At 39.1% G+C, this 72089-nt stretch overlaps 2 protein-coding genes across 10 annotated transcripts in view; one reads left to right on the top strand and one right to left on the bottom strand.

Annotated features, from left to right (window-relative positions):
- The window catches only part of ENOX1 (ecto-NOX disulfide-thiol exchanger 1), a 307218-nt gene extending 295778 nt beyond the window's left edge, over nt 1-11440 (top strand). For all 8 annotated transcript variants that reach the window (XM_088068185.1, XM_005516390.2, XM_088068196.1 and 5 more), the window contains 3 exons: nt 4269-4371; nt 7357-7442; nt 10483-11440. In XM_088068185.1, coding sequence (XP_087924311.1) covers nt 4269-4371; nt 7357-7442; nt 10483-10614 — 321 coding nt within the window. In that variant the 3' untranslated portion in view covers nt 10615-11440. The remainder of the gene's footprint in view (nt 1-4268; nt 4372-7356; nt 7443-10482) is intronic.
- Nucleotides 11441-42682: 31242 nt separating this feature from the next.
- Nucleotides 42683-65020, bottom strand: DNAJC15 (DnaJ heat shock protein family (Hsp40) member C15). Of its 2 annotated transcripts, XM_005516394.3 has the most exons (6): nt 64841-65008; nt 58454-58505; nt 57005-57078; nt 50291-50367; nt 48352-48422; nt 42683-45263 (listed from the first exon to the last, which is right to left on the bottom strand). In XM_005516394.3, exons 1-6 carry the CDS (start codon nt 64940-64942, stop codon nt 45193-45195), a joined length of 447 nt encoding a protein of 148 aa, XP_005516451.2. In that variant the 5' UTR covers nt 64943-65008; the 3' UTR covers nt 42683-45192. The 2 variants fall into 2 exon arrangements, with proteins under 2 accessions (XP_005516451.2, XP_014107273.2); XM_014251798.2 differs by lacking the exons at nt 42683-45263; nt 48352-48422 and adding an exon at nt 48433-49398 and having other exon boundaries at nt 64841-65020.
- Nucleotides 65021-72089: the final 7069 nt, after the last annotated feature.

Below are 72089 nucleotides of genomic sequence, written 5' to 3'. Positions count from 1 at the left end.
AGTTCAAGACTGACTTGAAGAGGATTAATGCTATCTAGATTGAGAAAGTTTTATTTAATATCTTACTTTCGCATAGGGGAAAAAATAAACCAAGAAGGGAGAGAAACACCCAAGTTATCCAGCCTAAATATCTGGAGCTTTCTGATCTGCTAGAGCCCTGGAGTGCAGAGCTAGCCTTTTGTTCTTAGAGGATCCGTGACTATCTTCTGTAGAATATCAGCACATCTCTTCTACTCTTCAGGAGCTCTGTGTCTTCCTCTAGCAAGCACATTTCTCTCAGGAGTCACTCTGTGATTTGCTGTGTCTCCAGTGTTAGACCCACCTGCTCTCTGGACAGCGAGACCAGGCAACTCTTGGTGCAATATATTTGCCCATGCCTCTTCCAAAAGAAGCCAAGATACTTGAGTGAATGATGAAAACCAAACTTCTCTCCCACCTTGCAGCCTTTATACATCCATGTGCAAAACTGCCATGTATGACTCACCACACCTATCAGCTCTGTGTCAATGGTGGTGTCAGAGATCTGCTTGTGGAAATTAATAGTCCATGGGATAAAATTGTTATTTGCTGTCCTGTTTCATCCAGCAAGTTCTCATGAAAGTTTTCCAGCAAGACTCTCTGCCTGTTTCTCCCTCCCTGCTTCAGGGAGCTGTGAATCAAAATGCTGGTCCCAAGGGATATCTGCAGAGCCACGGGGATTTCAATCCCATGAGGCAAACTCATGGCTTTTCATCATCTGCTGATGGATTAAAGTGTCATTTGTGAGAAAAAGCTCTAAGCTGGCAATGGTGAGAGCATCACACAGAATGGTTGCATTCATACTGAGCAGCTCTGCAGCTGTCGTCATCAAATTGGTCCTCCTCGGTTTCCAATACCTGACATAATTTGTGAATAATAAATAGGACCAGGTCCCTAATGATCTCCAGGTGTGATTTAACCTGGATTAAGCCTTTCACACACTATGTTTAGTTCTTGCAAGGTCATTTCATTTCTAATAAGTACCAGTTTGCACATGCTCAGCTCTGTTCTTGTCCTTTAATGCAGTAACTGACAGATGGTAGCAAAATATTCCTTTTATAATGAAACCTGCTGAAGGAGACTGCTTAGGGCCTCAGAAAATACAATTTGCCAAATAAAGAATGGTCTCCAGGAAAGAAAGGAAATACTGTAATGCAGTATATATTAAATAATTTTCCTCAGGCATCTGGTGATCAGTAGCTTTTTCTCATGTCAGAGAGGTGACCTTACTGGTTTTTTCCAATTATTTATTGCCTCATTCACCTTTGTACTCTCAAAAGTCTTGTTTCTGTGGGTTGACATAAGTAGTGCCTCTAAAAAAGTGTAAATTAACTGCATGAGGATTTGTTGTAAAGGCTTCATAGGTACCAGATTTATATCTGCAGTATGCTGTCAGATTCTTAAGGTTTTCACTTACGCTATAATTAGCCCAGTTTCTGGGTGAATTTCACACCCATTTTTTAGACCCAATTATGCCATTTCTCTTAAACCACTATTAATTCCTAGCAGCATTGCTACTGAATTCTGATTTACTTTATGTGACTATACACACCCTGTATCTCATGGCCTGCACAAACTTCTTTTGGCAGCTGAATACATCAGGGTGATCTAATTTATTATCTTCTGTGAGGCAGGTAGCATTGGATGGCAGAAACCTCTCCTTTTAAAGCCTCCAAGAACCTGCAACTTTCTTCTAAAGCCTCTGGTTTTCTGAGTATCTATCTTTGCCACTCATTTCCTCAGGCTTCCCCATAAAAAAACTTTTACTCTTTTATCCTCTGTTCCAACATACAGCTAAGGAAGACTTGATGTGACTTCCTTTAGCATCCATTTACACTGTCCTATAAATCATATGAAATGTTCTGCAGAGGCTCAAATCTAGGCATTAAATGAGAATCCATCTGTTCATTGCTCCCAATGGGATTATAGTTTTTTTCTCTGCATCACTGCTTGACAAAACTTCTAATCCCACCTGAAACTGCCAGTGTGCTGTGTTTGGTGCCTGTTATATCAAATACACATCTCTCTGTTCCCACCTTCCCCTCTCAGGAGCTGCTGTTTTTAGACTACTTTTCTATCTCTGATAAAGCCAAAGTTACATCTTAACCTATACAAGCTTTGGTGGCATATGCTGCTCTGCTTTTCTGCTGCAGTATCACAAAATCTGTCATACAGCTCTGTTCTGATCTGTAACCCCCTTGTCATTACTGCCTTCTTGGAGAAAGTCAGGTAAACACCTGTTATTTCAGTTTCTTGCTTGGATTTCCTTTCACTGCTTTTGGATATCATGGCCAGCAGTAGATCAGAATTTGCATTAGCCTTTGGCTCTGTCAGGAGGAGAATCAACAGTGCTGGACAATTTAGAGCATGCTGCTGCTCTAAAAGCTATAATGTGCCTTGTGTATTACAACACTACAGGAGTGCTAGTGGCAAGGTGATGCAGCTGCTAGAGCACCCAGGAACACCATTATTTTAGGGGAGGATCACTGCCAACACCTGAACCTCAGACTCCCTAAGCTAAAACATACAACTAAAAAGTTATTTGGTCTCTACTAACGTAAAAGCCAGCAAAGGCTGACACATGCACAGCTACACATAGATCTGTGGCCAGCAGAAATGCCTCAGCTGGCCATTACAGCTGCAACAAACCTCGCATGACCCAGAGGACCTCATGCCTCGTTTGGTGTGGTCCAGGGCCTGTCAGAGCCCTGTGTTGCTGGGGGCTGAGGATGCACGTGTGTGTATGTCACTTATGTGCACATAGAGTTCCTTAGCTGACACACAGCAGCTTCACTTCTTTGTGACATGAAGAAACACCTGAATCCATCTGAATGCATCTGAGCCATCAGGCACTGCCTGTCTGGCAGCTGCCTCTTGGAGCAGACCTATGAAGAGCACAGACTACGTCACTAGGGGTTTTTGGGTTATGTTGATTGCTGTTTCTTTTTCAATTAAAAATGAGGAAGCATGTGACTCTTTTTACCAGCCCCTCAGACTGTGAAGCCTTTAGTCATCCATAAAGAAGCACATTTGACAAATTTTGGAGTTTATGCCTTTTTATAGTATGGATGATTCACACCTTCAGAAATGCCTCAGAGCAACTCAAGCCCAGTATCCCCTTTTATTGCCAAAAATACTTGCCAAAAATTTTGGAGCAAGGCACCACACCATGGGTATGTCCAAAATGAGCCACAGCGTTACACCAAATAGTACATATTTGCTTGCATTTAAGGCTGCCCAGTCCCACACAACCTCCAGCAGCTTACCTTGACTCCCTCAAACAGAACAAGAGCACCATTCCTTCACAGTCCCACCTCACACCACCGTGTCTCCAGCGCCATGCTCTCTGCCTCCGAGGTTTTGCATGGAACTGCTGAGTATTTCGCAGAGCAGATGCAGCAGCGTGAGTCACCGCCTCACCGAGGAACGAGTTACTGCACATTGGCTACTCCATGGAAACAGCCCATGGACATGCTTGAATATTGTGCAATACATTCTGAGGCCACTTGCATGCCTTGGAAATAATTTATTCACATATACCCAGTCACACAACTGCCTGGGTACTTCTGATGGAGCATCTCTCAGATGAAATTTAGGCCACCTGATTCCAGAAAAAAAGAGCTCCAGGTAGGAGCCTTGATTTTTTTGCCCCTCAGGTTGGTGCTCTTTCAGTCCTTGAAACAAGATAGTGTTATGCAAACCACCTGTTAGGAATGGTCTTCCTGAAATGCGCCGACCCCCCAAACCTGAGAATACCTGAGAATTGCTTGGGATGGGCCAATGCCAGGCCCTGGTTGAAGAGTGTAACAGGGCAAAGGATTGTGCTCTAGTAGCTAGAAATGTTGTTAGTGACTGCTGAATTTACTCTTATGGTTGTAGCTGAATGTCTCCATCCATGTTCCCTGGAGGCGGTCTTGGTTTACAGCTTTAATAGCTAGAAAATGTGAGTTTTCTGACCATCCCCACACTTTATGGTACAATCTCTCCAGCTGTTATAATGAAGAAGCACTAGCAACAAAGTTATTACTTACTCTGCAAGCAAAATTTCTCTTCTTGGCAGCACTTGGCAAAAAGGTAGTTCAAAATATATCTTAATATTCTGTAAACAAATCAATTATTTATAATTGTCTTGTCTTTAAATGTGAATTAAAGTAATTATTTTTTTTATAGAGTTGAAAGGAAGCAGACAAGTTTAATCGAGGTAAATGAAATCTACATGACCACCTGTTTGTTTTCTTTAAACTTTATAGGAAATCAATGTATTGACAGTAGCATTGGTCAACCAGGACAGAGAAAAAAACTCAGAGAAACGAAGCCCAGGTCTAAAATCAGAGAAAGAGGCACTATTAATAGGTAAGATAACCCCAAAGAAGATTTTTGAGAACAAAACACTTTCTAACAGGTTTCTGTTTTGCATATATGTTTACACACATCTTTGTCCTAATACCAGTAAAAAAGAAAAAATAGACTTTTTGTTTTTTTATCTGTGTTCAGAATGGCTTTTAGTAAGAAAAATCCTAAAATACAAGTGAACTTTGCCTTTCTGAAAAATTCTGCAGTTTAATGAAAGGATTTCAGGTATGACAAAACTGCAGGATCTGCATTTCGACTTGCAGCATGAATGTATGACAACTTTATTTACATCAGGATTTAGCAGGCCAGAGTTGTATAGCTTGTTACATGATTATTAGACAAAGAGATGAAGGAAAAGGGGGTGGAAATAATATTAGTAAACTACCAAGCAAAAAAAATACATATACTGCATGTATTAAGCAAGCCAGATTTATGCCTTTGACATTAGGTGAGGGAATTAGCAATATGAATATTTATAAAGAATACCACAAGGACTGTCATACCCTTTACCTAGAATAAAATTTTTAAAATAAACTCTTAAATAGTGCCTGAAGCTAAAGCTTATAGGCAGTGGGCCAGCTAACTGGTATCAGGCATTCAGCCACACAGAACTGGCTGTACCCATGCTACCCTTGGAGGGAACAGGCCCCATTTAGACTTGTGCATATTTTGCATTTGGTTTCAGTGGGGTAAGTTTTCAGGGAGCACAAAGCCCACAATTCCAAAGTGTACCCTCTGGCATGGCAACAGAAATGTTGATCTGAAAGAACGGGCTTAATTTCTTTGGTTTGGTCTTTTCACATATCAGTGGTACCCTGATAAATGATGGCTCCAAAACTACATTAGTTTGTTTAAATGCAACTCATTTTCATCACCTAGGCACCAGGAAGATTGCTGGTTTATTGCTGAGGCACAGATTCAGCAATTCACAACTTCAGTTCAGACCAAAGAGGTCATTTGAAGGTGAAGAATGTATTTAAATGTTTAAAGTGCTTACTACACAAACTCCCTGTGACTAGTGAGATGCAAAAATGGAATGCACAGTAATGTATGACTTGATTGAATTCTGCTTGTTATAATTAAATCTGAAACTTTTAATTGTAGAGGACAGTACTTGATTTTTTCAAAGTTCCTTCTGTGAGAAAGAGAGCAAGCATGGGATTTTAAGAACAGAATAACAAACTTTTTTCCTAGGTCACTCACTATTTGATGGTAACAAACAGTGGCAGTGTCCCAAAGTGGGTCCCATACATTTGCTGTTCAGTGGCACACTCGGATAAACAGAATAACCTCAGTTCAGATACTGCTGCTCATAATACCCCCCCACAACTGACTCACAGTTCAAAGATTAAAGATTCCTCAAGATGGACTTCTTGTTATCTCTTCCTCTGAGGCATGATTAGGTGTGGCAAGTGAAAGATGGGCCTTGCCTCCATCCATTCACTAAGTTTTTCTGTATTTCAAAAAATTACAATGTTGTCTTAGAGGAAAAGAGCATAAAAGAAAAAAATATAAACAATTATAATGGAACTCCAGTCAATAACTACAAAATATTGACAAATTACTTATTGTTTACATTATATGAAAGAGCTGGCTTTGAATGTCCTAAATTAAAAAGCCATGGGAATCACATAACAGATGCAACAACACTGGTAAAATGTGATTTGAGTACAAATTGGATTTCCAGTCATCTCATCCAAGTGTGATGGTCTTGGCTTTTGCTTCTAGAGCTCTTGTGTGGTTACCTGTAGTCACCCACAGCACAAAGAAGGTTACTGCTGCTAGGACTTGCCATAGCAAAATATGTTTTACATGCCACTCCTTATGTAGCATCAGAAGTTTGTAAATGCTGTTTCAAAAGTGGAGGAGAAAAAAGGTGTTCTTTGCAAAGCCAGTCTAAAATGCGTTAAATATTGCTTATCAGTTTCAGCCATGGCCAGTACTTGGGGGAAAATGAAATCCAAGATTATCCTAATTCATTCAGCATCAAGAAAGCAGTATGGCCTGCAGTACACAAGATACAGTGACCCATTTTTGTCATTTGTAAGCATTTTTAATCCTGGTGTTTATGATTTAAGTATAAGAAACTTCCCTTAGGGTGGTTCAACTAAGAAGCCCATCCAAAGAGTTGAAAATATTTGTTCTGATTCTTACAGTTCAGCTCTCCCCAAACAGCAAGTAGCACACATGCCATTTTGTATTTCCACTGTGTGCTTAGAAGAGGAGAAATTGGATAATGCTTTTAATAGCAGTACTGCTGCCCCAAATCTTGTTTTCTCTGGTCATCATTCTTAATGCTGGCACTTGATTTTCACTGCAGAAAAAAATCTGTAGACTTAGATCCTGACTCCTTCTAAGCCACTTTGAATTCCCATACCTCTTATAATCATCCTGAGAACAACAATGAAGATAGACAGAAAGTGTTCTCTCTTAAGAAAAAGTAAATAAGCAAATATGTCATAAAGCATTTGTGTTTTCTTCAGCAGCAGTTAGGGGTAATACGGATTAAACACTTTTCATAACCAGCATCTGCATAATTACTAGAAAAATTTGAGGGAGTGAGGGTTCTGACACAATTGTATGATACGTTTTCACAACACAGAATCCAGTGAAGGGGAAAAAAACAATAATTTTACCATTACAATATCCACAATTTTATATTGGTAAATCAAGCATAAAATTAGTAGTTGAAATGCTCCCAGCAAGGCTTTGTTTAGAAATTCCTTTATTCATCAGTATATTATCTTGGTCACTTACTTGCTAACTGCTGTCATTTCCTGAAGATGAGCTATTGTATTTAGCATGTTACTATGACTGTATTAAAAATGTGCTGTTTTGTTATGTTTATTGGGTTCCACAAGGAAAATAAGAATCATAATTCATATTGAAAAACCTTCAAGAACAGACTCTTCAGAATTATTTTGCCTATTTTAATGATACAGTGTCTGAGGTAATTTTAATACTTTGTGTCTGTTTTTATTACAGGTATCATATCCACATTTCTTCATGTCCACCCTTTTGGAGCCAATATAGAGTATCTTTGGTCTTATATGCAGCAGTTGGACTCTAGGGTAAAAAAAATTTAATCAAAATCTGTTTTCTCTTTAGAAATATTGTATTATTCTTTACTGCAGGTTAAACTCTTCATGCATTTCCATTAGAAAGATAATGGGATATGGGGCTTGGGGGTTTGCAGTCTTTATTCATTTGCAAATTACAGTGCACGTGCTTGTGTTGAGGTCTTTGCTTCGCACTGCTTAGCTATCCTTTGTGGCACAGAAGAGCAGAGCTCTAAATAGCAAAGACTAGCAGATGATTTTATGACACATATGATGCTGAAATATAGCTGCAGAGAAAAAAAGCAGAACAGGAGGCAGGTGTGGCCATGGCCATCAAACTGTGCAGTTTTTGGAGATGGCCCTTTATTCTTTGAGAAGTTGTTAGTCATGTGTCATACTGAACTGAACATTCATGAACACAGGAATGGACCATGTTGCATGTCTTTTGTCGCCATGTGGGAGCAGAGATGACCACATAAAGGAGTTGGGTGACCTTACCAATTTCAGTGAAGCTGTGGCAAAGACAAAAGTGAGGCAAACACAAAAGAGTGTGCAAAGTGTTTAATGCATCATACAGTAGACTTACAGTCGATACATACCTGTAAGATAAGATTCTTTGATTTACTCTTTAATTTCTGCTGTAGAATGAAATTAAATCAAGCCCCCAAAAGGTCCTATTCCTCTGCACTGAATATTAAGCAAGTCACAGGTGAGAAGCTCAAGTGTGAAATGATCATGTGAATGGTACTCCAGGTGCTAAACAGCAGCTCTGCAGGATGCCAGGCTGCGAGGGACACTCAGATGCAGGGGTCACCCTGCAGCCAGCCACAGCTATGTCCCACATCTGCCAATACTTGGATGATGGTGCTTTCCCAGATCTTCTTGTAACACAACTCCTTTGGTCCTGGTAATGTTTTGCTCCTGAACAGTACCCTCAGCCCACAGATAAGATTGGCTTCTCACTGCTTTGATGGGCTGCTTCATGCTTCTGGATGATCCTGGATCTTTCCTCTGTTTCTATGAAAAAGTGTAGAGCTAAAAGCAGAGGGGATCCTGAACTAGAAGCTCACTGGAACTACAACAGGCTGCATTGATGAGTGAGGAAGGATGATGAATTTGTTAGGCACTGCCTTCAGGCCACGGCAGCTTAGGTTTGCTAGCGCTTTACAGCCACACACAATGAAAAGGGAGTAGGGGATGGGGATGGGAGAAAGAGGGGAGAAACTGGTGAATTAGAATTATTTTTTTAAATGTCTGATTTTATCAAGACCATCTCATTATCAAGATGAATCCAGAGCTTCACACCAGCCATTCTTCTGCTTCTCTGTGCCCCACCAAAGGTGCATTTTGCTTCGTCTTGTCCTGAATCACCCAGTCTGTCCAATCTCCTCAGTTTTCTTTCAAGCCCTCCCTTAACACAGAATTTGGCCAAGTTTCAACTGCTTTTTCCCCTGGATGACCTCTCCAGCTCTGTATCTCTTGAGTGATAACAGGAATCTTCCAAAATGTGGACTCTATAGGCTCCAGCCCTGCTGCTCATTGCTTCTTCCCAGTGAGCTCTTCAACATTCTCACCCTGCAGTGCTGTGGTCCCTTCTTGCACATGACTTTGGGCTCCGTCCTTGAGTTTTTGCTCACATGAGAGTGACCTGAGGGCTTCTGTGAGGCTGCCAGGGCAGCTCTTGACTTGCAAACAGAGCCCTCAAGGAAGGAGCATTGTCTCCATCTCTGCAGCTACCACTGGACCTACCTACTGCATAATAAACACAAGCTGCAAAATTTGACCTCGTTGGTTTATTTTGGAAGCAGCTGCTTGTAGAAACAAATTACTTTTTAATAGCACGATCCAGAGATGCAATTTCAGAGATGAATTTCAATTACTTTCCATGGTTAGCCTGTCATTCCTCGCCTGAACAGGAATGATAAGGTCAGCATACCCGTGTGGGCTGAGGGCTCAGATACATTGCACAAAAGTAACCAGACACCCACAGCTGCCACGTGAGTACTTAAAAGATGGATTGGATCATGCTGAGGCTTTAGACTGCCTCCAACACTGAGTTTTGGTGCCACTTTTAACAAATCATTTAATCTTTCTGCTGCACTAAACCCTACAGAAAAATAAGAAGCAATAGATATTTTTTCAACCCCCTTGGGTGTAGTGAGGTATAATTAGCACATTTTATGTTTATAGACTGTTTTAAAAAGGAAGGGTTTCATCATGGAAGGTTTCTACTAGTATTAATAAGCAGAAGTATCATTATTTCCAGAGAAGCCTTTCAAACCGTGGAGATACCTGTGGATAACAGGCAGCACCCATAGATCTCTTTGCTGTTCCTTTCATGACCACCACTTTAGATGCAGTAGGATAAAATGGCTCATATTCCATGACAGTTGGTTTCTTGTCTTCCCTACTGATTATACCAGGAAGGTTGCTTTTGTGAAAGTTTTTCTGTAATGAGAGCATCTTGCCTATTAGGAAGGTGAGCAGTCATTAAGGTTTTGGAAAGATAAAAACATCCTGACCTGTGCAAAACTGGGAGCTTTACTCTTAATTACCTGGGACTGCAGAATTGGGTGACACCAAGGGAAGATGGCTCCATGGATAGTCAGCCTTCAGTAACAGCAGGGAGCTGAATAAAGTCTTTTTGAAGGAGAAGAACTGATAGAGCTGGGAGAAGAATTCAAAAGCGTTGGATGAGAAGAAGAATAAGGTCCCATCTGCTTCCTCCTCCTCACAAGAACACCCATGACTGTAATTTTTAGATGGACTTCATACCACAGTGGCCACAACCCTGACATGGCAGTTGTCATTGCTTTACAGTGGGATGCCACCCACATGAGCAAAATTATTCCTGTGAGGAATCTGCACTTGCTTTGGAGTCAGGAAATTCTTGTCAAGCTGAGGTTAAAAAAAAAAATAATAATGGTTGGCTGTTTTCATATGCCCTGGATTCCTCTCCCCTGCACCCCTATTATATCTGTTCTTAATGTTTCTTTTTTATAAGCTACAGAGCAGCTTTCTCACTTTAATTTTACCTTTGTTTCTTTCTCAGATCTCTGCAAATGAGATAGAAATGCTTTTGATGAGACTGCCACGCATGTTTAAACAAGAATTCACTGGTGTAGGAGCAACACTGGAAAAGAGGTGGAAGTTTTGTGCCTTTGAAGGAATTAAAACTGTCTGACTGTGACTAGTAATGAAGCTATGCAGAAGAAGAATTCCTAGAGCATGGCAGGGTTATAAAGTATTAAAGTAAGAAATTTGGGTTTGGGCACATAGTAGTATGTTTTCAAAGTTATCCAAGCCTAATTTTAGTTACATTTGTGACGTTCTCTTGTGAGTGGAAATGTAGTTGTGCACCAGTTCCTAAAATAAAATAAAATTTAAAAAAAAAGTTTCAAAATGTGACAGATTGTTTCCTATGAAAACTGAAGAAAGATACCACAGTCATAATGATTTCAAAATACTACATGTCCTACATCTAAGAAAAGCTCATTGAGCAAACAGCTAAGGAGAAAGATTGCCCAGTTATGGTCGCTAAGCTACAGCGATTTATATATGTAATATGTAGTAGAACTCATTAAGTTTTGTTATAGAAAGTTCTTTCTGTTTAGTAAAGAGAATTGAGTAATTTTGCAGTGAGAAAAAGCATACCAAAAGAAAACTTGAAGATGTGTCTGAAGTTATTGTATTTTGTAAATTAAGTTATATGCTGTACCAGGGATTTTTTGCCTTATTGAAAGAGGCCTGAAAATGTGATTGGAGTCCTCAAGAATGCTTTATCAAGAATATTATTTTTCTAATGTAACTATTCTCCATTACAAGTTCTTTTAACATGGATTGCATATCAATTTTCATAAACGTGTAAATAAGGAGGAAACCAGTGTTACTGTATTGTATTTGGTATGTAACATTCAGGTTTATGCATCAAAATAAATATTCAGTTGCATTACTGTTACAAATTTTATAGCAGATATATTAATTTTTATCAATAAATATGACTTCTACCATATTGTTTGTATAATTATTTTTTCTGACGATATTGAATTTTAATCGATCCAGCAAGAGTCTCCTGGAACTTATCTTTCCCCTACCTGAACTATTAATTGCAGATAACTCGGTTAAATGAAATATAATTTTAAAAAAAAGAGCTTACAATATTAGCTAAGATTAAAATAATTTCAAATATCAGTAGAGGAAGAACCAGTATGGAGCTTTGATTTTTTTTTTTCAACAAGCAGACAGGTGAAAAATGAACACATTCAAGCTTCCTGTTTTCATTGTTGTGTTGGGTAAGAAACAGCAGCCCCCTCTTTGCCACACCCCTGTGCAGGCAGAGGAGCCAGCCACAAGAGACCTGGTCCTAGGAAGTGGGGTACCAACAGTGAGAAACACAGAAAACTGAAACAGCTGCAGGGAGTATCCAGATATATATCTGTGATGTTTCACTCAGGTCCTTCAATAAACAGCAATTAGTGTCAAATGCATTTAGTAGTGAAGGAACTCTCCAACATGGCTTTCAGTGATTGGTACTTTAGGACATATTTCTCTTCTGGCATCTACCTGGAAAATAGAAATATTAAATGAAATGCTAATTGCATACAAAAGGGGAAAAGAAAGAGGCTTAGCAGGTCTATTATGGGGAAAAAATTATGCTTTCAGGCAGTACACACAAAATTAAAAAAATCAAGTACGTCTCAATTATGGTTGCTATAGAACCTGTGATAAGTTACTCAGGTGAAACTAGTAATTATATGCCAGTTATGTTAATGAAAATTAACTAGTTTAATCCAAGTAACAACTCTGTCCTCTCTTGAGATCATACAGTTTCATGAATAATTCTGGCAAAAATGTGTTAGGTCTGACAGCTCGTATTTAGGTACTGAAACGTAAATGTGTATGGATGCCACTAAGGCTGGGGAGAAGAGATGTGAGAAAACTTCCACCTCAGCGTACACCATGCCATACTTATTCATTATGTCCTGTCCTTCCTTTCCTTGTGTCTTTCTTTTTTTCCCTTTAGATCATTGTCTCTCTCACAAAACAACTTCAAATACAGTCAGAAAACTTTTTTTTTTTTTTTTTGACAGAACCTTGTAACGTAATCACTATATTTGTTTTGCCTGTTTTTTTATTATTTTTTTTCTTCGTGAGTTTTTCATGTCTGTCTGGACCATCAGAGCTTTAGAAGAGTGCCTTTTTAGTCCTTGTACCAGTTAAAAGGGAACCTCTTCCACTGGCTTTTAGATACTGCCAAACAAGATCTAAATTTTGAGTATGAATAGCATATAGGCATCCTGAAATATTGGAACACACCAGTTGAGAACTTGAAAACCATCTTCAATGAGTGTCAGGTCGGCCCCAAGAACTAGCTTTCACTTTGTGTGCTCTGGGGCAAACAGGCTTAAAATGTTGAGCTCCATCATTTAGGGGCTGAAATGTCCCTAGGATGACTCTTAGGGTGCCCAGCTGGGAGTTCTGCAGTAAATACAATGAGATTAATAACAAGAAAGCTGCTTTCAGTACAGGATTTTTTGATACAGGATTTTTTGATACAGGAAAGCCACCTAGACTTGACATTAGGGAGCGTTTCTTTACTGAGATGTTGGCCAAACACTGGAATGGGCTTCCAGAGAGGTGATCAATGCCCCAAGGGTGTCGGTGTTTAAGGACACTTGCACAATGCCTTTAATGGCATGATTTAACTTTTTGTCAACCCTGACATGGTCAGACAATTGAATTAGATGATCCTTACAGGTCACCACAAGACCTAGAGCAAGTTTCTGCAGCTGAGTCGGGTTGAATGAAGATGCACATTTGGCAAAACTCAAAGCCAGCTGCACTTAAAAGGATCTTCACAACAGTAGTGGGGAGGAAAAAAAAAAGGGCCAAAGAGATATCACATCATGCTAACCATGAACTCAAGAGATGAGACTGAGCGACAGTCCGGCATACAACTGCAAGTTATGGAAGAAAGTTATAGCAGCATCCCCTCTTCTCAAATAGGGACTAGTGGAGCAGGAGGATTTGGTTTCTAACTGCCCAAACATGCTGAGGGCATTTTGCACAGAGTTTTAAGTTAGGTTGGCCTGAACTCCTGTTCTCTCAGGAAAGATTTTCAGAGCATCCTCAGCTTTGAACTGTTTTGGACTGATGGCAGGGGTGACTTTCATCAGCTTAGAGGGGCCAGCCTCTTGCTGCACTGTATCTGATTCCCTCTAGAAGGATTAAGAGATACACTGTGCAAAACCTCTTGGACAAATGTGCATTTAACCCTGCACATTCAAGGGAGATAAGTGTAACCTCTCTGTTAAACTGCATTTTATGTCCACAAGAGATGTTTTACGTTTGATCATGTTTGATGAAGTCTGTATTATCCCCATCACTGAAAAGGAAATTCTTAATATCTCCTCCTACACAGCGGAGTCAATTGTTTATTGAAGTGTGTGTGTTTAGGGCAAAACTTGCATGTTTAGGACTGCCAGAGCATCACATTCACTTAAGGAACAGATATACTGAGATTTAGAGAAAATCCTGTATCAAGCTATGCTACATTTAGCTACACATGATGTGCAGCAAATGCTATGGAATCAAAAGCTAGAAAATTGGTTGTAAGAGCATTATGGGTGGTTTGTTTACATAAAGATTCTGGTCTTGCAAGCATTGTTTTATTTAAAATCAGAATGGCTTTGACAGTCAGTGTTAGTATGACAAAAATGTCCTAAGATGACGGTATGGGTTGATTTGGGGAAGGAGATTTGGAAAGAGAAGGAGGGAAAGGAGAGAGTTGGCTTTGGATATTCTGTTGGTGCCTCTGGCACCAATAATTAGCCAGGTATGATATAGAACTGATGTCTATTTTTTCCACTTAACAACTGCATGTCAGTTTTCAGCATTAAAATTGTGAGGCTTTTATAATATTTTTATTTATTTATATTTTTTTAAGCAGAGTACAAGCTGCTCCTTGAATTGTCATGCTGGTTATCCTGCTAAATTTCTCAGCTCTTTGCCCTAACTTTTCCCTCAAAAAGAAAGTAGAAACAGCATCAAATTCTTTCTGGTTCTGTGTGGGACTGCTTGGACAGCAAAAACTGGCCACGGATTTACTGATTTAAAACTGAATGTTTCAAGAACAAGTAAATCAACTGAAAAAGCAGCCAGCTCAGGAAATTATGCTTACAAGGTACAGATACTCTTACTATATAAACCCATTACATTGAATTTGTAAGCAAAATCAAATAGATACACTCAGGAGTACCTTCGATTAAGTGCTTTGTGTCACACTGGGTAAGACTGTGCGTGTTCAGATTTAATAGGCTGACTCCAATGTCAGATGCCCTTTCAACAGAGATATTTGTGGGGCAGCAAGAGGAAAAAAAGTATATATTCCTTTAAAGCTAGCAGACAGCATTCCTGCAGTCATACCACAGACATATTACAACCATTTGCTCAGACTGCTGGCTGATAAGTACTTCTTGCCAATTTATGTACTCTTATACACATAACATTGAAGCCTAAAAAAACCTCATTGACTTAGACGGTTCGTATCTTAGCCATGTCACTATTAAATGTGTAGTGATCCCAATAGTATATGGTGGATTAAAATACACTTTCCATAATAGAACCCAGCCATAATCAAGGTTACCAACTGATGAAAAAGATACTTTTTGCTTGATAGTTTCTTAGAAGAGATTAGTGCTGTCAAAATTGGGTCCTAACTTCCTAACTTCATTTTTTTCTGGCTTCTTCTAGCCAGTTTTGCTTTTCTCTGCAAGATTAAATAATCCTTTAGTACTGCGTATTTTCTCCCTGTGAATATATTTATATATCGTAGTCTATTTACTTCTCAGTATTCTTTCTCATAAGCTAAACAGATTGAGTTTTTAAGTGTTTTGCTATAAAGCGTTTATCTTCTCTTCCTCGAATCATTGCATCCTTTTTTTTAATATCCTTTCCAATTTTTCAAAACTTTCTTTAAAATGTGTGGGGAAAAGACCGTTACTTGAATTAAACTGATCAGTTTACAGCATACAGACATGCAGACACATCTCTGCTCCAATTCAGCTCTTTGCCTCCTATTCCTGTCAGACTCTGAGAGGATCACCAATGTCAAAGCAGTAACACACGTGAATTGCTGTTGTGTTGTTTTCTTCATCCTGGTGTAACAGATTCCTCTGCAAAAATACATTTCTGTCTGCTAAAGCCTGGCTTTTTTATCCCCACTGGCAAGCTTTCTTGTGCAAGGCCAAAGGTCTCACCCCATGAGGATAATTTGAGGCTTAGATCCCTGTTCTTCGCTATGGGGCAGGTTTGGATGACTCTCAGATGTTTATAGCCTTTCATTATTAAAATGGAGTAATCAGATTTGCTGTCAGGGTGTTGGGATCGCATCAAGCATTCAGAGGGCAATCGCACAGGCTTTGTCTAGACTAGGGTTTAAATGTGTGTCATTAGCACATATTAGCTGATACATTTTAAAAGTCTGATGCAGACGAGGCATAATGCCTTTAATGTGAAAAGCTGGCTGAGTTAGGCCCTTGGGCATTGGCGTTGACTCTGGTTTGTCTATTTTAGAATTTTGGAATAAGTTAGCTGAGGGCTTGTCTGCAAAGACCAGTTAATTTGGAAGAAGATAGGCTATGAATCTAAAGGGCTGCTCCAGGACTTCAGGCCAGAAAAAGATTAATTCTCAAGTAGTTGCTCTGAAATAGCTCAATATAGTAGTAATATATACTTAACTAGGTAAGTTTTCCCTCACTTTTTTTTTTTTTTATTTAACTTTCCTCAGAAAAAAAAAAAAAAAAGTTTCCCATGTTAGAGTTGTTGTATTTGAAAATTAACCCTCTGGTGCAATTCTGTTTTTATCACTGCTCCTTACTGAATATAGCTGATTAGCCTGGTTGTGTCTGGGGAGGAGGCTGGAAAACTTGTACACTCTGCAGATCTGATTGCTGACGTTAAAAGCTGACTTGCATTTCACAGGGGGGAGACATGGTGCGCTTTTGAGAGGAAATGTGAGCGAAGCAACAGAAGACCATAAAATAGGATTAAAAATAGAGACTGGAGGGATTTTGTTAGAACCTGGCGTTCCATCAAAAAAACCCACGCAAATCCCAGGACAACCCAGAAGCCTGTTATAAACTAAGAGGGGGAACAAGGAAAAAGAAGAGATAAAAATTCATAGTAAAAATCATTGTAAATTATGGAGGTATTGAATTTATGAGAGTTTGTGCATTTCCTCAGCTGGTTCTGCCCATGGAGTCAGCTGTCTCAGATGTTGTAACTGAGACTCTTTACAGAGGAACTGTCCAAAAGTACTCTGCCGTTGGCCTTATCCCAATAATAAGCTCAGATAATACTAATTTCCAATTGCAGAGGAGCCCCTCGCTGCAAGAAAAATCTGTATCTCTAGCTCTTCCAGTTCACTGGTTGATGGTGATGTTAGCAAAAGCAGTTTTCTTATTCTTGAAGGCTAGTGAGAATATACATTACTCATGGAAAGCAAATATTTTCCAGGTAATCAGGACCCATTTCAAGGTGTCATTTCCACCCCTCCATTCTGACTGGCTGTCACCTTGCTTGAACTTGTCACTTTGGTTAGATGGAGACAAAAAAAGCTAAAGTCTCTCAGGGTGGAAAACACACTTTTGTTTTGAGAAGAAGAACAGCCATGGATAAACATCATGCCACCTGTTCAAGGCTGATTTGTCTAATAAAGAATTGCAAGGCAGGAGCTGCTTTGCAGGGTGATACTGGAAGCCAGTTTTGTGCAATAAAACATACTGACAGAGAAAGAAGCCATATGGTGTCTCAACAGCCCAAGTTTTCTAAAATGCATCTCCTACCCTGAGAAGTTTTTGACTGACAGTTCTGGAAACAGGTGTTTTATTTGTCCACAGGGCAGCACAGCAAAGGCATCTAATATTGTCCCACCAGAGGTCTACAGAAATCACCTGCCCTTTCATTTCCATCCCTATGAAGTCCTTGCTTCATCTGTCCAAACTGCAGAGGAAGGGGACATCTGCAGAGTGCACATTTGACCCTGATCTGAGTCCACAGAACTTCTGCTAGTTAAAACTTTAGTTTCAGAGCTGGATTTGAATCTCTGATCTGTAAAATGGATAAACTACTGTCTTAAGGAAATGATCCAACAACAGAGGAGAGGAAGGCAGGCTTTCTTGAAGCACAAATATACCATGGTGACCCCATTGGTATATTGGTATATATATACCATGGTATATTGGTGAGCAAGAAGATTTGGAAGTACATAGCTGGCAAAGAGGTTCATCCTATTAGAACAGACAGGGAAGAGCTAATTTTATATTTACACAGAATGTTTTGAGATGGGTTTTTTAAGTCTAAAGAAAACCCTTTGCAGTTTATAGACATGAGATGCTCTTAAAACAAAGGTAAGCACAGGGAAATGGAGAAGCAATGAAAAAAAAGTATTATCTTTTATGAGTACTTTATTAGTCTTCCCCTTTGAAGAGATTTCAGTGTGAAGGCTGAAATCCCTACTGTTTCAAACATTTACAGTTAAGAGCAGGAACAATGCAGGATTTGCAGCCTTTGTTTGATTTTTGTGGTCTGTGCCGTTCAAATGTACAAAGAAAAATGAAAATGAAAGTGTGTGCCCAGGTGAAATGGAACTGCGCAGTCACACAGAACTGTTGCTTTTCTGCAGTGCAGAGCTTTTTATTTACAGGAATAAATCCTGGGCAGATGGTCAGAAGTTCAATGACGTACATTACACAGTCAGGAAACCTGTATATGTTCAGGATTGAGAACTTAAATTTTTGTCTTTCTCTCAAGAATGCTGATACTTCTGTGACATGCAGAATTGAGAAAGACATCAGAGGGTAATCTGGATGGATCTGGGGAAAGAGGCCTAATCAATGGCCAGCTGTAACACAGTACATATCTCCACAAGCAGTGAACAGGCTAATTTGGCCACAGAAGACATCACAGCTGTGACTGTACAGCCTCTGCCCAGTTCAATCCACTCTGCTTACTGCTTCCAGCTTAAGCAATATGGGCTGTCTTCTTCTGAACGTCTTCCTACAGGGTTTCTTCTGGAAAATTCATTTAGAGGTATTTCAAGCCTTTTTACAGGCAGCTAACAAGCTGTACCATCAACAGAAAACTATGGGTGATCTGCAGCAATAGTGGGTGGATCTCAACCAGAGAAAGAACCTGGACAACTTCTTCCTAAATTTGCTACAAGCCTTGAAATTACTTTATCTACAATTTCCAAAGGAAAAGAAGCAGCAAAAACATTTCCAGAAATAACCAGAATAAGGTTTCATATCCCAGACCCATTTGGCCCACACCTACTTCACGTTCCCCAATCCACACATGCAAACATATTCAGGAGAAAGCAAAAGGTGTTCCAGAGATTAGGTCATGTGAGAAATTCAAGGCTTTGGACAAGTTATAAAAAGTTCCCTTGTGGGCAAGCCCACAATCAATGCTACTGTTCTTCTGTGTAACTAATCTAAAGTAAGGTTTTCATTAACTCTCTTTATTTGATGCATTGTGAAACAAACCAAAAGAGAATGTTTAGGCTGGCAAAAAAAGCAACACAAAATCCCACAAGAACCCAGTGTAACAGCATACATCAAGAACTAAGTAACAAAGAAAATAGCTCTGGATACACAAAGTCTCAGTTTTGCAGCTAGGCAGGAGGTGCACAAGTTTAAAGCTATGCATGAGTACCAAGGTTCTTCTCCCAGCAGAGATGTTGAGAAATCACCACTTTGTGCCACGACATAGAGCATAAAACATTGCTAAGAAGTTCTCTCAAGTCACAGTTGTATTATATGGCAACATACTGACTTAGGCTAAGACTTTCATTTTTTGAACTACTGGGTGCCTGAGAGATGTCACCAAGCAAACAGTGAGAGTCTGTGACCAAACCCAACACTAAAGCTAATCAGCAACACTCCAAAACCCAGCCACACAATGCATATTTTCTACCAAGAATTTGCTTTTAAAAGTCATCCATACCAGGACTTTCACTGTCATGTGGACATAGAGACAAAGGTGTCAGACACACAACTAACTCCAGGGTGCAGAGCCTAATTTTTGGTTGCCTTCAGCTGAGCACTTTATCTGCTGAACTATTGGATAGGCAAAATGTCCCACTGTCCCAGGTGCCATCACTTCATGCAAGGTTGTATCCATCTGACATGTTCTGAGGGCACCTACCAGACTGATCCCCTTCCTGCAGCTGTAAGTGCACACCTGGCTTCTCAGCACTCTAAACTCTGGCATTTCAGACAGTCCTCAGACCTTTGTGTGGAACTGATTAAGAGCCATGGTCCTCTGAATTCAAAGTCTGAGAGCCACTCACATTCTGAGTAACATAAGGAAGCAGAAGAAACACAGGCCTTGAAGTAAAGCAAATTCTTCTTGGGATTCTAAGGAGACCTTTTTTAAGGTCTTCTTAATCCAGCCTTTATCCTTTCTCTTTCTGTCTGCAGATTGATATGGGTTTGTGTATATGTGTGTGAAGTCTCCAGACCATTCGAGTGGATGATGGCTTTTTGTTTCCTCGGCGCATCAGGTCTTTTAGTTTGTTCATTATGTGATTTCTGTTAATTTTAGTACAAGTCATACAGGAAGGGGTGAATTACAAAGGAAAAATATCTACCAAGCCACATAATTAAATACATCTAACAATAATCTTATATGTAGGGGAAAATCTACAAGTAAATGCCAATCTGTCCAGTTTACAAAGAATAAAGGAATAAGAAAGTGCAACTGAGAACCCATAAAGATTTATATAAATGGATAATATTAATTAGCCTTGAAAGATGAAAGGCTGCCTACTCAGAGTAATTTTATCCTGATAGACCAAAAGCTACCATATACTTAAATTTTCATTTGAACAGGAGAAACAAGAAGTCCAAATTGCAGTGTCTAATTGAGACCACAGATTAGCAGTACCTAGCCTCAGGGACTGACACTACTCCTACAGTATCTAAATTCAGGAGAGCAACTGTGACTCAAGGCTCGTGACATATGACTGGAAAAGCAGCTACAAAGCTTCTGTCCAACATCTGGCAGGCAGAGGCAGAACCCAGCCTTCAGACAGCAGGTTTCATGTAAACAGATTGGACCTTGCTTTCTCAGCCCAGTTATGCTGGTAAACAAGAACCAGCTTCCACCCATCACTAGGGACACTTTTTCAGGCATCACGACAACAGATGTGAGACTGAAGTCAGCTGAGGAGGAAGAAGCGTGGGGAAAGTGTGCTTGGTCCTCACTGCAGGTAGCTGCTGGAAAACCAAGGGCTACAACATCCAGCCACTGATGACTTTACTCAAAGTACAAAGAGCTGGAGAATCTTGGTTGGCAGTGACTTTATCTCATCCCAGTTTAGCTTTCAAGCAGATAGACCTAGTGCTCAGTCACATCCATCCATAATCCTGCACTGCCACCTCATTAAAGTGGTGCTGAGTTTATGAACCCATCTTCAGCTGTGGCTCACTAGAAATGCCAGACCACAGCCTTCTGATTTTGTGCAACAAGGAAACAGCTGGCAAATAGTGCCATTTACAGAGTGGTTTCAGTAGCAGGGACTGTGATTGCTGTTTCCTGGGGTGCCCCTAAATAAAAAGATACAGCACCTCCTTGGTGTTGCTACCCTCAAAAGCAACGTGGCTTCTTGAATGTATCAGTCTGCAGAGAACACTGCCACTGCTGACACACACAGGCAGTGACTTATTCACAGCATCTACAAAGGAGACAAGTCACACAAAGGTCGTGGTGCTGCAGACAAAGTAAATAGTTTTCTATAATGTATGTGGTGGATAATAATGTGTGTTTCCCCTTGGTTAAGATTTCTTGAAGATCAGAATAAGGGGAAGATGAAGTTGAGGGGATATGTAGTAGGAGAGGAGCTCCCTGAATCAACTTTTTCTCCTTCCATATCCCAGCCTTATATACAAAATGCAACATATATGATCTGTGTATAAATGAGCAAAACTCGTAGTGCATACCAAATCTGCAATCCAACAATTTGTATTTGAATGTTTTAGCAAAAAATGACTGTGACTACAAACACTTCACAGACTAATTTTCAGATTCACGAGTTTTTGCTTGGGTTGCCTACATGTTCTCTGAGCTCTCTGCCAAAAAAATATTTCCTTTCTTGCACTGAAACATAGCGCTGACATGTGTCAAACTACTTCTTTGGTATGGGCTTAAGCACACTTCTTCCTCTTTCTGCTTTTTGTAGATTCATACATATTAGACACACATCTTTGGGTTTTAATTATAAAATTAATGTAGACAGCAACCAGAAATAAAACTGACAAATCTAATTTCCCTAGTAACTCAATATCATCTCAGGATCTCTGAGGAAAGCAAAAACATTATGTCCAAGGGGTTCCAAGTACATTTTTAAAGGGACAAACTTTAAAAAAAACAAACAAACAGTTGAACTGATTAATAGAGGAGCATATTCCTAACATCAAAATCCATATTTATCACCAGCTAGGAGAATGTGATGGTGTTTTAAACATTACATAACTTTTCATACTGCTTCTAATCCCAGACATTTAGGAGAAAAAAAGTATCTATCCATCTATCTATCTATCCATCTATCTATCCATCTATCTATCTATCCGCATTGTAAATGCATCTTAAAATAATTTATAAAAGAGGTATTTTATGATCCTGTACAAGATGTTTTGGAATATTTCCTCTTAAAAGTACCAATATACAGCCAATTGTAAAACAAACAGTTCTGTAAGGATTCAGTACATCCACATATGAGGGTCAGACCTTAGACTCTAGTGAAGCTGGTATTCTTCACTGCCATCAACAGAGAAGCCAATTTCTCCATTAAGCAATGGGAATTGAAGGAGCGGGCTGAGACACCTATGGAAGAAATTAATGAAGCCCTTCCCAGGGCCACAGAGAAGCTCAGAACTGTGTTCATGACATGGTGCTTTCCAAAGTCCTCAGCTCTCTCCTGAAGGACTGAGTTGGAGCTGCTCTATGGAATGTCCTTTGGGCCAGCTCAGCAATGTGCAGCGAGCAGCTTCTCCTGCCTAAACCAAACTGCAACAGAAACACAGAGAGCCTTGAGACAAAGGCTGGAGGCTCGCAGGTCTGCATGGTCCTTCCTCCTGGAATCTGGGAACCCGAACCTCAGTGTCCAGTGCTCCCTAGTGCAGAAGCAGCCAGGTCACAGGAACAGCATGGCACAGCATCCAGTTTTTCTCACACTGCAATGTCCTTCATGTGATGTCTAAACACGCCCATGCCTACAAGGAGGGAGTCATACAGACACAACAGAAGCCTTTGCCTACCTAGCTCAGAGACATGTAGGTTTTGCAATGGATGAAGCCCTAATTTACACTCCCAAAGGTTGATGTGTGAGCAGAGTGCTTATGTTCCCTTTACAGGCAGTGGAAAAGCAAGCCACTAAGGCTGAGAGAGTTTGCACTGCTATTCAGCTCCCCAGATGTAGGTGCCTGTTTCAGAGAGAGGTACTTTTATACCCAGCCAGCTGGGTGGCTCCCCAAACTCCACTGACTGCATGTATGATAGCAGACATGCAGACACCTACAAGTTCATCTGTGTGAGATACAACTTAAGCTAACACAGACCATATCTGCCTGCCAGAGCCAAGGTGAACACTGAGACCTACAATTCCTACTTAATTTTCTAGTCTACTTAAAAATACCTAATTCCATCCATAGTCAAAAACTTGCTTTGAGGAACCTGTAGCTTTTGGCCTATGGGTCTTGCTGACTTTTCCCTCCCTATTTTATTTTATATAGTCTCACTGTGAGGTGTGCATGAATGTATTTGGATTGGATTCTAGCATGCAAAACATTTCAGAATCCCTTAAAAGGTTTCATTAGGAAATGGAATTTATGCAAGTGTATATTAATGATTTGGTATCTTAAAGGGGTTATTTTGAGTGCTATCTTTAACTTCATTACCATTAAATTATGCCTTAAATTACTCCAAAGAGATTGTGGCCTAATGCTTTGAACCAACTTAAAAATTCATATGGAGAGTTTTAAATAGTCCACAGTCAAGAGTACATTTAAACAGTGGAAACCAGTTAAGCAGCTTTTGGGAGACCAAGAGATGTTTACCTCAGTTACGCAATATTGACACTTATCTATATTTTTCCTCCATAGAGTGATTTTGCAATCAAAATTTAAACAAGTGGACATCCATCACAAATACCTAAATCATTTGGTAAAACACAATTCACACAGCCCTTTTTTTGCCAGTAATTATTGCCACATGCATGCAATAAAGCTGAAAAGCTTATAGAAATCAAGTTCCATTTGAGCAGTCAATCCCAGGTGGTTTTCACTCCTAAAGAAGAACATAATAGAAAACAGCATCTTGAGAGAAACATTCATCTCCAATAATTTGGCGGTGCCCTGTAAGGTCAGCATGCAGACAGCCCAGATCTCAGGACTTTAATCCATTTCCCTTATAGATGTAATACTAAAGGACAAAATCAAGGAATAATGGGCTTAATCCTTTATGTGATCCTAGGACTGGCCATAGGAACTACTGGTGCTGAGAGTTTTTAAGTGTGGAAAGTGTGAGAAATGTAGCTATTCCACTATTTTAGCAAATGTTGTTTATCCTTAGCCAACGCTGCACTGAATCACTGAAAAGGAAGAGGAAATACAGACAGATGAATGTACACTCAGATTCTTCTTTAGCTTAATATGGTCAGAGCAAAATCTTTTAACTACTGACCAAGAGATCAATTACTTATTATGATCAATGACCAATGAGAATATATTTGAAATATTTTTTCCAGATGAAATCTTGCCTTGTGAGGTGTTTTCTTAATTAGAAGAAACTTTGGCTGTGTGAGCATGACTTTTGGGGGTTAAGGGACATGTAAGGGACGATTCTGTTACTTACATGAACACTTTATTTTCCTGTCATGCATTTCCACACCTCCTGAGGTTTTGCTAAGTACTTTAAAGTTAGTGTGGGATAGGGGACAATTGGTATTACCACTATAAAATCTTCCCCTCAGTCGCCACAGCATGAATCAGAAGTATAAATTGCTGTGCCTAAGTGGGTGAAGTAAGAAATAGACTGTTCCCACTGGAAAGATAAGTGACTGGAAATGAGCCCAAAAATTTGTGCTTAGGAGTCTCAAAGCTGGAATACTGCTAGAGTGGATTACCAGGGAAACCAGCAATGAGTAGGAACCGGAGCCTAAACATCTGACTCTGTTTTCCTGGCATACATTTTGGAGAGATGCAGTGTGCGTAAAGAACTTGGATATACTTCTCTGCATATCTCAATAAAGAGACATTTTTTACCAAGTTGCTTTTGAAAATAATTTCTCACTTGTTTAACCTTTGATTTCTGAGTGTTCTCCTCTCTACATCCAAAGACCCTGGGTTACAGCAAAGAGCATCTTCTTGCCTACATGAAGGCAGTAGTATGGTAAAACAGGAAGGATGGATCTGCGCAATTAAACTCCTATTCCTTATTGTCAGTGGCTCAGGACTCTCTACATGTTCTCCTTTGCCAAGAGATGGAGGTGGAATGCCCACCCACACTACATTTCCTCTTTTGATAAACACTGCCAGCATCTTTCCAGGAGGCAGTTATAACAACAGTCTCCCCATCTCCCCATCTCCGTCTTTCCACTTTCTGAAAAAAGAAAGAGTCCTGCTGCTTTTATATATTTTCCAAATCACTGGTACATCTTCTAAGTTTTGCATTTTCAGCTGACTTTCAATCCCACCCTCAAGGTTTTGTTTTTGTTTTTTTTTCCCTATACTTGCAAGTACTGGAAATATATTCTAAAAAAATGTCTTAAAAAACTCTAATGACCATGAGATGGCCAAGCTCAAAACTGTATATATGTATACACATGCACACATGCAGCTTTTCTGCAAGGTCTACTATGAATGCAGAAATTGCCCTAATTCTGAGAAACTTACTCCTCCACACTCACACATACTCTAATGCACTCCTTCTTGTACCAATCCACCTTCTCCCACGCTGACATATATATTCTCTCTCTCCTTCACCACTCTCTTTGCCTCTGAGCTAAATTACTCTACTGTGGAAATTGCCATCAGCAATTTTCACCCTTTGCTGCTCTTTCAAGGAGTTTATGCAGTGATGCAGTCATGATGCTCAATTAGTTACTTGATATCTTTTGAGCTATTTCCCAACTATTTGCACGCATGTGCTACAGAACAGCAATGTCTCTCGTATCATCTCTGTGCACTTAGGGCATGGGCTGAGCTGGATGAGGTTGAATCTTTGTGTTGATTTCTTAATCAGAATCAAATGGGTGTTTTTGGCATGATGTTGCTCACGTTACAAGGTCTCTGCCCAGCCACACAGCACCTGCATATTAACTGTATTTTATAGGGAAGAAGGTTAGTTCAGAGGCTGAAGCAGTGTCATAGGAATTGGAGTTAGCTCTCAGGCCCTGGTGCTATCACTAAGGGGATTGATGGTCTTTTTGCTCAAGTGTGTAGCACCACCCAGCTGCTTGCTCCCACTCTCACAGCTCATGGAGAAGACTGTGATGAACAGGCTGAACATTCTGAGACTGTTTCAGTGTACAGTCAGCCAGGTTGTCTTAGATCCAGATGTACCCCGTGAGGACACTGCATTATTCCCAGGTCAGAGATGTGAGAGTGGCTGTGAACCATTTTTCTTACTTGAAAGGGAGTGAGAAGGTCCCAGCTGAATTCATAGCTTGAGCTCTTGACCCCTTTTGACTTTCCCAGGTGGCCACGAGAAAAGTCTTCTAACTTTTCTGCACTTCGCTTTCTCAGTTATAACAAAACAGCACTTTCTACCTTGTGGGGAAATTTTGAAGACAAAACCATAAAAGACTGTGGACACTATCACTCTAGAGTAACAAAGGATACAAGTGCCCAAGAAAATGTTTGCTTCTCACATGTGAGAATGAAAAAAACAAATAAACTAGGTTAAAATGCTTACACTTGGGATGGATGGGGGAGTGTTATAAAGCTTGCTTATTATTTGTCTACAGAGCCCTATGATGCTGTAGAACCATTTGGTGTTAGAATTATACCATAATCTACACAGTTTGATAAGCTGAACAAGCCATGATGCATGTTTTTTTTTTTTTTTTAACTAGTTCTTTAGATTTATTCTTTGCAAATCACAAAATATAATGAAATGCATGTATATGAGTGGGCTTAAGGGAGTCTAAGTGGAGTGACAAAGTACATTAATCTTTATCTCACATTAAAAATATGGGTCCTTAATATTGATTATTCTCAGGTGATAATCTTGGTGGTTATATCTAAAAAGCTGGGCTGAAGCACTCAGTTGCTGAAGGAAGAATAGTGGGAACTCATTTCTCACCCAAGGGCATGTCAAAGAGGTGGAAATTTAAGGAAATTGTAGCTTCTTGAAAATCTAGATTAATATCTAGTGATCTACTTGGAAGAAGTTTTCATTGACAGTAAAAAATCTCATGCTGCCAAGAACAGCTTTTTGTTCAAGAGAAATGCTGGTTTTGTGGGAAGTGAAGGGAACTTTACTTTACTCAGCTATTCTGATCTTTTAAGTAAATATTTATTTATTTCTGCATAAAGTTATAAAGTTTCTTGGGAATACAGATAATGTAGCAGGAGGAAAAGTAATTACTGTAATTTTGCCTGTGCTTCCAGAAAATAATCCATCTGATAAGTACCCCATTTACATTTTGTGAATTGCACAGTTCAGCATAGATGCATGCTGTCCATGTTTATCAAATACTATGATTCTCCTGGTAACAGAAGTATTTGTCTTGGCCTTTTCGTTTTTCAAAGACCAGATGATTAAGTTGTCATTGACATTAAGCGTGCCTTGCATCCACTTCTCAAGGAATGATGTGGTCAGTGGTGGTCCCTGAGGGTTAGAAATCCAATGAAACAAAAAAGGAGAACCACAGCTCATGAGTACAGACACCAAACAGCTGCTCCTTCTTTTCACAGACCCAAAGTCCAAGGCCCAAGCCCCCTCTGCATCTCTGGGACAGGGATGCTACAAGCATCCAACCAGCTCTTTTCTGTTTTCTTCTTAGAGGTTTACTTTCTAGCAGAGAAAAACATCTGTCCCTTTGATTTTCTGGGGATAAATAAGAAGCCTCTGAAAGAAACCTCATTAATTCCCTGTGCTGCAGATGACATCAAATAAGACATTCTTTAGGAAGTGAAGTGACAGGCTGCAGGGGAGAGGGGAATGAGAGCTGACCTGGCAGCCATGCCTGCCAGGTAGCATGAGGACAGTCAGTTCCTATCAATGTGAATGAGGACTGAAGGCACTCAGCACCTTGCATGATTAAGCCCAAACCAAAAGCAGCCTTTCTCATCAAAATTGCACTGCCTTGCTCCTTCCCAAAAGGCACACTAATTTGGAAGACTGCTATCCTTGGCAGTTGTTTCCAACTGAGCTCTTTTGACCTCCCTCCCATCATTAGATGGGAGAGAGAGATGTGCGCACACCAGCTGAGATATTCAGGGCACTTCAGAGGCAGCCCAGGTCTACTTCCATTGGCCACACCACATCTTCTTTCCTATCGTCCCACCTCATTCAGCCTCAGCTGCATCTCCTTTTTCTGAGCAAAGCTTGGGAAAGGGACAGGCAGGTGCACGTCCATCACCACTTGGTGTGTCATTCAAGTGTGGGCTCAGGGTTTGCAGAGATACCTGTGGGACCCCCATGTCACACACTGTCCAAACATGCAAATGAGAAAGGCAGGGTGCCACCTGCTTGCAAGGGTCTGAGGGCTCCTCTCTTTCTCCCCTCCTGAACTTTTCCCACCAAGCCTCAACTCAAGTGGAAGCTGAGCTATGTCTTATGTAGGATTCCAGCAGGAGAGGTGTTCATTACATTTAATTATTTTATGTGCAGGAATTTGTAGCTCTCAAACAGCATTCATGTAGCATACAGTAATAATTTTTTTCAGCAGAATACCTTCTCCTGTGTTTTTACACTTTCTGTCCTCTGTAGAGGAACATACAAAATATTTCTAGTGCATCAGGCTTGTTACACAGATTTTTCCTCACTGCCTATGTGCCAAAGCATTTCACAGTAAGATTTATGAGGCTGCGTACAGTGAAATGCAAGGAAAGCTGTTGCAGAATGACGCCACAGTGTGAGTGGGAGAGGGAAGGAGGAGTCAGTCATGAGACCAACAACTGAAGGAGAAATAAATTAAGAGTCATAAAACAAACTGCCATTCAAAACTCCCTTTCACAGCAAGGCCATTACTGAGGTTTCTGTTGGCTTCACAAAATGAGAATAATTGGGGAATGGTCCTGAGTATACATTTCAGTTCTTGTCCTGTGTGTCACAGTCACCCTCTTTCATTGTCTAGCTGCAAATATAGAGGAAAATACACTTGGCTCAGCAGCTCCACCTTTTAACATCTACCTCCTTCAAAATGTATTGAGAAACAGGGATCAGAAAAATGGTATTCTGCTAACATCTGTCGGGGGTTTTCCTCCTGGAGAGCCCCCGCTTCCTACTGCCTGAAATGCAGCTCAATATAACCGTGTAAAAACCGCTTTTTGTGATTTTTGGGTTTTTGCATTAATTGCACTTGCATGTAAAGAAACAACCCAAGTGGTGATTGCTTTGAGTGATGAAAGTATCAGCCAAAATATAAAAAAAAACCAGTCACTGGATAATAGAAATATATTTGCCATTAAGTCATTTCCAAACAAATGGAGCCTGCATTTGTTCAGTGGCCTTTAACCTTAGTCTTAGAACAGCTCTTGAGAAACTGAGCAAACAAAATTAAAGCTCACTTCTTTTGCTAGATTTCACAACGAATCTCTGCTCTGCCATGCTCAGCAAACAGAAAAACACCAGAAGGAAAACTCTGTAATAAAGGATAGATAATCTTCTTCCTCCTTTAGGAAAAGTGTCCTCTCTAGCTTCAACCTACTTACTTTTAACACACAGACCCACAGACACTGCCCTTGCTTCCCATGCATCCTCCCTACTCATGTCTAGGTTTGTGGACTCACCATCTTCCTTGGTTTATGAAAAACAACAGGCTCTGGTCCAAAAGCACTGTAGATGCCAGCAGTGCTGTGAAACCTTTATCTGTTTAATGCCTTACCCATGCCAGATACAACTAGAGTTCAAAAATTACATGTGATACTAGGATACTGGAGGTGAATATACAAATTGCATGTTGTCAAGATGAGTGAGGAAAATCTAGATCACTGAATCCAGTGCTAATTTGAATACGTCATCTGTCCCACTGTCTGTGCCACATAGCAGAAATGTTTTAGGAGTGGTTTTCCATCCCCATATGTCCACAAATGTAAGGTATTCTTCAGCATTCAAGATCCTTATGCACCCTCTAACATAGTATCCAGACTTTTATCCATTTATTTAATACATTAAAATATAAAACCACTTGGATCTTGAAACAGATTACACACAAAATCTGATGCTGTATCCAATCAGCTTTCATGCCACTGCTGAAGCTGTCAGGAAGATGGTAATTTACTTGATTTTGAGTGTGCAAAATGTTAAAAGCTATTTGTGCTTGCATTCCTGTCAAAGCAGATGGAACCTCCTTCTTCCTATGAATTTTATTTAGCCCACCTCATTGCATAAACATCAATGTATTGCATGGATTATAATGTCCTTCCTATCCACCTGTGAGGGAAGAGCTCTCCTTTTGAGTGTGATATAACCTGACCTTTCCCAACAGCCATTGATTATGTTTTTGTCTTCCTTCAAATGTTCACATGTCTGCTGGTGCCTGTGTTCTGTCAGTTAACTAACTACTGTCTCTGTTGTTAATTTGGTGATCTGAGAATATTTAAATACTTATTGGCAATGGGAAAGTTGCAATATTTTTCCACCAAGAGTTTTATGATACCCATTTCCAGCAAGTAACTAGATCTCCCACAACCTTTACCAGCACCTGCTCACTGTATGCACAAAGCTGTTTTAACGTGTGCTCACAACTTCACTATCTTTGCAAGACAGTGTATCTAGAAGTCATGCCACACAAGGTAATTAGAAGTTTACAATGGGAATTTCACCCTGTTTCTAATCCAATACTGTCTATAGTACGTCAGTCTCTAAAAAGAAAACATAATTTTTTCCCTTTGTCTTTAGCTTGTCAAGTAGAGCAAGCATTTGAATTCAGAAAGCTGCTGCCTTTCCCCCTCATGCGCTACTTCTCTGGAGTCCTAAACCTTGCAAATAAAAAGCTAGTTTTCTTCTTCATCTGAACAGTTCTGTAGGAAAGGATAAGGATGTTAAAATTCACAAGATAACCATTTCATATCTGAGGCCTTGAAAAAAATGCAACATGGGGTCTGGAGAGCAGGGAAAAGAAGGCTCTGGAGAATGATATTTCCTAAAGATTCATCTTAGCAGTTGCAATTAACTTCCTCAATACCTTTTGGATAAAAGTTATCAGATAAGAGATCAAGAGAGAGAACATGATTTAGCTCTAGCAAGTCTCGATTTACAATCTGTCTTCCCTGATCTGAGCTCATTTTGTGCAACTCCTGTGTCATGTTCCTCTCTTGCAGAGATGGAAGAAAGAGTTTAAGTCAAAATAGATAAGTGTAGAGCCCCCAGAAGCCAGAATGAAATGTCTCTTAATGGCACTTTTATGGCACTCCCAGGATATCACTGTATCCTACAAGGATATTATGAGGGGAATTTCATCTCCTTTACTTGAAAAAGCTTTGGTGACATTCCGGAAAAAAATGCATAATTCAGCAATTTAAAATAGCTAAAATATTTGGTTCAAGTTTCCTGGATTTCAACCCTGCCTGAGAAAAAAAGTATGCAGGAAGGGAGGTGCAGAAGAAAAGGGAGAGAAATAGAAATAACCCTCTCTCTCCTTTTGCTCTCTTCTCCCACCTCTCCCTGACTGATTTGAAATCAACCTGCAGGGCGAGGGGGAGGATGCTGCTGCTGAAGAGTGCTCTTTGCCAGGCTTCTCTGTGGAGAGGTCTGATTTTCATGAGCATGAACAGGAGACCTCTCCCTGATCATGTTTACAGGACTGGATTATTAATGGCTGTATTTCCATCCTTTTAATTACTTTCTCTTTTGGTGATGTCCTTTTCAGTCTTACAGCAGTTAATGCACACCCAGTACATATTAAGTAATGAAAAGGCACAATAAAGGCACACAACTGCTGTTTATACCCAAGGACTTAAAACTAGTAACAAGGGAGGTTAATGTTATTCTTGGGAGATAACACTCGTTGCTATGGTGAAGTTCTGTCACTCACTCTTGGGAAGATGGTACCTGAGCCATGAATGTCTGATGGCATTTTTGCTTTTGAGATGAGCAGTAGTAATTACTCCAAAGCAGATTCTAACCCTTCTGATTCTGAGCAGACTTCTCATGTAGGTGCTTTGTATTTGAACAGGCTCTTGTCTGCCCTCTCGGTGGGCTCAGCGTGCTGGCATTGATTGGGTTTTTTGAACACCTGAAGAAACAATGGAAAACAGTAAGAGCTGGTGTCAGATGATAAAAATAGTCTCACATAAAAATCCCAAAACTACCAGGAGACTTAATTATTTTCTGTTGTTTATTTGGCATTACAGTTTGCATCATATTCTGAGGATCCTTCAGCTTTTTAAAATATATAAAATTTCATTAGGCCTGATCTGCTGATCACAACTTCATGATCTGCACTTCCTACTAAAATTTATTCAGGCAATAATCCACAAGAAATTGGTTGTTTTCAGCAGTTTATGACTTGTTATTTAACATTTAACAGAATGGCAATTTATTTTGGTAACAACCAATACTGAGAGGTTTATTGCCATTGTAAACCATAATCAACTGTTTGTATCATTACCACTTTTTCAAGATATAAAAATGGCCAGCTGCATTGGAAAGTTGCTTAGCAGCTATAAAAATTTGCACTTAAGATTATGTATGGGGTTATTTCACCTTAAAGGTCAAATGTCTTTAGAGAAACCACTTCCTTCAGTGGGCATTTTCAGCAGACTGGTCCCAATCCCAGAAGGACAACACTGAAGTTATTCCCAGTAATTTTTTCAATTATGAATATAAGAAAGGAATCTGTAGGAGATGGACAATACAGAAGGTTTCACTTTCTTTATCACAGCATCAGGCCAGAAACTAAATCTTGTTGTCTTTATTATAGATGTTGCAACTGTTTTGCTGAATTGTACTGAACTCTTCAAATGGCTTAATCATCAAGGCTTCCCATTGATCTCTTAGTGTCAGGCAACTGGACACAGATTTCATAACTGACATGTTTAGAAAGACTGAAAATACTTCCATTTTGAATGGATGAAGTTACAAACGAGATCACAAGTTTTACAACAGCGTATCTGTTCTTCATCTTAAACCATTATACCAAGCTAAATCTCAGTGAATAGTTAACAGTGAATAATTCAAGTCTACAAATTACTTTCTATTAGTGGTCTCAAAAATACATTTACAAACAATATGCAATTTCCTTTTTTCCTACTTATTTTGCTGATATCATTTTTTACTCTGCAGCTGCAGTACCAGTTACTGCAGAATACTTGAGCTGAGTTTAAGCACAAGACCTGTGCTGACACTTCCACTGTGTCAGTGGTTAAGCACATTTGCACAGTTCATGCAAATGTTCATGTGGGAATAAAACCAATTTTTTCCTCTTAACACTTGTGCCTAGCCCAAAAGTTCATTCTTCTAATCTATTTGTGCTACTAAAACTTTCACTAAGGAAAGCCACTCTCAGAGATGAAAAACATCCATTTAAACCTTTGAGCAGGTAAGAGCAGGTTTGGGTTTTTTTTTTTCCTTTAGATTTATGTTTAGTAGTATTCATTCAACTCTTTAATGTTGATTGGAATTTCTGGTAGAAAGCTTTAATTCATTCTTTCCTCCAATTTTCAAACATCATGAAGCAAGTTAATCCCTGCTATAACTCCAGGGAATTTGAGGATATTATGGCAGAGATTACTTTGGCACTGCATTTCTTGTTTAAAGTGCTTACCTGCTCACATACACTTTTTAAACATGAAGAGTGATGACTGCTGAATTTCATTATTCATATTCAAATGATGTGAAATATAGGAAATGCCATGGCTTCGATTCTCCGATAACTTTTTGGGTTCCACCTCCTGCAACTTGGAGCAGGTTATTAGGATTGCCAGAAAAATACAGCTGTTGCTACTCCACTTTGCTGGAAATAGAAGTGTTCTGAACCTCCACAAAGGTGTCCAGCAGGCTGCTAAAGAAAAGAAAACTGAGGAGATATTCTCCTTGGAAGCACAGACCACCATGTCAATCACCTTAGAAGAAAGAAGATAATTTCTTTTTAAAAGAAAAATAAAAATAACAACATACACTTCTTTTTTTACTCATTCACAAGCCTAGAAATAATACATGACATGAAGGAAACTGAAACAAAGTCCTCAGGAAAAAAATCCACAAACTCATATCCACTGCCTCATCATATACAGCCTGTCTTTCATGCTGTTAAAAATTCTCTTCAGCCCTAGGCATTAGTAGAAAAACTGCAGCAATGAGGATCAGGCTATCTTGCCTGCCAGTCAGAGGCATTAGCAATTTGCTGGTTGCAGAAAAACTAAAAATAAAAGGAGTATTTCATAAAGCAACAAAAGCAAGGCAGCCTCATTTCTACCAGGCTGCCTTGGTATAGCTATGGGCTACCAGGCGTCAGATATGAAGGGCATTTATACCTGTTCAGTGCTTTTCCTCAAGTGCAAGCAGGGATACAAAAGCAGGCACAAAGGTCAGTGGAAAAAAACCCCTGTATTCTTCAGTTTACGTTTACTGACTGTAGTAACTTGCTATCAGAATCATTAGCAACTGACTGTAGTAACTTGCTATCAGAATCATTAGTTCCTCTGGACACAGCAGAGGAAAATGTGAATCAGAGGGTGGCTTTTCCAGGCACAGATGAGTTATTTAATTGAAACAGTGCCTTTGTCTTTTATGAAATCATTTTCCCCTACACATTTTTATGAAACACCGTGTCATTCAAAAATTTTAAAGCATTTATGTTCATTCTTTCTGCTGCATTTTGGGAAATAGTATTGTCTCCCCCAAGCTCTCAACTCCAGCCCTTTTGTAAGGTGTAAGCCATCACTTATTATGGCTTTTCTTCTTTGGTCTGGAATCACACAGCATAGACATTGGTATCATTAATAGCTTTAGAGTTATGATATTTTCAGTTTTTCAGATTGTGCTGTAAAAGACTAGGCTTGCATATTTATTAAAGGCTATTGGTGACAAGCTTGTAGTAGACTCACTTTCAGGGCTGTAATGTCATTTGCTTATGAGTTCAGCATCCTCACCCAGGGACATCCCAAACCAGGAGCTCGCCAGGCACATCTCAGGCTCGCCAAGGACATCTCAGCACTCTGCTTTTTCTTGTCATCCATGGACAGGCCTTTAAAAGAGGACTTTTCACAATATAGAATCAACTTGGGAGTGCTTCCCACCTGCACTCTCAATCCAACAAAATACGGGTGTTTTTTCAACAAAGCTTCAAGCTAACCTGAGTAAAGAGGTCAACTTTCCCATGCACTGGCTGTTCAGCAGCTAATGCTGAAGCAGCACAAGCTGATTTATATTCTGTAGGGTCACTTAAACCCTCAAGTGTTAAGCTAAAGTGTCAGGCAGGTCCCCATGGGGCAAATCTCTGCAGCTCTTGGAGATAGAAACAGCTCTGGAGTACTGTTTCTTAGGAGAGTTCCATCCCTCACTAGAATTAGTTTTGTATTATGGATTTCTTCCTTCCTCACGGAATATGAAGGGCTAATTAGAAATAGTTATCACTGCTGACATTCAAAGCATTATTAGAATAACAGCCCACTAAAAAAAAAAAAAAAGAAAATTCATTCTCTTGTAGGAGATCCTGATAATTCAGGTGTTGTTAGACTCCAATGGGGTCACTTCTAAAGCTTTTCTTAGCTTCAGGTCCAGCAATCTGGTTTTAATAGCAAACCAGTGAGACTGGAGTACAACTGATTCCCTCTGAACCTCTGGGTTGGTTGCTTTTTGTATTTGTTTTGGGTTGTTTGGGTGTTTTGGGGTGTGGGGGGAAGGAGGGGGAGGAGGGGGAAGCTGTTTAAATGAGTAGAAAAGGCCCAGGCAAGCTTCTGTGTTTCAAAACCTAAGCCCTCACCTGCTGCTGTGTTAACATCTGCAAAGGTTTTTCATTTGCATTGGTTATACGGATTCTGTAAGGTGCTATCTGTTTTGTCACAGAATTTCAGTAAGTATAAATTTCAGCATAAGTAAATCCATTCCTCTGGTGAGGAGAGGACACAAGAGGAGAAGATTTGGACTCACTGATCCTTGTGGGTCCCCTCTAACTCAGGATAGTCTGTGGCCCCCTTCTGTAATTCCGTAGGCAAGACAAACCTGAAGCACATGGAGGATGCTTGTGTGTGCCTGCCATAAGCAGGTCTAAAAGTGCCACTGCCAAAGGCAGCTCATCTCCAGCACCTCTGTGTGCACCTCTGCACTCACATCAGGGCAAGACAGAGAGTGTGCAGGACAGCTGATGTCATTCCAATTCATTGAAATTACAGCCCCATCACAAGCACTGCTGCAAGAAGGAATCACGTGCAAGCCACAGGGGCCTTCCGTGGTAACACGCTTTTAAGCTGGTAAAAGCAGGTCACTCTGCTGGCACCTACACCCACAAAAAACCTGAGAGACTCTCAGTCATTTAGGAAGATGTGCAGCATTTTCATTCTGTCTTCAGACTTTGATAGAGCCAAAATAGCCTACCTTCACACCTTTTAAACCATATTCCTTTGGGGGGATGGGAGGATATGTGCTGCTGAGGGGAAGAACAAAACTTTTGTAAGTATGTATTTAGTATTCAGCAGCTGATGGTACTTCATATTATAATAATATAATATAATATATATTAAAATATATCATATAGAATATTACTCAGCTTGCTAACCAACTTTACATATGTAACTTCAGTGCTTAGCAGAAGATAGACTCACAAGTTTGAGAAAGGGGAAAAAAAACCCAACCCTAAATCACATTTAGAGATTCTGGACAGATTTCAGGATCAAAATGGAAACAAGAAAAAAGTTTCCAGCAGTTTAGGAGAGAAAAAAAATTCCTCTGCGTGTCACTGAAAAAGGTTTGTAATGTCTAGAGAAGTCTTCACTGCAGTGTAATCCTTCCTTCCATCCCCCCAAACAGTTTTCAGTTATCTGCTCTGTTCATGATTGCCTTTATATTGTCATTGACGTTGTGTTGCATTAAGTCAGTCTCTAATATTAGATGCAATTATGATACGTGACATTGAAATTGTGCTTAAAGTAAGATTCCACTAGAAGGAGTCACCTTAGATCTATGTCTTTGTAAGGCTCTTTATTGCTTTTGTGATTGTGCTATCAAGTATTCTTTGTATACAAGTACCAAGGTGCTAACAGCAAGATCCAAAACAGATAAAAGGAGCCAGACATTTGAGTAACTTAATTATGATGTCTGCAGTCAGACTTGTACTCTAGAAACATCTTCCCAGCTGTTCCTTCACCTCAGATTTGGGAAGTACTGCAGCTGTATTTTTTTCTTGATTTCACCTCTGGTTTCTCAGGACTATGCCATGCCTCTAGCACTGCACAGTGCTAAAATTAAGTTTATTAGTGCTAATAGCCTCTATGCCCAGACAACAAGAAACTAGGAAATTAGATTAGCCATGGATGGTGTTGGAGCCAAAGTGACTCTTGATCCCCCACTGGACATACTGGCACACTGTCAGGTCCGGTGGAAATTAAGAGTTTAAAATATTTTGTGGATTTACCTCAGTATTTTCAGTTATATTTCTTTTTACCCCAGACTTAGAAAACTGGACCACAATCTGATCTTTTTATCTCAATCATCATATTCCAAAAGCTTCTGTGTTGTATTATGCCATGAATCACACTGACTTGTGCCTTCTGTCTTGTTAGAATGCCTGTAACAGCAGCTCATCAGTGGCAACACACAAGTGTAACTCGCTGGCAATTAACTCCACTAGGAGTAAGATCCAGCTACTTCACAGTTAAAATCATGACAGCAATAGGGTCAACAGCAAAAACCAAACTTAGAAGGAGAAGGAAAAAAACCAACAAAAATAAGATGTGACAAGTGCTTATTTACGTAGTCATTTTTCAGGAGCTGAGCTGCACTTCAAAACATAAATGCATTGTACCTTTAGTAAAACCTTCCTCCTGAATAGCTAATAAGTTATATTTAAGTGCTTGCACCAATGAACTGACTTACTTTAGTTACTGTGAAATCATTTTTATTATCTTTCTGTCCAAAAAAGTTGGAGGTAGCTAAAATCATTTTGGTGCACCTCCTGCAAGATTATGAATTATTGAAGAATGGAGCTAGAGTGGTTGCATGAAGAAAAAGACAGGTAGTGAGGGCACTTTCAGAGTTATTGAGAAGATGGCTTGAAGGGAAGGCAGGAGCCCTGAAAATATCTGCAGGATTGTATATTAATGGTGGAAAAGACCAAAGCTAACTTGCCAAACACTGAATTTTGTTTAATAGCAACATATGGAGATGACAACTGAGCACATAAGGAAGCTGAAGATGTTGCTTTGTGGCACAGGTCCTGGATCCCAGCTTGCTTTGCCAAGTATTTAAGGCCCCTGCTGAAAGGGTGTGCTGTTGAGAATGATGTGGACTGGTGGTTAAATAATACATCAGGATCAGAAGAAACACAACAAATCTGAGCTTGCAAAGAACTTTTTTTATCTCAAATGGGATTTACACTGCTTCTTTCCCAGCTGCGAGTAAAACAAACCTAACTGGGAATCTGGCAGTCCTCTACTTCATTCAAGAAACCTGACCTGCTGTCAGTAACTCAGCACTCAGATCTTTAAGCCTGTCTTAGGTGATCAATTTGTCCCCTGCAGCGGTTCCTTCCACAGAAACTCTCACTGACGCCAGCGCGGGAAGCACTCAACAATTATGGGCTGGCCCACTGTCCAACATGGTAGCTAGGTGCTGATTTCAGGAGGTATTTCTGTCTGTTTGCACCACTGGCAGTTGTACAAGGCAGAACATCTTTGTTCTTGGCCCAGTGCAGACTAGGCAGCTTCCCATCACCCAGTATTAAGAACAAAGGACTGACTGGACCAGCAGCACCAAGACTGGACCCAGAGTCCCCATATGCATTGGCTCCAGGAGAGAGAGTGCTATTAAAATACATTTATTTTGTATTGTGCAGCTCTCAATACTATTTTAAATATGATTCTAAGTTCATCTGTACTTCAGACTTTATAAAAGGCAAGCAAACAAAAGCCATGCATAGAACTACTGCAGGATACTTCCCTGAATGCGACTCCTTTGTTATTATAGCTCTGCCATCTATCCTCCCCACTGGATCTCATTGCATTGGACAATTCAGGTTAGGAGGGACTTCAGGAGGTCCTTGGTCTTACCTGCTGCTCCAAGCAAGGCCACATGGAGGGTCAGAACAGAGAATCTTGAAGAACTCCCAAGGAAGGAGAATGCACAACCTCTCTGGGCAACCTGTGGCACCGCGGGATTGTGGGGTGAAAGAGTATTATTTATGTCCAACCACTACCTCCCTTTTCAACTTGTGCCCCTTTTGTCTCAACCTCCCACCACACAGGACTCTGGAGAGCCTGGAACCATGTTCTTTATGTGACCTTATGATGCTGAAGGGCTGCTCTGAGGTCCCCCAGCAGGTCCCCCCACTTCCTTCAAGGTGAACAAGGCCTACTCCCTCAGCCCCTCCTCACAGGGAAGTGCTCCAGCCCCCAGACACTGGGGTGGCCTTTGCTGGACCTGCTGTGGTTGGCCAATGTCTATCCTGCTCAGAGGTCTCCAGACTGCATGCCACAGCACGGCGTGGTTGGCTGAGAAGAGCTGTTTCTGCTGATCTGGTGACCAAGCTCTCGTTCACAGAGCTGGCAGGCTGCTGTCCCTCTCGGCTGCCAGGGCATGCCACCAGCTCTTGTTCTTGCTGTGCCCCAGGCCCGTTTCAGCAGAATCGCTCCCTAGCCTGGCATTCCCCAGTCTCTAGAATTTCGAGGGGTACTTACTTCCCAGGCACCTGGTTCTGCACCCATCCTTGTGGAATTTCATTAAGGGTTCCTGCCACCCTGTTCCTGCAGCCTCTTCAGGTTCCCCTGAACGTCAGCTCTTCACTGTAAAAAGTGGTTCACATTGTTTGGCATCATTGGTAAACTTGATGAGAGAGCTCAGCCTCCTTCTCCAGGTCACTGAAAAGTTTGTTGAACAGGAAAAGACCCAGGACAAAACAGCTTTCCTAGAGAGTAAGCCCCTTAACCACTTGTATCTGGTCCCAGTCATGCCAACAACTTCCTGAGGTCACTAGAATTTTGTTTCTTTCATTATATTACAGAATCACAGAATGGTTTGGGTTGAAATGGACATTAAAGATCTAGTCCAACCCCTCTGCCATAGGCAGGGACACCTTCCACTAGACCAGGTTGCTCAGCCCCCAACCCAGCCTGGCGTTGAACACTTCCAAGGATGGGGCATCCACAACTTCTCTGTGAAACTTGTACCTCGCTACCCTTATAGTGAAGAATTTATTCCTAACATTGTATTAGTCAAATTATATTCACTGGAATGTTCAGGACCTCTAGGATTTCTCAGAATTCCTTGCAGCATAAACTGTTCAGTCACCTGTCAGATGTAAGGAACACCCAAGTTCACACACCAAGAACAAATCCAACAGTCAGAAGAAATCACTGTATTCAGAACCATGCTTTATGTAATATTTACATCATACAGTAATTTTGGAGAACTTTGCCACTATTTAAAACTAGAGTTTATTAGATGCAATATTTGCTTTATTAAAAAATCCAGCTAATTAACCTCTTCTTGTATAAGCTAGTATATAAATAAGAAAATTGCAATAGCAAAGTAGAGGTGTTTCAATGTCACATGAAGCTGTAGAGCAATTACTGTGTTCCATAACTCTTGAAAAATCTCAAGAATGTTAATCTGATGATGTTACCATTGTCAAAATGATATTTCTCACTGTAAGTATAGTTTTGTCATTTCCTAATAATAAAGGAAGTTGGTGTAGCATTAACTAGGCTGACAATTCAAGTATTAATGAGTATCCATGGTTCATTGACCACTAACAATGAGTAAGACATCAAATGACAATTTAGAATTCCCTCCCTCCTACTCAATGTCCCAGAGTAAAATACAAAAGCATATTTTAAATGTAGGTTAAATTGTAATAATTTGCAAATAGAAAAAAATTTTTGGGCAACATCCCAAAAAGCTGACATTTCTTATTTTTTGCCTCATTTAAAAAAAGTTGGGTACAAGGATCTTGTGCAAATATAGTATGGTGACATAAGAACACTGTTTCTTTAAAGACTTGTAACTACACAGTATGTATCCATACCAGAGCAACACTGAGAATAAACTCAATAAAACACAGAAATTGGAGACATTTGGGTGGTGTGCTTTGATTTTCTTTTTTAATTTGGCTTCCTATTTATACACATAATTAAATTAAGACCTCTAATTTACTTTGGCATTATTTTTGCTGTCTTGATATGATTTGGAAAATTTAGTAAACAACAACAAAAAAACCCCAAAAAACAGGAGAAGTATTCTTTTTTAAAGGTGTGCCCCAGTACATACGCAAAGTTCCAAAGAGGATCCAGAAAAGTTCTGTGTGTTTGTATACACATGTGTGTGCTTATACATACATGTACATACAACCTGCTGCTTGAGAGCAATTGCTGAAATGACGAAATTCAGAAGTCCCAAGATTGTGCTGGTGATGATACAAATTCATTAATATGTCTTTGCAATCTACACACAAAAACATGCTGCTTATGACCCAAGGAAAACAATCATTTTGTCATAATTTAACTAAAAATTCTGGGAAGTTTAGCTGGCCATTTAGTGCCAGTCTATCATGCTGTTTGCCAAAGTCAGACTAGCATACAGAAGCTCATAGAAGAGTCTGAATGAAAGGAAAAATCCTAAAGACCAACCTGTGGGAAGCGAGTCTCCTAAGAAGTCAAGCTGGTGAACTTCCTTAAGTTGTTTAGACACAGTTTCGGAGTTTGAAGCTGACCTGAGCTCAGTACTCGGGAATCTTGCAGCCTTTATGAGCCTTACATTTTGCAGCAAGGCACAGCTGCAGCAGGAAGCAGAGCAAGTGCTATCACCTCCTCAGCCCAGCTTCATCACTAGCCTCACCTAAGTAGCAGGTCAGATATTTTGATTTTCACACCCAGGCTGATGAGGCAACCTACAACCAGAGATAACAAATCAGGCTTTGTAGGGAACAGACACCTAATCTGTTGGTTTAAGGATGAGAAAAGTGTTGAACTGAGCAAAGTTCTTGCAAGAAAATAATTTTATGCCTATGCAGAAGCAAAAATCCAAGCACACAGGACAGTAAATTTTTACCTGTAAAACTACCTAAGATCAGGCAAAGGTTGTGAACTGTGTCTAAATTTTATCGCAGTCCCATCCTAAGCCAGGAAAGGTTTTGCAAATTGCACTCATGCACAGGCAGATAACCAGATTCCACTGGGTGTTTCTGCAGACCTAACCCTAACTCTGCTGTATGAAGGGTAAAGAATGAAATACTAGGTAAAACACCCATGGACTAAGAGCAAAAACCAGGCAAGATGAGCAAGCCTCGCTTCATTAAATAAACTGGGAATCACCCACAGCAATGCCATATAAATGCATTCAGTCCTGCCTGATTTTTGAAGCTGTAGAGGATATCTGGGACTGGTTATCATCCAAGTAGAAAAACACCTGGGAATTCCCAAGCTAAGAAGTTACAGATGAACATTTTCTGAACATTAAAGCAACACAAGAAAAATGAGTCTGTTTGTACTACAGATGGACAGAAATTGCACCAGAATAAATCAACTTCTATGTACTTTTCTTACACAAAAAACATTTACCCATCTGACAAGTAAAGAAAATAGTCTCAAGAGGCTGAATATTTTTAAGGTTAAATTACCAGGCTATGTTTTTAAAAATAGTAGCATCCTGTTCTTCCTAGCCCAGTTGAGCATCAATCCAGGTGCTATTTTGCAAGGCAGTCTCCAAAGACATTCCTCAGCCTGCCATGCTGACTATCAGCAACAACAAATTGAGCGGCACTTCCATGATTTGCCTTTCCCTGTCCTATATTCATCTTTCTAAGCATTACTTAGTAGGTAAAGCAAGCTGTGCAAGTAAACAGACAAGAAAAAAAAATGTTATCGTATATGTGATGTTTTCACAACTGCTCTTTATTAGCTTCATACATTTTACAGCATTTTCCAGAGACAGGACGAGCCAGTTAAACTGCTGATTTTTTTGTTAATTTATCAAATTTGTTAACTAGTCAATAGTCTGCTCTGAAAAAAAAATGGAGAAAGGAGAACTAGAACTCAGTTTTATTTATTTTTGTTAAGGACAATCTCTCATAACTGAAAGGCAGAAATAAGTGCTTCATCCAAAATAATTAGATACGAATAATTGTATCAGTAAGGAAATGACTGACAATAGGATCTCAAAGAAAAAACAAACCCTCTACTTCTTACAAAGACATACAAAGTCCATTTCTAAGAACAGAGCAAGAAGACATCTTTAATGCCTTTGTTTTAACTGATACTTTAGAACAGCTCTCTGCAACTCATTTTACTCAGGAAAAATAAGGCGGCTATATGAAAACAATAGCTAGTCAGCTCAAAATCATTAAGCAGAATGTTTTTACCACCTACCCTTCACATAAATTTTGATTTTTCACAATGATTCATATCACAGACTCCACTTGAGAAAATTAGGAACACCACCATTTCAACTGTCTCCTCCCAAAATGAAAACTGTCATGATTCTTTCTATTTTTTGCCAATACGGACTGTTATATCAGTGAAAAGAATTATTTAACCCTAAATATGCATTAACTGATGGCTACTCCTTTAACAAGATCCAATTAAAGCTACTGCATAGGAATCAATCATTTTCATTCAAGTTTCTTGTGTTAGATCACTATGATGCAATTGTAGTACCTGTACAGCGTACGCTATTCAAGGGCAGGCTTCTCCTGGCAGTCTTTTTTGCTTTATCCAGTAAAATTGTGCCATATGTCTTGCCACTCTAATTGCAACAAAGTCTCTAAAGTACTTAGAATTAGTATTTTCTTTTAAGATCAGTTTGGAATTTTTCATCTCCCTTTAATGAAAGTAAGAGAATTGTGACAAAGTGTGAGGAACCTGATAAAAAATAATACCTCTTTTTGATTCCTTTCATGGAAAAATCCACATAACCTGAACATCCACTGCTGGATGAACTACAAATGCATGTTGTGGTGAATAAATAATTAAAGCATCCAACCTCATAGTAACTGCTCTTAGCCACTTACCTCTGGGTAAATAACCTAGAAAATGGAATATGTAAATTTTGTATTTGTATCACATCAGTAAGCTGTTTGTTGTACCTCTAATGATTTGAGTTTGAATGGACACTAGAATTTTTTTCAGTCTTATACTGAATGCACTAGACTGTCTATGCTCAGAAGATGTAATACAACTGCAGACAACTTACTGGTAGTAACCTGCAGCAGCCAAGCATCCCAGATAGCACTTACCCTGAGCTGTCAATTACAACTTGTTCTCTCTAAAGTCTGAGATCCATGACTTCAGGATTCCCCAAAGACAGCACTAGATTGCTAGGATGCTATAGAAGGAGGGAGGTATGTCTGCTCTGGGATATGAAGCATAATGCAGTAATGTGGGCATCACTGGAGAACTAACCCAAGAAGTGCTCCTGGAGCCATATGCAAAGCAGGTACTCTCCTGTTTGTTCCTTGCTGTATATCACTCCTACAGCAGGCTCACACAACTGGGCTAACCTAGGCAAGCTGCAGCCTGGAAAATCCATCTAAACCATGCCACATGGACCTACCTCCTTCAATCCCACTGCCATGAAAACCCTTGCAGAAAACCCCATGTTTACCCCAACTGCTAGAGATTGAACATATTCTGTGACTTGATGTAAAAGCACGTCTTAATAATTACTTGACAATTTCAGAGATCCTTTAATATGTAAAAGAAGTAACCATACCCAAGAATCCTCCTTTATAGCACCAAGCCCCATTAGCATACCTAGTAGAAGCTGCACTCTGTAGTCCTATCAGTCATTTTCTCCTGAGTTGCAGCTCTCGAACTTAAGCTCACACAACAAACCCTACTACTTCCCAAATGAACAGATTCAAGTGTAAGGTGGTGCTGAAACTTGCCAAACCAGGTTGGTCATATTTCCTGTGACTCAATCCACTGTCACAGATTTTACGGTGACCCTAAATATAGGGTTTTTTCTTTACTAATGAAGAAACAACCCTATATTAAAGACTGTTTTAAAATTTTTATTTTAAATGATCCTAAGTTCAACGAAAGAAAAAGTATTGAAAAAACACAGTTAAAAGAACTTTTTCAAAGCTTGTAAGGGATTATAATTCAGTAAGAATACACTAAAACTGGGACAGAATCATAGAACATCTTGAGTTGGAAGGAACCCATAAGAATCATCATTCCAATTCCTTGCTCCTTGCAGGGACATAACTGTACATAACTTTACATAGCTGTAAAAGATTTCAGTTTGCTTTTCAATAATTGTAACTTTTAATTATTACAATAAATATGAACGATCAATGTTAAGAAACTGTGCAGAGTAAGCAGACATAAGGGTTATTGCACAATGGATCAGCTGAATCTCCTATGACCCAAGGCTTCGGGTTTCAGTTTTTGGCACTGGATTCCAGCAAGTCTTTTGCTTCATTTATTTTTGTTGCTAAGTAAGGTGATCCACCTGAGAAGAGAAAGGGGAAAGGAATACTCTTTACATATTAGTATTAAGTACCAAACTACCTCACTTGCAGCATCTCTATTACTCACTTTTATTAGCTTTTTCCTACACAAATCCTTTTTATACAAATGACATTGACAAGAAGTAAACTAATTGATAAGGAAACATAAGAAATGTAATCAAAACTGAAATCACTGTGAATAACACAGAACACCTTGTCTCAGTGAGAAGACTGGAATGTGAAATCACTACAGCCTGTGATTTAGATCTGCAGTGGGATGCTACTGCAAATGTATACAAGGTCACCTGTCCTGAACATTCACTCAAACCTAGCAGCTATTAATTCTACTCATCCTAAAAACTGAGAGGTAAAATTTTAAAATAACTTTGACAAATAATTATTGTGTGAACATCTCCTGTGTGATATGCCCAGAGTTACCAGCCAGAAACCATCACATTAAAGCTATTTAAACATGGTATGCCTTCTAACTCCTAGTGCTGAACACTGTCATTGCTCCACGCTCCATCTAACAACCTGATTACAGTTCAGCAGTCTTTTTGTGTTTGGGTTTTTTTCACTCTCCCCTTGAGCGCCAACCATCTGCCCACACTCACCAAAAACAACACTGCAAGGTCTATATCAGTCTCCTACCACTTACTATAATACACCTATATTTTTATATGAAAATGTGATTCCAGCAGTACTGCGCACTGCATAGCATTTTCCAAGGCATTTGTTAATTTTTTTTTTTTCATTCACTATTTCATTCCTTCTATTAATCAGTAAAGACAATGATAGAAGAAACATGCAGAGCTAGTTGTAGACACATACAAATAAAAACGTGAGGCTTGCTTAAAGACATTTTTAGGACACTGCTTGAGGAATCCAAATCAGTACAAAGTCATTTCATGGTGTAGTAAAACTACCAGAAAAAAAAAAAAAAATTCCATGGTTTGGTCTTGTTTGAGTGTTCTAGTTCTAATAGATAAGCCACACTGGAATAAAGTGAGGCAGGGCAAGGAATGCATAATGAATTGGCCATTGAAAAATTAAGTTATTTTTTTCCTTTTTTAAAATCAAGTAGCTTTGTAACAAGGAATTGGATTACTATATTGACTACTGCTTCCTTCACAGAGTAGATAAGAGGATCAAACAAACAGTAAAGACTAAAACCTGCAATAAACAATGCATTCCAAACAATTTTTAAACATGCATTGATTTGTACGTGTCTAGAATACAGGATCTTAAAGTAAATTCAAATCTGTTGGAAGTGTTTTCACTGCATTTACATCCTTAAGTGCCATATTAATTTTGGAGCCCTCCAATGAGAGGAAATTCAATCTCATGATTGCCTAAGTGTTTGTTTATAATTAAGGCAAGTCCAAAAGGTTTCTTTTTTTTTTTTTTTTCTGTGAGGAAATGTTATTTCACAAAATTTATAACTGATAGTATACAATGTATCAATATAAAAACACGTTAAAACTGAACTGTAAAGATTAATAAGCAAACATTTCAATAGTACTCTCTGGTCTTGCTATTATGCAGATTTCTATATATTTCTTATTTATTTCTAATATTTCTCGTTCCAACCGTTTGGCTCTCAGAACATACACAATGTAAAATCTGCAATTATTGCTCTTTCTTCTATCAACTCCAGGTGGCAAAATATTATTTTAAAATTACATTGTACCATTGAATATTATTTTTAAATGAACATCTGTGCTACCCAAAGCCAGAAGTGATCTATACACAAGCGAACAAGCCTCTCTGTGATGCCACATGTTCAAGATTACTCCAGGCCCTCACTCTGCAGCTGAAGATATTACACAAGGTTTTTTCTACAGCCATGACAGAAGAGCTTCAGGGGCATCGAGAGGCACAAATCCCTTCAACTGGTGCTCCCACTGAGAAAATGCTCTGTCTCACCTTCATGCAGGAGGGCTCACTAAATCCATCCAGACCTACACTATGCCCCAGCTTCAGGGGCATGAAAACTCTAAGAGCACAGCATTAAAATCTTTGTTAGGGTCGTTAGGATCTTTCAAACCAGAACCATCTCTTTAGATCTACTCAACATCCACATGGAGATTCACAATTCTCTCTGGCTCACATGTCCACATGCTGCTACAACAAACTTAGAAGTTCAATATTAATAAAACTTGACCTAATAGGGACTCTGGTGGTTAAGAGACTTTTGACCACTGAAATATATTAGAAATTAAGAAGAGAATTTCCTTTCTAGGTCTGAGCAGCTTATACATTATAAAAAGAGTAAAAATCAAAGTTTTAAATCAAACAAGCGGGACAGCTTTAAAACTAAACTGAGGAGTGAAGAGAGAAAAGCACCAACTCAACACTTCCCATGGCCAGTGGTCACACTTACTTTTTCATTTTCTTAAAATGAGGTGCTGGTAGGGAGCCTGTAATTCTGTCAAAAAGATATAAAAACCCTCTGATTTCCCCTTTTGACTTCTGAAATACAGTGCAACTCATCACCATCTGTTATTTTAAAGTAGAAACAGCAATGAACATATGGGCTTTCTTTCTCAACCAGCTGTAGTGTAGTTAAAGTTATAATAATAGCCTTTCTCTAAGGTAAATTTACATTAAAATCCGGCCAGTAAAGCAACAGTGCCCAGCTTTACATTCTTTCCAAGTGAATTCCATAAAGTCTGAAATTCATCAATGATGAACATAGTAACTGCAAAACATTTCCCCACAGAAAGTTACCTTCATGCATACAACTGGCCCGTAACAGTTCAAAACAGGAATTTTAGTTTAATGTAAATTTTTATAGCATATTTTTCCTTATTTTTAAAGAAGTTTTTGCCAAGTGTGGAAAACTGGTCCCCGAGCTCACAGTTTTAACTGAAGCAGCACAAGTACAGAAAACAACTTTAAAGGAAAATGAGTAAAACTGGTTCATAAAGCTCAGTTTATCTGAGAGAAGACACACAGAAGCTCAAGTCAATAAATAAAAAAACAAATGTTTGAACTTGATGTGGTTATTTACACAGCTAGAAAACTTAAAGGATCTCATTTAAGCCTCTTCCGTTCCAGTCCTACTTAAAAAAAGTAAAAATTATTTACCTTTATCAGGATGATTCAAAATCATGATTTTCCTATGCGCAGTTCTGATTTTGTCCTTGCCAGCAGATGGACTGCAAAAACAAACTGAAGTGCTTACAAGAAATGCCAGAGCACTCATGCTAAAAATTAACAGTTTATACTGGCTTCAAAAATAATTAGAACTTGAGATTTTCACCATCTTGTGGACAAAACATAAAACTGCATCTCCGAGGAAGCAACAACAACAAAGGCATGTAAGGCAAAGAGAATGACATTTTTCAAAAGCCTGTGTATTTGACACATACAAGTAGATTTCAGGCTTTTGGAAAATGCAGTACATCTACTCATTTAAAATAAAAAATATGATGGGGGGAAAAAATAGGATAGCCCCAGCAGTTCTAGAGTATATCTGGTTGGTTATTCTAGCATTAAATGCAGAAAACACAATTTTTCCTCCAAGAAAATAAATATCTTTATGACCAGTGACAAAACAACAAATATTTAATATTATCACATTTTGTTCTACTGTAAATATTTTTATAGCAGCTATAAATATTTTTTTCTTTCTGCTGGGGCCTGAAAAAAAATGCCTGTATGTGTTATTTTTGCAAATCTGTTCAACGTGTTACATTCAGGGACACATTGATTTACAGGTGCTACCTACATAATGTTGTTTACTTCAATGACATACATAAAATATGTATTTGGCCTAAATTAAATACAGAATAGGTACCTTACCAGACAAACAACCACTTATGGATGCACTATGCCAACACTGTAAGGCTCTTGTATGCAAAAGGACAGTTTGAATGGTTCAGTTTTTTATAATTTGTTAATATGCAGAAATGAATAAGTGTTTTCCACTTCAGGTGACTTCTTAATCAGTGATGATTCAATTAATTAATCTTTCTGTAGATACAGCTTGAATGCAAGGTGTCAGCCCAACTAAATTCCTGAGGTAAACAACCTTTCTAATTATTATTCTGTCACAGTGAAATTAGGGTATGTTGCAAAAATAGTTCACAGAACTGCATAAGAAAAGAATACTTCAACTGAACAGAAAGTAACCTAGAAAGTAAGAAACAAACAGAGGGTGAAAGGTCTTGGATTATATAAACACAAAACCAAAATGATTTATCACACAACTATAAATAACAATCATCTATATTTTGATTTGTAAAGCTGTTTTTAACACTAAAAAGGAAAGCTGTTATACCACACTTAGAACCTCAGATGGCCAGACCATAGCTGGGGAAAAGTGGCAATTGCTTATTACAGACAATCATGAAGGTCTGCTCAAAGAAGCAACTGTGAAAAGAGGGGTTTACTTCAAATTTGCTTGGTTTATGAGCTATTGCTTATCCCGCAATGAGGTCTAAAGATTCTTTATCACTAGGAAAAAAAAATGTAGTATCAAAATCACATTTTCCTTGACTCACAATCTGAGTCACACCAACGTCATGCAGCCTTCTAACATCACCAACTGGCCGAGAAGTCTATCACTGTGGTGGGAACAGCTGATATGCTGGAGGGCAGGGCTGATATTCAGAGGCACCTCAAGAGGCTGCAGGAATGGAACCTTTCACAAAATTCCACAAGGACAGGTGCAGAGCCTGGTACTTGGGATGAAGTCTCCCTTGCAATGCTAGAGGGTAGGAAATGCCTGGCTGGGGAGTAGCTCAACTGAAAGGGACCCAGGGTACATCAAGAACAATTCTCCACTGCAGTATGTTACCATGCCTTCAATCCAAACAAAAGTCACATGTTTTATGATCATTTTATTGTTTGCTTTTTAGTTTAAGCAGAGTATTAGAATAATTTCTAAGCATTTAAGTATTTTACAAAAAAAGTTTTGGTTTTACAAAAATTGTTTTGCCAAGAGTATTCCACATTCTTGCAACATGCATCTACTTCATTCAATGCTTGCTAAAGTAAAAACATATCGATGCAACACACTTACCTTACACCTAAAATAAGACTTGCTTCTCGCCTACTCATTTTCTGTTCAAATCCTCCTTTATAGTATGACGAAAAACTCTAAGAAGAAAGGGAAAAAAAGCAATAATTAAGTTCATGTACAAGGTGCCAGGGACTAAACTGTAGTTATATGACCTCATTTAGAGCATGACATTCATCTACAATTTATTTTGAAGGCATGGAACGACTGGAAATCAGATAATATGAAAGGACTTCTCCTGAGTGATAACACATACGAAAAACAACTTAAAAATAAATACCTGTGTCTTCACAATTTTCTACTGGTAATAAGGGATATTAATAGCTACAACCATTAAAATCCTGCCTCCAGGCAAAAAAGCCTGGAATCAAAGTACATACTAGCATAGGATGGTAGGTACAGTGCATGTGTTGGGGAGGGCATGGGAGAAAAAGTAGGATAATTCTTGAGAAGCACTGGTACCATCACAAAGGAAAATGCCAAAAGTGACAATACTTTGGCATCTATGGATGTCATGGACAATTACTCCAGATATTTCTACAAAGAAAGTAAGTAAAAAACCCCAACAGAGACAAGAACAGATTTCCACATGAAGAAATATTACTTCAAAAAAGTGTATCATGAGTTCTTTGAAGGAACTCTGAAAATAAACAAAAAGAAAAAAAAGAAGGCTTAGCATAAAGCCACAACCTCATTTCAGGAAACCACTGAGCTGGAGAACACTGGAAAATAGTGAAGTATATTGGGAAATCCTAAGCCTTTACATCCTTCCTTCAGAACCAATGACTGACAACTATTAGATACAGGATCTGGGGTTAATTTTTTTAAACTCACTGTTGTATGAAACTCTATCCACTGTTTTAGGAGGGAAAGAAAAAACAGTGGGAAAAGAACATTAAAAAGGAGATGGAGATGAGAGAAAATCATTACAGGAATTGTCATTGAGAATGGGTTGAAAGTATATTTGTCAACCATAACTCTATTTTAAATTACGAAAAAAACCCCAACAAACTACGGAACCACCACTGACGGTTAGCAGTGATCACAATGTGAATGTTTCTGTAAGTCCCAGAGGTACCAGATGTATCTCCAAGCCTTGGGGAACTGACACACAGAAATTGCTCAACAAGACTAAAGTTTTCTCCTCAATGCAAAACCTATCAACCGGGGGAAAATCGGTTTCTTTTGTTGCTATCAAAGGGAAGTCTGGCCCAAGAGCTGAGACTATTTTTAAGTATTCCCTTTACCCCCAAGTAAAATATGCCTGGCCCTTGAAAAAACACTCTTCTCACTAAATACAGCCATTCATATTCAGTGAGAATTTTGCCTTATGTCTACACAAGCTCTCTTATACAATTTCAAAACCATTATATAGCATTTAAAGGGCTCTGTCTGTGATATCTAAGCAAAGCCTTTAAGCTTAGGAGAGATATTCACCCAAAAGCATTGTTCAGAAATACTTCACCAATTGCTACCATAAACTCACATGCAACCACAGGAGAGATTTTTTAGTGTGCTGTTATGATCCAAGACTAATTTTGTCTTCCTTCTTCCCAGCCCAAACCATGAATAAAGTAACCACTATGGTAACACTATTGAAAGGATAGTGGACATGCCATGCCAACAATGAGAATCTGTGGAGCAGCCGCTTCTGTAACTACAGGGTACCACAAGCCAGGTCTGTAATAGTGCACAGGGACATGACAGGTTAGAGGGTACAACACTAAGGGAACACACAGCACTTCTCTAGTTCTCAAAAGGGAAATGATGTTAACAAGTTAATGGCCAACAGCTAACACCCTTGAAGAGCAGAACTGCACAGAAATTTTCAACAATGCTCAACAATTACTACAAGCAGAAGAGAAAAGTGTACTCTAACGTTCTCTGAAGTTTTTCCAGAAACAAATGCTCCCAGAACAGTCTAGGTGCAGATGGCTTCCTGAATTCTTCTCTGCCCTTCAACTCTGACATACAGCTCTAATGCAGGAGAACACTAGTTTGCTATTAATGTACAGAAGAACAACATTTGAATTTTCTTTAACATAGCTGGTCTCTGTTCTTGGTAGATTTTATCTAAAACACTATTTAAAATGAGAGACTAGGGAGGGATGGCTGCAGGCTTACATTCAGAAATATTTTTTCATGTTTTTAAAGCCTACTTCTTTGACATTGTTCTAACCTTAGGAAGCCTTGGTTCACCTCCAAGAGGAATGTAAAAAGAAATTCTGTTACCTCTGTCTTTTCACACACAAAAAAACCCATTGTTGAATTGGTCTCCAAGAAAAAATATTTTATTCTCATAAGTGAAGGATGTAGAAACAATAATCAATTCTTAAATTAAGATCTCCACCCTAAGCAGAATTTAAAGCAAAAAGAAATTTTTCCTAAGTTTCTAATCAACTTTTTCCTGTTGGTTAGAAAAAAGAGGAAGAATCACTGAGACTTCATTTTGGGCAATACCTTGGCAAATTTCTAGCTCCCTAATGAAACCACTTTTGAATGCTATTCAAACTGAAACATTTTTTTCCTAGTTGCAAATTCTAATGGCTGGAAACATATTTTTCTGTTACGAGAACTTGATGAACAGACAGTTCTAGACACCTGATTATTTATTAGCTCCAGCAATTGCAGAGAAAATTCTGTACTGGAAAAATCATTGAAATGAGCTCTTCATTCTTTTATATTATTTGAGGGAAGGGGAGGAGGTATCATTTAATTTACTTAATTTCCTTGCACGTTATTACTGTTTAAAAATTTAAGTGAGTCCCCCTTTTTGAACAAATACTATGAATAGGTTTGGGGCATAGGGAGGGCCAGAAAATGGCTGCACTTGCTTTGCAAACATCTGTTCAGTCTTGCAAATCTTCACAAAAACAACCAGATATGAAAATCCAATGCATAGGGACCATGACATCTCCAAGATACTTTTTCTTTCATACCACAAGGAAAGCAAAATCACTGTTTCCATGCCAGTTAAGAGACTGAAAACACCAAAACTGAGACCATACATTACATTATATGGACTAGTGAATATTTCTGGAAACTATATGTTGCTGCTCCAGGACCAATACAGTCCTCCACCAAAAAGGTAACAAACACCAGAGGGAAAAAAAAAAAAAACAAACACAAGAAAAAAACTACAACCACAAACTATTTAGATGCTGTGATATAATATACAATTTTGTTAATATCAACTCTAATTTCCTTAACTTTAGTTAGAAAAGAAATCTTATGAAATGGACTGCATTGTTCTCTGGAAACTTTATTTTCAATTAAGGACAAGAGAGATGGCTGCTACCCTCACCTCTGAATCAAGAACTCTCTGAGTCTGAGCAGAATCAGATCCAATAAGGGAAGTGCAGTGAGAAAATGTAATGACATGCTACAGAAGACATAATTTTCTTATGGAACACAGAGTTTCATAGCTGTGGGATTTGAGTATTCTTACAGTTCATCTGGCCTAGAATTGCTGTTTCTGTCTTCAATATCTTCTACCTATTTGTCTGTCTGTCTTTCAATCCTCAATATCACTGATTCCACAAAGAAAGGTAATGAATGCTACTAAAATACCTGCTTCTTTATTTCACACTTCAAGGAAATATTAATAGTATAATTAATGGCATTAATTCTGAGGAAGACAAGCCAAATAACTATTTAGGGCTATGCACCTTCTAGCAGCAACAGACTCTTCTCACTACACACAGAAACAAAACAGTGTCCCTGCCATTTGTGACACCAGTGGCAAAACTATGCTCAAACTAAAAAATCATTTCTGTGGGAGCAGGCATTATGACTTGTCATAGGGTAGAAATGACAATGTTTCCTCTGGTGTCCCTCTCCACTAAAAGAAAGATGGTAGAAAACTTCAAGACTAAATTACAGAAGCATTTACAAATATATATTCTTAAATATGAAGTAACTATCTTAAATGAGAGGTAAAAATTAAGAATAAAGCTGTTACTTGTCTCTGCTTATTATTTCTGACTAAGAGATTAAGTGCAATTGTTGACTGAACACGTTACTTATTTATATAAGTAAATAGGAAATGTAAAATCCTCAAGATACAGCAAGCAGCATTTTAAATGATCACTTCATAATTGCTCAGCTTGACCTTTCCCAAGTCATTTATTAGTGAGCAGACAGAAAGAATAAACAGCATCTGTAGTACCTTGTCTGATTGGGAGGGACCAACATCAGCTCTGATTTCTACTGCAAACAGAGCAGGGGATGCATTGTAAAAGGAGAAGGAAGAGTGAGGGCATACAGAGGGAAGCAGCTACATTTTAAATAGGCAGCTTTCACAGACTCTCAAGAAAAAGGAGGCCATGAGGGACAAGGTTTCATTCTAGAAAGCTAGAATAAGCACTGAAAATTACAGTGACCAAGTTAGGTCCCTTCAAATAGCATAGAAAGCCAGCAAAGTAACACTGAGCCCAGGCACTAAGGGTCATGAGATACTTTTTCCAGAAAGCACAGGAAGAAGTACCAACTGCTTGATAACCTTTGTCAGTACAGTGTAAGGGGCAATAAGCTGTCAAGAAACATGACAAAAGTGCTAATTCACAAATTATACCCAGCAGCTTCAAATTCCACAAAGTAATGTAAAACTACTAAAAGCAGTTTGAAGAACAAGCACTTACATAGGACCTTTGCATTCAATCTTTTCTCTATTGTTTCAAAGAAAAAAATTAATTGTTAAGGGGAGAAGAAAAAAGTATTAAAAAATACAAACCAAGACAGCAGTAACTGTACAGTAGTGAAAAATCAAATAAATTTGGCTAAGAATTTTAGAAGTATCTTCAATTTGGACCATGGCTGTAGAAGAAAAATATTATCACTATCCTCTCACAAATATAGAGCCAGCAAACATACAAAATAAATGGCAAACAGGAAGAGAGTTTTTACTGTCTCCAGTAGAGCTCATCTTACACTGAAAACTTGCATTTTCAAGTTCAGAAATAGAATAGCAGAAGTGATACCCTACTGGAAAACAACACACAATTCCAGGCAGAAAGGCAGGATGTGAAGGCAAACATAGGATACTGCTCCAGGGACTAGGAACACTTAGAATGCAGAAGCTCCTGGTTTGCTCTTTATGGTTGTTCATGAATTCTGCAGGAGTCAAAGTCATTGTGGTAAAAATGAGATAGGTCTGTAATGAGCTTGGCTCAGTCAGTATTGAGGGGTGCAGTTTCCTAGGAACAGACACCTCTCCGTGCAGTAGCATGTCACATTTCAATGTGTTAAAAAGAGTCACTGCCTGCTTTCTTATGTGAATGTATCTGAATTTAGATTCTCTAGCCTATATCTACAAATGGATAGAAAAAGAATTGCTAGAGTAAAACTGCTAGGGAGGGAGGGTGAAGACTGAAGCACTCCATACTCTGAAGCCACATGTACTGCTAGCTACATCTAGCAGGCCTGCAAGTCAGCCTGCATCTGTATCATCTGAAAGCAATTTAATTCACAGTACCTCAAGTCCCCTCTGTTGTTTTGGCAGGCAACTTGGGAATATCTCAAAATTATTTTTTTTTAATAGGAAAAAAAATCTGGCATTGGTCTCACAACAGCAATGCAACAAGAGGGACAGAGAGCAAAAAGAGTTTTCCAGGAGCACCATTTCTGGCAAGCAAAAGCAAATGTGGACCAGCCCCAAAAGGACAACTGAATCTCCGCCCCAGGAAGCTTACTTTGATCAAGCTTGTACCTTTAGCACAGGAACACCAAGCACAGATGGCAAATAAATTTGGACCGCAGTGTCTGTCTAGACAGGCTCTGTGCTGCAACTGGCCTAACATTAGTAGGTATAATGCTAAAATCATGGTTTAAAAAAAACTACCTTTAGTATATTTTTCAGGAAATAATAATCTGCAACAACTACTCCCTGAACATGCTCACCCATCAGCATCCTGAAGGGAATAGCATTCTTTTGCAGCAGTTAAGTGTACACAGACTATGAACTCTGAAGGAACACACTGCTACAAGCAGACATCTATCTCATTGGGAATTACTTCAATCAAGCAGGAATGGAACACATGCATTTATTTACCAGAGGAAAACATAGCCACTGAAGCAGTAAGCAGACACTCTCAAATATTCCCTGCATATGCATCCCCCACAACACTCTACTTCCTGATTTTTCACCTCATTATTGTATTTTTTAACCAACAGGGCAAAACCAAAGAACAAAAACCTGGTTGAAAGTTCAAATTAGCTGGGGAACAAGAAAAAGACAACTCATATGTTAACCAGCACATAAGCTCTCCCATCTCCATGGCAACCCATCCTAGAAGTTAATCAATTTGTCTTCTTGATTTTTAACACTGTATCTAAAATACTAAATTCTTTCACTTTTAGCTGCTGGAAATGAAACTGCATGTCATCACTTTGCAGTATTTAGGAATTAGTGACTTTCTCACAGCGTACTTGAACAATTCATCTTTATACTTACTAGTAAAGGGTTCTAAAACAAGGAATATCAGCAGAAAAAACTGCAACTGTTTATCAAACTCATAAACATCTTTTGATACAGCTTCATCCACAGGGATTTAAAATATAGCAGACAGCATGCCAGAACTTACACAGTAGGGTGCAGCCCTATCCTAGGAAAAAAAATTATCTACCTGGCACTTAACTTTACTTAACATAAAATGTCTCCTTTCTGAATACTTGAAATACAGAATCATAAATTTAGCACAAAGTAGTATCTAAACTTACAGAAGCTGAAATCCTCTTTGCTGCTTCTGTAATTGTCTGCTCCAATGGTTTCCAAACACGGAAAACATAACGACCTGAAAAAGATGGAGGTTAAATAAAATATTCACTGAAATGCAAAAATAAAAAAATCAACCCACAAACAAGCTCCAACCTATGTCCATCAGCTTATAGCAGAAAGAATTTTGGTTTAAAAAAAACCCTAACTATTGGGAGAGGGAGAATTTTTAGTATACTGCATCTAAAAACCTAGTCCTGGACTGCAAAGACTCATTGTGTTTACTCACTATTTAACTCACTAATAAATAGTTTTAAATACATTTCAATATGGTAAATGAAGATATCTCCTCGTGAACTTTAAGAAAAATGGTGGCTTGAAACATTAGCTTTGGGAATACATTATTTATTAAATACTGTTCAAAGGTTATGTCTTCAAAAAAAGAAATCCATGTACTACACATTTCTTGCTGTGATGCTGTATGCTTAATTACACACCTTGTACATGCTGCATTTTTAATTTTGTTGCAAAAAGATGATCTTTTGGGATTCAGAACCATTCAACTCCCCACTAGCAATGAATACCTATAGCTAGGAAAGACTAGAGGGATTCCTGTAAGGCTGTGTTCCCAGAAGTACAAAGCAGGTCTATCAATACCAGAATCAAGATTTATGCCATGTTATTGGAGGATTTTCCATGTAAATCCTCTCTTCTTATTAACTATTCTTTAGCAATGTAGCTTACTATTATACACAGTAGAAAAACTATTTATAAAATGTGGCTCTGCTTCATTCAAATAGCATCTCACACTCATTCTTAAAACACATATTGTGTCTGTAAGTTTTAGTGATCTAAGCATGTGCCTATGTTAACACAGAATTTAAAACCACATTAGAGTATCTCTGTTGAAATGTTGTGATGTACCATTACTTCACTCTCTTCTTAATGCTTTCTGTTAACCATTATTTCGTGTTAAACTCATGCCCTGTGTTCAAACTAGAACCTATTTTTCAGAGTAATAAACAATGTAGTATGGAAACAGTTAGTATGATAAAACACTAGTCACTAAAACCTTTTATTTTCCTCTATTTCAATTTGTAGAGCATCACCTTCACATCACAGCATCTTGTTGCACTCTTCTGTACTAAAGGGCCTCCACATTGCAGTATGTTATTAAGTAAATAAACTTTTTGCCTTTTATTTTGTAGACAAAAAGCAGATGGAGCATTTTAGCTGCTGTCAAAAAAATTACCTTCTTCAGCTTTCTTCACCTTCTTCAAAAATAATTTCGGAATTTATGACTTTGAAGGGACAGGAACTGTAGGTGGACATAATTTTCTATAGTACTCTCAAGTAATCTTTCCACTTTCCACTGTTTATATTCATAAAAACTTCCTTAACCCTTTCAGAAACCGCAGCTCACAAGTGAGAGTTCCACTGGTAATTTACCTTACCTGCAAATGCAAAAGTTGCAACACCAAGCCCAAGTGCCATCATAGTCCTGGCCTAAAGCAGAGAAACAGGAATCAGAATAACAAGCAAGTCCTAATTTGGTATATATGTACCTTTTACTGTAACAATGAGTATTTCTGATGTCTGATGTGGACATTTCATTTATAACTTATGAAAGGGATCAAAGTAAGTTCTGTATTCCACAGGCTACATTAGATTTTATAGTTCATTATATTAACCCACACCAATGCATCAGGTTTAACCTGAAGTACCCACTAGCAAATCAGTGAACATACATTAAAAGCAGCTAATAGTATGCACTGATAAAAACAAGGCACACAACCATACAGGATTACTCAAAATTACTTGTGCAGACTAGTTCAATACAGTACATAACAAAGTATCAGTTTATTACAAAAACATGAAGAACTAACTCAAAACTCCCACATCAGGTGTATGTATTTTCCTACACAGTGCTTGAAAAAGTCAGGCACTTCAAGAAGGGTAAGAAGTATCCCTGTGTTGATGAAGAAGCTGATGAAAGGCATGAAGTACACCTTGAAGAAAGGACTGACTTCTCACATGTTTGCAGAATTCAGGAAAGGTAACAAGCTCTCCACTTCTGAAAAGCCTCCATGTAATCTTTGAAACAAAGGAAATAAACATCTGCGGCATTACCTGTCTTATCATACGACAGTTCAATAATGCCTTGAATTTTCCCCTGGGAAACCTGAGAAATCAAATTAGGTTTATCTTGAATTCAAAACATAATGGCAGTAAAAATGCTTTTATCATGAGACTATCTCTTCTATATATGACTTACTTCCACAATTATCCCATAACTGGTTTATACGTTTTATACAGGCAATTCTGACAGAAGGATTTTAAAGCTCCAACTTCAATATGAATGCCCTAATAACGGCATCTGGAGCCAAAATGTCTTAGCCACTAAGGTTTCTGGGGCTAAAATACTCTGGTTTTGATTGTACCCAACCTAATTTCTAGACTGTGGGAGCAGGGGAAGAGTTCAGAACTACTGTTTTCAAAGCCTTCCTAGAGCTGGCTTAGTAGGGCCTAGATCATGGGTTGGCAACTTGCCCGGCAAACAGGCAGCTGTGCAAGATGCAGGCACTGCCCTCATGCTTAGCGGCTCCTACAGCTTTGGCTGTGAACTCAGGACAGAAGTCACAGCCTCCTCTGAGGTCTCCGAGAAGCAGCTGTACTCCTCTGGATCTAGCATCTGGACCTCCCACGTACCTGAGGGGGAATTCTTGCCTTAGAAATTTGCCTATACATTTAGGCAAATATTACATTTAGGCATATATATTACATTTTAGTAATCTAGCTCTTCCATTTCAGTGTAGTCTTCAGTCTCAATATTAGCATTCATTTCTGAATGTAAAAATAATGTAGTAGCTTTATGTCTGTTGTTCCTTTCAGTTCCACAAAATTTCCTCTCATCTTTTCCCCAGGAAAAAGTTTAAGCATGTTATCGTAAATGGTAGATTATGTAGAATTGTGAAGCATACAGTTCATCTCCTCATGAAACTAAAACTCTTTTCATTTCTTCTCACAAATCAGATTTCCCAGGCTCTCAATATTCAAACATTCAAAAATATTCCTTCACTTGGACACGAACCACAAACAGCGACCTTTCTGGAAACAGCACAACCCTATAGGAATTCCATATTAATCTGTCCTGTGGTTTGTGACCGTGGATTAATATTCAAGAGTTTCCCCGACTTATTTATACTGAAAGCAAGAATCTTTTACTAAGTGGTTACAGTCAATTAAGAGCTCAACAATGTGTGAAATAGATGATGCTGGCAAAAAAAAAAAAAAAAAAAAAAAAAATAATGATTAGCCTGTGATTGTCCAAATTAAGTTATACTTGCTTTGCCACCAGAAAGGTGGTTTAAGTCAGCGGTTTACAAGACATGCAGGCTCCAACAAGGCATTAGCAGCAGACACCTCATGCTCATGACAGGCAAGACCAAGCAGAGACAAATAAATAATAGCAAGATTCTGTCAGCTCAGTGTAGTAGTAGCTTAAGTGTTTTTGCACAAGGGAGCACAATGTAGAGACTCCTGAGGGCCTTTGACAGAGTCGGCCATGTCTGCTGGAATGCTATAGTCCAATCTCAGTGGAAAGCACCAACAGCTGCTGGAAAGCTACTGTTACCAGGAATACAGCAGGTAAAAAACAAATCATGGCAGCAGCCCCTGAATAGAAGCTGGATGCAGGATCAAGGTGAAAATGAAAACAAGACAGAAAACTTCATAGAAGTGGTACAAACCTCAAGCCAGAGAGGAATGAAAGACTGTCCACACATTTAAGTAAGGTACAGGCAACAGAAAATCTTGAGAAATACTGGTTTACAGTAACTCAATGTATTTGCATTATAAGCATCTTAGAGAAGAGTCTCTTGCCACATATTAGCACATAAGTGATAACTTGACACATCAAAGCATCTTGAATGTTTGTTATGGTATACATGCATTCTAACCATATACGTGTGATAAAAATGGAATTTGGATCAGTGTGAGATTGCAGGTTTGGCTTTTTCCTTTTCAGACTCTCATAAAAACAGTGGCAACTTCAAATACTAACCAGTAAATTCTTTAAGTCCAACTTGACTCAGTTTCCTTTTCCATGCTCACTCAATTCAGTTGAATATTTAAAAGAATCAGTCAAGGTTAGCCTGGTGCTTTGAAATGTAAAGTCCAAAGCTTTAATTAAATGCACTCCTTTCACGTCAATATTAAATGAAAGAAACTCACTCTCTCTGTGGAAAGCAGCAGTTCATTTACAGCATGCTAATACAAATACACCATGATCATTTTTGTCTCCTATTGCTTGAAACTGCACTTCATAAGGGATAAATAAATAACTACATACACACTGACTTTCAATTATGACAGAATTGACCTTCCTCCCCCTCCAAAAATGCTGTTAAGAAACCTCTAAGATGTGGATTTTAAATGAAATCATTATGTTAAGATCCAAGAGGGAAATATAAAGAAATAGAATATTAAAAACTAACATCTGTCCCTTTCTTTATTCAATGAATCAGCTCCCAAAGGTTAGTCATCAACTCCATGCTATTCTGCTGATCTCGGTATTTTAATTTTACTATGTAATTCTGTCTTCAGCAACAAACCCTGTTGAAGGAAATTAATGAAAAAGTTATGCTAAATCCGTAAAACCTGAATTTTCTTAATCCTTTTCAGATATGATTATAAGAAAACACAAGCATTAGAAACGCAACTACAAGACCTGATTTACCTAAGCATTTGGCAAACAAAAGAGATAAAGCATATTAACACACAGTATGTTGGAGAACAGAGCTTTTCTGCCTGTTCCTTTAATTCTCCAGTAGCCTTAACTTTTTAGCAGAAGAAACAGGTGAGGATGAGATATTATTTTTGCAAATCCTCAATGCAAGGTGCCCTTCTAACTTAAACATATCCAAAAAATAAAATTACATATGTAATTCTTAGCATAAGAGTGTCTATGAAGTAAAAAAGTTAAATATAAAAACAAAAGCAGAATTTCAAATGCATCATTTTAAAACTTCGGCACAACACTCCTACATCTGACAACAGGCTGCAAATGCTAATGCTTTCCAAATGTTAAAACCTATCTGCCTGCATAGGATTTGGATTTTATACTGGTTCTTCTACCACAGCCTGTGGAACACCCTTCTCAGTCAAATTAAAAATATTTTGCTCTCCTCACCACTAAGTTTCATATACACAGCAGGAGCCCTACAGTCATTTGCCTCGGAAACCTACAGTGAGCAGAACAGAATAAAAAGTAGAGAGAAAATAATAATTTGTTTTCACGGGTTGAATGACATTTTGCAATTAATCCATGGTTAATCATGGACCAGCAAAATAGGAAGTATGTACCTATATTCACATAAATACACAAGTACATATTGCTTAACTAAAATTTTTCACTGTTTGGTTTGTTTGTTTGTTGTGGGGTTTTTTTTAGTTCTGTACACTGCCAAGAAGTAGGAGACACAAGTATATTAACAAAGCGTACAAAAATATTTCTGCAAATAGATATTCCCTTAAATAAAAATTATTGACTTGAAATCTAAATGATTGTTTGGTATGGAAGATAGAATAATGCTTCTATTCCTCAAAAGAGTAGCTACAGTTTATTGGAATACCGCTCTAGAGCAAACCACCTTACTAACACTATATGGAGGCATTTTGAAGTGGGATTATATTATAAATTCTGCGCAACTGATTTGATTTCATAATCTAGTGTTTTCCCCCTAGTCTTGTCCTTCCTATGAAATTTAATTTGTTTTCCAATCGTGAATTAAAAGTAATTTCAGCTAGATGCTGTTTTCCATACTGACACAATTCTCACGTCATTTTGTGTCCTTTAATTTACAGCAACCTTTTTGGTTTGTACATAAAGCTACCGCTACAGTTTCAGGTGGTTTTTTCAAATGAAATTGAATCAGAGCAAGATTCACTAATAGAAAAATTACAATAAGGTATTCAAATCAATCTTCTTCAGTATGTATTAATTAACAAAGGCTCCTACGGATGATCTTTGAGGATGCTGCTGCTCTTCCATTGCTCCAAATTCTTTTGTAATACAACCACAAGAGTAAATGTGACCCTGATCAAGTGACTTTCAGCTAATACCCTGGACTAAAGAATAAATTTCTATAGAAAACTGTAGATGTCCAGATTTTAGTCCTCTAAAGACCCACCTCAGTCTTCAGACCTCAGTAAGAACATGACAATACTCACAACAAAGCAAGCCACGCTAACTCCAAATGCAACTTTTATCCCAGACAGGTAAGAAGGCCCAAAGACTAGACAAAATTCTAGGAGTTCCCTGCTAGCATTCCACAGGGAGAATGGCCATAACAATAAGGAGTTTCAGAGACAGCTTCTTAAGATTACTTACTTGCTGTTAAATACATAAGAAGACTCTTCTATGGGGAAAAAAAAAAAAGTCCTAGACTGTAGTAACAATGAATAAATAACTTAGAGAACTGTGATTTTTAAAACTGTGTTTTAAAAAAGTAGAAATATTGTAGAGTCAACTCCACATACACAATTAGGTTAGGCAAGTAAGACTTTTAAGCCATTTAAAAAATGTGAAAATTTCACCATCTGGGCCTTTAAGCCGTGTGTTTTTCCCAATCATCTTTTTCAATGGGAACTCACAGTTCTCTGAACTAGCTGAAGTGACAGGAATGAAAAAGTGGGAGAAAGTCCCAGCATCCTTTCCTCGAGAGCACGATGCAGCATAGGAAACTTTGGAGACACTCTGCCTCCACCCAGCCTTTCCCACATGAGAATTACTTTTCTGAAACAGAGCTCTACAAAACCTTCAAGACTCAAACCTGCCAGTGGTAGTAACATTTGCACAGTGGGTGAAAACACGTCAGGTATCACCTTTTCATGGCAGGGAACAAATTTTCAGCCTTGTTTGCATATGCTCAGGCTGAAGTGTTCCCATGAGTTGCTGTGGAAGCCCAGAATATAAGGAGCTAATGTGTATGCTCCAAACACCCATTGGCTGTGGAGCCAACCAAGGACTCTTGGTAGTGACAAGACAAGAACTGCTGGTAATCACCAAGCGTTGTTGGTAACATGCCCTGGGAAAGAACAAGATGTGTCTGGAGAAGGGGGGCATGCAGAGGTAGGGCAGCGCTTTCCTTTGTTCTAGTTCCGGGAGATAAACACAGCACGGTACAGTACAGTGCAAGGATGAGGCAAAGTGGGCACAGACTGCAGTGGGGGATCAAGACCATCAAAAACCTCCCAAGCTCTCCAGCCTGTTTCCAGAATTGGGCAGAAAGCAAGAAATCTGTCCTCTTGGCAGAGAAAACATATCCATAAATGTAACCCCAGGCACCCCCAAGACATTTCATCAGCTGAACTGAGGCTGGAACCAGGACTGGTGATCTCGTTTACTCTCTCTCTCTCTCTTTTTCTCTCACTTTTCCTCTCTTTCTTTTTCTCTTTCTATTCTTCTTTAATTCACATCTTCTTTTCTCTCTTCCCTTTCACCCTACCCCTTTATCCATAACTCGCTGCCGTGTGCTTACGCAGTAGGTCAGAGCGAACATTTCCACGCCGTGTAACGCATCGATACAACTGTGATACAACTTTCTGATTGTGGACCCCCTGCCTTCGGTCGATCCCTGGGACCACGAGCATTTACGAACCTCGTGTGCCCCCTTCCCCTCACGGCTGGCACGCCACGCCTGCTGCACGGGCGGCACCGAGCCAAGCACCCTCTGTCCCCCAAGCTCCCTGCCCGGCCCGCAGGGCAGCGCAGAACGGGTGAGAACGGGGCAGCAGCGGCCTCACGGCCCCGGGGGTTGGGGGTCCCGCCATGCGCTCACCAGCCCCCGGTCCAGCTCGGCTTGGCCCTTGCCGGCGTCCGTAGGGGCCCGGGCGTACTCGGCGTAGCGCAGGCCCTCGGCGGAGGCCGCAGCGCCCTCCATGATGGCGAGAAGAGGAGCGAACACTACGGGTCGGCCGGAGGGACAAACAACCGCAGCAGGACGGAGCGCGAAGCGCCTCCTCCCTCGCGGCTAAGGCAGGCGCGACGCGAGCCGGGATAAGCGGGAAACGGAGCGATAAAGGATAATCAGATGTAGACATTAGGGATAATTAATGCGTTAACAAATAGATCAGGAAAACATTCAGGCCACACGGAAATTATTCGTGCCCATCTTCAGGAGACAGGATTTTAGAAAGGAGGTGGGGGGTGATACGTAAAGGACAACGCGTAATTAATCTGAGGGAAGAAAAAATAAACTTCTAAAAAGGCATTTTAAAATTTACATGCTTGCACCTCAGCTGATGTCTGTACATGTTTCATTGTGTTTATACTTTCACTCCCAGCAAATGCTGCCGCTTTGAATCGTAGTTCAGCCTTCTGGAAGTGCTCCTCGTCTGGTGCCTCCCTGTGCAGAAGTTGTCCATCGCCTTTCGTCCTGCACCACAATCAGTAAAATGCTCAGCCCCGTGTCCGTACAGCAGTGAAGGCTCTTCCCTTGCGCTGCTTTTCCTTCCCTCCTGCCTGGTAGCGCTGGCAATGGAATTGGATTATCTGCGGGCTGCTAAGCGGTGTGACTGGACAAAGAGTTACTCTTCTTACCTCCTATTTCAAACGACGATTGCTCTTCTGAGCATCTCCTAAGTATCTTTTTTAAGTACCATAGAGACGAGCTGACCACATTCAGCATTTCATTAACCTTAGAAAGACGTTTAAATTTAACTTTCTACTGAACAGAAGTCATTGTAAGTTGCATGATGATCCATTTGTGAAGAAATGCATTCATTTTTGCTTCTTCATTGGACATATAGCATACAATCGTGTATGATTAATACTTTTAAACCTTCAGTGGAATTGGATTTCTCAGAAACTTAAAACTTATCTTAGAATCAATAAAAATGTCCCCAACTAATTTTTTTTTATTAATTTATTTGCATAGAACTGATGCAGAATAGTATGTCACTTGCTACTTTCTTGATGAACAAACACAGCTTAAAAAACAATAAATTGAAAGTTTTGGAATTTAGGGTCTCTTCCTTAGTTTTCCAAGCTGATCTCTGAGACTCCTTAACAGGTCAGATTCTCTTCTCATTAATCCAATGCTGTAATTCTGCTATTTTGCGCAAATACTACTGTCTCTTGGTCACAGCTGCCAAGTTCTCCCTCCTTTATTGTCATCAAATCCAGAAAAGCATCTGCCCTTGACAGGTGCTTGATCACCTTTGGAAAGAAATTATAATCTATGAATTCAGGAAATATTTTATGTCATTGTAAGTGCAGCAAAATTGAACTCTTAAAGATACTGGGTCATAATATGGTCCACAGAAATACATCCAGGCATGCTCTTAGATGGAGAACAGTGCTCAAAACATCTTTTTCATATCACCAGCCACACTACTGCTGCTGCTTTCCGAACAGAGAGCCACAGGAAGCGTATCGATTACTCAGAGCAAACCAGATAATCAACAGGAGGAAAATATATCTCCTGCCAGGAGTGAAACAGTGTAGTTTGTTTTCCTTGGAAGCAAGGAGGGGAGGAATGAAAGCAGCTGGGTCTTTGGTTATGGTTCTCTCCCGAAGCTCCTCTCAGCGTGGCACAGCTGTGTGCTACGTTATGCACAGGATGGTGCTGGTAGAGACAATCTGTCCATTACTATTTAATTCAATCCTAAACACTGGTATGTTCCAGCATATTGTCACTATTAATGTGTAGCAATGTTGTCCAGATTTATGCCATTGAAGTTAATTGTCTGCATACTTTTCCTATAAATTATTTTCCTAAACAGTCTGTGCTACAGTATTCCATGTTGCAGTCAGGATCCACGCTGGCAAGAGTCTCTGTCAGGAATGAAGGAGAATCTAGAAATGTGAATTTGATAAATCTTGTGAAATTGATAACAAGGAGCATGTGTGTGTTTGGGATTTTTAGCACTGAGAATTTCCTAAGAACCTGTAAATGTAGCACCCGATCAGTGAAATTAGAACTGCAGGCACCAAAGTTTCATCCTAAAGATTAAAAGTTTCTGAGGTCAGGCAGAGAAGAGAGTATAATTGAAAGTTATCAAGGAAATCATGAGGCATATCATATAAAACTGAAAAAGTCAGTACTTGAGCCTTGCTGAATTGTCATGTGCATACAAATGAATGAAGAATAAATCTTCCCAGCCAGGATTAGAAGTTGGAAGAGTTAATTCTCCTACAAGCATTTGAGTATTTAATTACCACAATATACTATAAAAGTAAAAAGAGGCATGAGCTGTGGACTTCTACTAATTTTTTTAGGTAACGTATTTGGAAACAACACAATAAAGAATGTAATGTTCTTTCTAGACACTATAATTGTCTGTATGACACCTTTGGTTGACTAGGTACCACAAAGTAGTATATTATAAAAAATCCTAAGCTGGAACTAATCACGGGCTTTAGGAATTTAAAGAGTATAATTATTCCTTGAAGAAGATGGTAGATATGCCAAAAAGCTCACATAACTTTTGTGAATAAGTAAATCTATGCTTTAAGAGCTGTTAAGAAAAAGATCTATTCAGGAATATTGCAAATACTATTTTAATATTGCCAGTCTTCTCAAGGATTTTCCTTCTAGACACACAGCAGGAGCAATAGCTCTTAGAGGTCTTTGTTTCTGATACTGTTTGTGCAGTTTACCAGTTAATTTTCCCTTTTCCAATAGATTTTTGCAGGCATTTTTAATGGTATAAAACATTCATTTGTAGTCCTGATTGTTTTTGTAACATCAGACCTTTTAAACAACCCTACTTTATTATTTATGTAGAAATATAGATATGTATAGTGCTCTTCTGGATAAAGAGTTGCTCCTAAAACGTGGCAATAATCTTCAGCCACTGGGCATCAATACAGCAAATTCTGGACTTCAGTTAATTATATTTTCAATCCCCACTTCTGTTTGCTGAAGCAGTATTAGCTAAAGGAGAGGTGGACCTGCTGTAATGCTGAAGGATACTGTAGAGAAAGCAAGGGTCAATTTTCTTTTAGAGAGTGGAAGATGATAGCTTTTGACAGGTACCGTCAATTTCAGCTTTTTGCAATAAAATGGGAAGTGTGTGCAGCATTTTACATCTCCTAAATAGATTACCCAACAAATCCACACACACGCACTTGTCAAAGCTAATGGCATTCTTTCTGCTGAACCTGACAAATTCCAGTCCTCAATCTAAACAAGAATAAATCTAAACCAAATGTTGACATTTTACCCTCCTCCTGGGGCTCCTCTCCAGGGAGCAGAGAAATTTCTCTTCTCCAGCACCCACAGCTGTAACAATTAGTGCTATCAACCCTGCAGAAAGCAATCAGACTAATTGTACAGCAAGGTAAAGTACTCAGTCAGGAAAACATGGGTAAAATGCACCTCTAAAAATTCAATTCTTATTTTGCCACCACGGTATAACAACTCTATAAGCATTTCTAATTATAGATACTCCTCTAGGGATATTTGCCATCATTTGCCATTGCTCTAAAATATAGGGATATGTTCCCAATGATCAATTACTGAATATGCTCTGTAGTACATTCAGCTATGGGTCTTACCTACTTAGACAAAATATCCAGGGGAAAAAGCTTTGTATGTGAACCCTTAAGCATTATATTCAGCTGTTGGACTAAGTGTTTTAGTGCTGATGACAAAGGAAAAAAGCATTTCTCCAGCAACCAAGGCCTTCTGATATGAAATGATACCATTTCCTGGCTTCTGAGAAAAATAGGGAGTGGGCTGTAAAAAAGCTTGCCTGTCCTGGCTGTCCTTTCAAAGGCCTCCTTCAGTTTGATGTTTTTCTTCAGGCTTTAGGCTTCTCATATCTTTGGGTTAAATAAAAATCTTAGCTTTTAATGGAACGTGTCAGTAGTTGTGGAAAAAAAATAACACTTAAAAATGCAAAACCTTAAAATGCCATAAACCAACCAGTGAAATAATGAAGAATGAACAGTTGTCTTCAAGGAAAAAAAGATCGGGAACATTACAGTGGTTTAATTTCATGGGGGGTTTAATACTTACTATTTCTTTCATAGAAGAGAGTTTTATCCTATCTAACAATTCCCAAACAAATGATGACATGGCTGACCCAGATCCTTTATAGTGAGAAAATGTCTCTGATACCTCTCATTTTTGGTATAGTTCATTGTGCTGCAGAGTTGGAAATAAAGGTTTAATACAAAATGTTCCTCCACAGAAGTTATTTTGATTTATTATTGCAACTTCATGAGAAACACAGGTGAGGGAGGGAATATGACGATTCTTAATATTTCACATGTCCACTGAGGAATTTTCTCAGAGCAAAAGAAAGATCATTTTCTGTCTTTCTTTCTCCCACAAAATAAAAGAAAAAAATAGTTGTTAATAGCTGAAGGCAATAGAGCTTTACAGACAAAAAGGCTTTATTTCAACAAATGAATTTTCTTTCTCCTTTTCCTGTTTTCTCCCCTCTCCTACTGGTGGGGAGGGAGGAGTCCTCACACCAGCTGTGTGAGTGCTCACTTGATAGCAAGGGCCAGTGCATCGCAGCCTCAGATCCAGTTAGGGATCTGAAACAACAAAATATAAATACAGCCCCTCAGGTAGAATTGGCAGCCAGTATTTTGTGGGTCTAGAAAAATATAAGTACCGAATTAAAATCCTTATGGAAGATTTGGGAAGGGCTGAAATTTGGTGGTGTTTGCATGTTTCAGGAGACTGAATACATTGGCACTCTGACGTTTCAGTGTTTATTTAACATCTATGACACTAAGTAAAACAGGGCTGGAGACTGATCCTTTTTCCTAAATACATCTAGTACAGTCTCATATATATGCTGCCCAAGACTAGCCTCCACTAGGCTAGAAGTAGCTAAGTGGCTGGGTTGATCCTAGTGAAGGCAATATGCACGTCCTTACCAAACTCCGAGTGTCCTGACAGCCTTAGGTGGTATTGCCATGATGCTAGAGCTTGGTTATTATTTTGGGGATATTTCACCTCAATGCATCTTAAGCAAGGTAAGAGCTGAGCTGCAGCCTGTGAGATGTGGTTGAGTAGCACGAAACTGAAGGGCTGATGAATGATACACTGGAGTATTACACAAAGGCTGTGGGTTGAGTTTAAGATTGCTGGGATAGTGAAGAAGAGATGTTTAGGGTAGACAAAGTAAATCTGGTACACTTGTTAATACTGACTGTCTGAGAGTCATGTCTTGCATGAACCATCCTTAGAGCCAAACCTGGATGCTGTCCTGGACAGAGTTAGTTTGGATTGTTCACAACAGAGCTATGAAATAAATGGGGATGGAAGGAACAGAAGTGATCAAGCTTCTAGTGCTTGGGTTCATATCGCATCCCATTTTTTTGAGCAATTTAGTTATAAATATTTAGATTCTACAGTTACTGTTTTCAGCCAAAAGTTCCTAAATTTCAACAGGAAAATGACACTAGATCTGAATTTTATATAACAATATAGGATTATAGGATTGAAGACACAGCAGCAGTGGCCACATTAATTATAATCAATTTTCGTAATTAAATATGGGTTATTAAGACATCAATCTGCGTGGATAAGAACACTCCAGATGTCAAAGCTGGATTTTTACCAGATAGGGTGTCTGTAGGCACAGCTGTTATCCCACAAATCTTTGCAGTCATCAGACATGACTTTGCTATAATTTCTGTGCTACTTCTAGTGCTTCTGCATCTCCTGTATTGACCCTGCAGTTCTACAGAAGGAAATAAGCTTCATGCTTGCTTTCATTTGCCAGCACCTGGTACATTAAATATATATATATATATATTTGTGAAGGGCAGTGATGCAAGGGACTGTGCACCAGTCCATCCCTTTAAAGCACACTGCCCTTGCAGTCTCCAAAGTCTGCAGAATGATTTGTGTACAAATGAAGATCGTCTCTGCTGCAGAGCATGTTAGGAGGGACGGGGGAGGGAGAGACTATTGGTGCTGCCTTCTTGGGGCAGCCCTAGGAGACGCAACCTTGTGGATATGGAAGCTTTGGGAGCTGAGCTGCTGGTGGCAGGGTCCCAAGAAGCGTTATAACCATCAGGCAGCCTGTGGCTTTCCATATGGCATTTTACTTTACTCCTTCCCCTGCATGTGTGGAGAGTGCTGTTAAGACCTAGGTGGTCTGGGAAATCAGGACACCTGGCCAGTGGTGTGTTTTTAGTGCAGCTTGATCAACTGAGGACAAAGAGGGATGAGATCTGTATGTGCAGAGCTGGATCTCCTTAGTTCTACTGAGTTAACCTGGAGTAGCACTGCTAGCTCTTTTACATTTGGCTTAGAAGTTACCAAACATCTTTTATTTACTTATGATATTAAGAAGGTTGCTGGTTATCCCCAGCCCTGCAGATCCCGTGGATACACTACCACTGGTTAGATGTGATCACTCAAAGGATCTCTATTTTTAATAAGTGGATCATGTATTTGTCCTCTATTCAGGTAGAATTAGGAAAGTCAAAGTAAAGAAGTTTTCTGATTGAGCAGAATTGAAAGGCTGAATTAGAATTTTTTGGACCATTGCATTGAGATTTATCTGAAGGTTAGTTTTTAGTTTATTTTACATCTTTCTTTGTACACTCATGCCAAATAGAATCCAGAAAAATCCCTTGTGAGAGACTGGACTATGACTCAAAACAATTGCCCATTTGTGAAGGCACCAGGGTGCTTTGCTGAGACCACATTTGTAATCCCCCAGGAAAGAGATGAGTTTTTGGGTGTGTAGTGGCAAACCTCTGGTCTGCATAAGACAGAGGGGGTGAACATATAACTGTCAGAGTCTGCAAGCTGGGCTTTGAGGCCAATGGAAAACAGAGCTTGTGGAGACAGGATGGTGCTTTTCACCACGGCAAATTGCCCACTCTTACACACACCCCCTCATCAATGGATCAAGACCTTCAATCATCACTTCGACCAACAGCAACACTCAAGCCTCATTGTAAATCCAGGGGTGGTTGTTATGTATCTTCCTACTCTTAGGCTTCCTTTCTCTTTCTTCCTTTTTTAACTCTTGCACATTTTAAGTGATATCTTTATTCTTTCATATTGTCATATTACTGTAGATAATAGTAACCAAAAATGGCTATAT

The sequence above is a fragment of the Pseudopodoces humilis genome, chromosome 2 (genome assembly GCF_049639895.1).
Source record: "Pseudopodoces humilis isolate 2021_Gansu_Grassland_sample_001 chromosome 2, ASM4963989v1, whole genome shotgun sequence".
In the NCBI taxonomy this organism is placed as follows: domain Eukaryota; kingdom Metazoa; phylum Chordata; class Aves; order Passeriformes; family Paridae; genus Pseudopodoces; species Pseudopodoces humilis.
This window is presented reverse-complemented; position numbering and strand designations above follow the sequence as displayed.

Coding starts and splice junctions, on each gene's coding strand:
- DNAJC15 (XM_005516394.3), bottom strand. CDS start 64,942: ATGGAGGGCGCTGCGGCCTCCGCCGAGGGCCTGCGCTACGCCGAGTAC. Junction 57,079..58,453: donor TGCAACTTTTGCATTTGCAG/GTAAGGTAAATT, acceptor CATCTTTTTCAG/GTCGTTATGTTTTCCGTGTT. Junction 50,368..57,004: donor CAAAGAGGATTTCAGCTTCT/GTAAGTTTAGAT, acceptor CTTTCTTCTTAG/AGTTTTTCGTCATACTATAA.